General features: G+C 41.6%; 1 protein-coding gene across 1 annotated transcript; it reads left to right on the top strand.

Annotated features, from left to right (window-relative positions):
• Positions 1–20,632: 20,632 nt before the first annotated feature.
• On the top strand, positions 20,633–38,533 carry tiparp (TCDD-inducible poly(ADP-ribose) polymerase). The gene is made up of 7 exons (XM_072392720.1): positions 20,633–20,930; positions 21,948–22,967; positions 29,419–29,608; positions 30,053–30,240; positions 34,060–34,353; positions 35,684–35,941; positions 37,083–38,533. The coding sequence occupies exons 2-7, from the start codon at positions 21,970–21,972 to the stop codon at positions 37,270–37,272; spliced, it is 2,118 nt and encodes a 705-aa protein (XP_072248821.1). The 5' UTR covers positions 20,633–20,930; positions 21,948–21,969; the 3' UTR covers positions 37,273–38,533.
• The last annotated feature ends 22,415 nt before the right edge of the window (positions 38,534–60,948 follow it).

The following is a 60,948-nucleotide window of genomic DNA, read 5'->3' as shown; positions in this document are numbered from 1 at the left end:
AAAACCAAAAGAATGTATAAATCTGCTATTTTTGACATGATGTTGTTTTATTATAAGTTTAAAACCTTTTCAATAAAATATTATTGAATTCTTAAAAATGTGATCATTGTATTTAATACATAGCCTCAACACCAACTCATCTCCTCAAAGATTGTGGGCTTGAATTATGCGTACTTACATACTGATGATATATTTTTTATTAATGAGGAAACATCCTTTTTAAAAACACACTGGACAAAAAAAATGTCTCTGCTCTACGGCCTGAAATCTTCACCCTGGTGTTCTGCACTGTTGTTCTGCATCTGGCTGTGTGTCCATCCAGTCTTTTTTGTGTCCATCTATCCTAGATCAAAGGCATTCCCTCCAAATGAAACTCTGGTGTTATGACACACAGCTGGCATGCACTGCATTCATGAGGTCTGCGTGTTAATCATCACCATTGGCTCCTGTGTGTCAAGTGGTAGCCGTTATTGTAAGCGACTAATGGCTGGGTAATAAAAACACATTAGTATTCAATATGCACATGTGTATGTACGTGAGACTGTGATTAAAGAAGTACTTATTCGCTGGTGAGCCACTTTGATCATTTGTTCAAGATGCATTTCTTAATCTGTGTTCATTCTCTTTTCACTGATAGAGGATGACATATTGTGCTCATAAGCAACTTGCTGAGGCAGAGGCCAACATCTCTTCTATGTTTCTATTAGAGCACGTAGGAACAAGCGTGTCAGCGAATCGGATGCTAAATGAAGAGTGGACGAAAGCTGGTTCAAATCACCTTTGCCCAACTTTTTCTGTTGTGAATCCCATCTTCATTTTTTTTTTCTCCCTTTGTCTCTTAAACACATGCTCATACCCATGCCTCTTCCCTCTTTCACAGGAATAAGCAGTCATGCATGCACGGTGCGTGTTAACAGGGAAGCGTTGGCGTGTAAAGGGGTGGGTCACAGCTCCTCTTTGTCTTCTCTATCCTGCGAGGCAGGCGCTCCCTTGGCATGTTGATAGTACAGCTGGCAGTCCAGGAGCCCCCAGACACACACACACACACACACACACACACACGCACGCATACACGCAGACAGAGGCACGCTAGGCATGAGGTCAAGAAGCTGCTGGCGTGAGGGATAGACACCAGGGTCTCACATCAGTAAGGCAAATGCACTGGGAATGACTGCCAGGACAACAGTGTTGAGTATTCAGTATGAATGAGTGTGTGCCTGCAGATAGGTTTAGGCTATTTTTTTCAGCACTTTTCCGTCATATCTTATGGTACATCCACATGAATATATTTTCAATGTTAAGACCTTATTCATGAGAGTTTCTGATGTTTAATTTGAGAATTCCAGTGTTGAATTTTTGTTTTGTATTTTTGGATACAATGATCCAAACACCCGCATTCTCTCTGTGATTGGGTTTTATCAGTCACTGCATGTCCTTCCCTGATACAACAAAGCGTTATAAGGTGGCCCCTTTTCAGTGGAAAATAGAGACTTAAACCACCTTCCGTTAATTCAACATGGACACTGACTTGCAGGCATTGCTGACCTTGATGTCTTTGGTAGCAGATGTTGTGCAGTTGAATTCTGCTCTTTTTGTCATGATTTCATGAGCAGGGGGCAAGATTTTATGTAAACACATTGTGACAACTCCTGTGTCCAGCAGCATCACAATGAATGGTCAAGCAAGATTATATAGACATGGGATTATTTCTGAAAGGGTGCTAAAACACTGATCTCTATGGATAGTGTTTTAAAATAGAATGTATTAGTTTGCTGTTAGTCTTATTAACAGTGACTAGGCATGGCAGATCTTTGACCTTTGGAATATTTCACAGTTTGAAGCCACATATATGGGAGTGTATTGTGTCATAAGTCTGTCTGAAATCCCTTCTTCATATACATAACAGTGAGACAGTGTGTGAATACATCATGAATAATTCTCAGAGGAATTTACAGTCAGTGAGGGTGTGTGTTAATAAGAGCTGCCAGTTTAAAGTCTTTCTTCATGTTGCTTCCACTTGTTTGTCTGTGTTGTGGATATGTCCAAATGCATGTTGTATTGACAAAATACAAATCAGTCTTCATTATGAAAAGGTAAAGTGAAGTTTGAATTCCACAGTTTATGTTTGGAATCATGTCCTGCCTCCTGTGTCCTTTGCAAAGTGTAACTCCATACATTTTCAGGTTGCAAGGACTCGTTTTCAACAGAAAATCTTTGCTGAATATGCTGTGAAATACACAAGTGACAACAACTGCTGAAAAAAACAGCCTTATCTTTCACACATATCTCAGAAACGCAGCAGAATTCATGTGTGCAAAGGACATGTGGCATTAAACAAAAGAATGCATAAGAGGAACTGCAGATTATACTTAAACATGGATTACACACACTGTGTATCAATACCGCCCCGCCCGAAACACCTTATCTAACTCCTTTCGATGTGGAGGAGCAGCGGCTCTACTTCAAGTTCCTTCCAGATGGCCAAGCTCCTCATCCATCTCTAAGGCTGAGCCCAGCCACCCTCCAAAGGAAACCTATTTCCGCTGCCTGTATCCACAACCTCATTCTCATGACCGTAGGTGAGGGTTGGAACAAAGATGGACCAGTAAATTGAAAGCTTCGCCTTCTAGCTCAGCTCCCTCTTTACCACGACGGACCGGAGCAGCGCCCTCACTACTGCTGATGAAGTCCAGATCCGTCTGTCCATCTCTCGCCTCAACTTTCTATCATTCATGAACAAGTTACTTAAACAAACTACCACTGAACACTTGAGAATTACTGAGAACTGCAGTTGTGTCGGCCACTGTTATCAAAGCAAACAGAATATTTAATAGTCTTTAAAAAGCTTATTCAGGCACATTAATGGTAACTATGGTATTGTGGGGTTTAGTGGTGTTCAGTTTATCTAGCCAACTAGCGGTCATAAAGGAAGAAGTGAGCTTACAACAGTTTTAATCGGATGTAAAACTGATTGAATATGTCACAGGCAGAATTGTTTTTGTTTTAGTTTTTATGCGTTCCAATAAATCTTCTACCTTTATGTATAAAGTTAGAAATTATTTAGTGACTCTTTCATAGATGAAGATAAAAGACAAAGCGGGGTTATAAAGAGGAAAAAACACAATAAAAGTCTTTATAAGTTGAACAGAATGGGATTTATGCTTACTGATTGAACAGATTGAACACTGAATGTGAGCTTCTATTTTCACTCTTGAAGATCTGTTTTTAGTTGGTGGGTTGGAGATAAAGCCCTTTCGTTCTCAAGAAAGCTCCAAAGTTTCCACATAGTGGCTTTATCTCCCACATGTTGGCAGCAAAGGCACTGATGTGTTCACATGCACATCATCACAGACGTACACACACGTGCACACATCCTGTACACTTGCAGCTGGATTCCAGATGGGTAGCAGTTCTCCTGTGAATCATATAATCTCTATGACTTAACTATTGCACAAAGACAGTAGCAAGCAGCCCATTTTCCAACTGCTGCTCCATCTCCCAACTCTGTCTGTAGTTTCTATATTCCACAAACTCCCCTGTATCGGTTTGACTGTTAAATGCTTTCTTTGTCTGCCTCCATTTTTTTCTGCTTTCTCTTGTGGCTTTTAAAGTCTCCTTTGCGGGTTTATTCCATATAACCATGACAGTTGCTGTGTTTCTCTTTCCAGCAATGTGCTGTTCTTTTACTGCAGCAACCAAAAGTGTTGGGTAATGAAATATACTTAACCCCAGTCTCTTTTTAATCCATCCTTTCTTTGTATTTGTTGTGACAACAGGAAATTGCATCAGATGCAATTTCCCAACTGGAAATACTCCAGTTTAGGTGCTGCGTGCCACCTGGGTAGAGCGTGCTGTGTATGTTACTGTGTGATTCTTCATTTAAGTCTCTTCTTGTTCTTTAAATTGATATGATTTCAGCATTGATAGAATTAAATCATTACCCACATTACTTTTGCCAAGGAGCAGAGTAGAACATTCTACATTTCTGATCTCATTTACGGTTCATCCTGGTAATTTACAGAAAATGTGAAGGCAGCTATGCATGTGTAAAAATGTCTATAGTCTACCGTGAAAGGAGTCAATGATGAATTCATGGTTGGTGAATGAATGAATACTTCCAACCTGGAGAGAGGAACTCATGTCTTTTGTAAAGGCATACACCAAACCGACGTGAAGAACCAGCAGTGAAGAGATGCTCCTTGCTGGGTCTTCGCTCGTCGTCAGCATCTGAACAAACAAAACAGGAAATTAAATCTCACAACAAAATGCGAAACAGTCACTTAAATTGAATCTATTGATTCTCATCCCCAAATATGATTTTTGCTGTTTTTCCATGTTACTGGACACAAAAATGACTAAATAGAGGAAGAAAGTATCACAGTATTGGATCAAACATTCACATATTAACAAACATGCTGCATCATATTTGGTAGGCTAAAAGTCTACATTTGGAGGTTGGAGAGGTTAGAGGAGGCTTCTCATCCGATATACAAGAAGGAGACTTAAGATCAAATATCATTCTAACAACTAGTGTCTTCAAGTAACTTACATTAAAACTCTGTTTCTTTGCCCCTTCAGTTCCTTTTTTGTTGCCATTTTACACAATACAAACTACAGTACTTGGTTAAGTTTAGGTGTTAAAAAGAGATGATCAAAATATCCTCGAACAACTGTCTGACAAGTCCCACCTCCTCAGCTGAAATCATGCTGAACATATGACCTCGACATCTTACTGAAGTACAGAACTTTAAAAGTCACGTTGTACAAATAGAGTTACTGAACTACTTCATATTTTTCCTTGAGACTGTCCTGAAATTGCTCTTGAACATATTGCAAAAATCACCCCAAGTTGATGCAGATTTAGATCGTCTTTTTTTTTTTTACATTAAAGACAACTGTTTTGTCCAATTACTGTTTTTCACCTTCAGTCATCCAGTTAAAACCTGCAGTGTGAATATGCTCAGTCCAACAGCAATTCCAGCTGACTCTACTGGCATGCTGTGGCTGAAAGACAACTGCTGCTGAGTTCAAACATCCCGAATGGAACTGTTCAAGGATGAATGTAGAGTGACACAATTGTTTGAATCTCTTGGGAAATAAGTATATGGAACTACCATATAGTACATGTACCACTGAATCAAACTGTTGCTCGAAAAATAAGATGGTAATTATTGAGCTTCAATATGGATTTAATGCTGAATCGTTTGGATAGGGCCAGGTGTGTTTTTTTCTTGTTATTGTTCAGGTTTATGTGGTTAAATGATAAATGGTCAACGTTTATAAGTCACCTTTCTAATCTCGACTGGGTTCCAGAAGACATTTTACGACGTGTTTCTCAATCAACGTTTCACACAAACACTCAGAGCTTCTGTATATGTAGTATGTAGCACTTATTCTCAACAGCAACACACGCAGCATATCGGGAACAATGGAGAGCTGAGCGTTTTGCCCAAAGACAAATTGACACATAGAGCAGGAGGTCAAACCGCCAACCTCCCAGTTGGAGGACAACCACTCTACCCACCGAGCCACGGCTGCGCTACGCTGTCTTTGCACCAGCTTGCCAGGCAGTCGACGGCCTGTAATCAGGCTCACCACTGTGGTGTGATGTAGCTAACTTGATGATTGGGTGAGTGTCACGGTGAGCTTTGATGTAATAGGTGAACAGGAAGAAGTGAGAACAAAGCAGGCAGCCCTGCTGGATCCTTGGATCTGTCTGCGGTCTCTGGCAACCTTGACGTCTTTGTTGTTGCCGTCACACTTTTGCTGAGAAGCAGGTAGATGGGGAGCGGGGCACAATGGAAGGCGGTCAGATTTCCTGAAGTGGGTGTAGGTGACTCTTCTCTGAACCTCACCCACTTTTCTGTAAACATAGTCAGGTGTCTTATGTCCTCTTTTCATTTCAATAGAATTTGGCAAGCACAATGTTGCAAGAATTGAACTCCCATGCAACAGTTAAAAACAGAAAGGCTGTTTGTTGCTGTTAGTGGTGGTTTGGCATTAGCAAATGGTGACATCCAGACTGCAGTTATAACAGCATTGGGGCTATTAAAGGGGCTGTACCTTAATACCAGGAGTTTTAGTCACAGAGCAACAATTTGCTGGAGCAGTAAGATTCGTACACCAAAATTTTCTCTGTTTTTCTCTGTTTCTCTACTATTCCATTCCAGTCATTTCCTGTAGTGTCAAAGATGACACCTTTAAAGATTTTCATGCAACCTTTAGTGGTAACAGATACATTAAAAAGCCATTTTGGAAACATGATGTTCAGCCCTAACATTTTGTAGACATTGCCCTGAGGAGCTGTATGAGCAGATGCACCTTTAAATGTACCTTTCAGTGATTGAAACCCTGCCACAAAACCAAGGCAACTGCTGTGCACATGCACATGCATGTGGGTACTTAGACAGCCTCAGATGTTTAGACTCCAGAATGCATGAGTATTGTGGGAATGTTTTTTTGTTTTTTTTTCAAGGAGCTGAAACTTTCTGAGCAGGAACTGAGTCATTGAAAATCTTTTGTCTCTCTCTTTCTCACATGGATTGGGTATATGACAGTAACAGGCCAGAAGGTGGTGCTAAAGTCTTTGTATTTCTCTTTATAAGTCTAATTAGTTGGGTAATATTATTAGCGAAATTAATCACATACCGCCTGCCTCCCACTGGAAAACTGTGACTTGTTGTTTTCTCTATAGGCGAAGTTAGTGGTTGGAAGATTCAAAACACCTCAAGGGAGCAGATAGGGATTCAGCATGTTGCTCAAGGACACTTCAGCAGGGAGTGTGTTTATCCTCAGAAGGTCACGAACTGCAGATGGAGGACAGCTTGTTGTTCATCAGACCAGCCTACTGCCCACACTTCCTGGTCTTTGTGTCATCAAAACAGTAAAACAGTATTGACACCAGTGTTTTTTTCACTGCTGTGTTCCATTATCTCTCCTCTCCCCTTCTATTGTGCCACACTGTCCTCTTGCCAGGAAATGAGGTGATTGATTTGGTCTCAAACCCTGCCACAAAACCAAGGCAACTGCTGTGCACATGCTTCCTGTGCAGAATCTACGGGGGATAAAGTTCAGACTCTGTGTGAGTCAGTTGTCCTACAACCCCCACACTAACAGAGCAGAATATGTGCAAAGCCCCCCCATAATAATAATATTTACACACATGCACAAACACACACAATCTTTCACCTTCAGCTCACTTTTCTATTGTTTCACCTCACGTCACTTATTGCTGCTTTATTGCATAACTGCAGAGGTTGTCATGCACACATGAACACATACAGAACAATGTACAGAACAAGCATGTGTGTATTTTTTTGCGAAACACCAGTGAGACAGAGACGGAAGGAAAGCAATAAATGAATAATCCATCCTGGCAACAAGCTGTTTTCCTGTCAACATTGCTGTATCTGTGCATGTGTTTGTGTGTGTGTGTGTGTGTGTGTGTTATCGACCGTTTTGCCAAACTGTTTTTCCAGGCAGGAAAAAGTGAAGTGTCATTCTTTGTATCATCTTCCACCACTCCTTCAGTCAAAATAGGTCTGCTCTTCATTTATGTGATGTCTTTGTGTGCCTGTCGTCTGAAATGATGGATTGTCTATGTGAGAGGTGGACAAGCAAAGATGATATGACAGGGTTAGAAGAATGGTGTCACAGATCAGTATAGGAGAGGGAAAGACAGGAGAGGACACGATAACAGACAAGAGGTCGGAATGAGCAAAGAAAGACAGATGTAGAGAAATAGTGAAGGTAAAAAGTTCCTTGAAACATATTTGTATTCGGTTAGTGAAAGAAAGTGGGGATCAAAGATCAAAGCAGTAAGGATGTTCAGTTTGTAGCAGCGCAATATGCTGATGCCAGAGCTGTCACTTTAATGAGTTATGGATGGTGTAAATTTGTGGAAACGGCATCCTGCAATGCTCTTCTCAGTCAATACAAGGATAGCATCACACAGGACAAACAATACTGTATCTGGTAGAATTTATCTTTATGTTGAGAAAAGAGAGCGGGGCAATAATTCTTTGGGGGCCAACGTGCTGTGTGTCATGGAAGTGTAGATAGTAGTATTTATTTTTATTTTTTTTACATATCTTCCTCCAAAACGAGATGGAACAGATGGGAGGGGGGTTTGACAGATGCACAAAACAACTGATTGAACCCTTACAGGCTCACCAAGCCGATCGATAGCACGATTCCAAGGTAGACTGTCAACATGTTTCAAGAAAAAAAAACAGTCCAGTAAGTTTTTTCATCCTCCTCCTGGTCTGGTTCTAGCTGTATCATAACTTTTGTAATTACAAAGAATGGCACATACTTTGAGGTGCCTGCATTGTGCAACTGTGACTAGAATGGATAAATGATTTGTTCTGCTTCATTCCTGTTTAAACAAAGTGCTGCAAGTGAGACACTTTAGAAAAGGCTCAGCAACATCAGTATTGCTGACTTTTTGTTCTGAGCCTGTTATCTAGTTCCTAAGAGTCTTTATCCATTTTTATATCCAACATTTCTAGTCCCCAGTATATGTTGGATATTTAAGTGTCCTTTTCTGCTGTTTTTTTTTCTACATCTCACTCTGGCCTTGTGATAATGACAAAGAGAATTAGCATTTTTCTGAATTCCTCCTCCTGTATTTTGGAGCCAGAACCGCTGCAACAAAAAGAAATGTATAAAAATGTTTTTATTCCTGTAGAATGGTAGGAAAACAAGAATTGTTGTATTTTCATCATTTCATAATGAGCTTTTAATTTGTTTTTCAATGTAGCTTAGTTTAGTCACTACATGTCACTCGGTGGATCTTTAAGGGGTTCAATTGGTTTAAATATCTCCCACAGAAAACCACTGATGATCAGCTTGCAAATCTCCCCTCTGTTGGTGTGACAAGAACATACTGAGTAAAATGTAGCTGTACAGTTGAACTATATATATATGTTTAAAAAGATGCAAGCAGAGCAAAATTAGTGACTTCCTCATGAAAAATAGATTTGTCACTTCTTCTTCTCTGCTGGATTTCTGAAACTTCACGTTCCTGTGGTGAAATTCTGTGCCCTTTGTGCGGTCTAAGAACAAGGAAATCTGTGAGGACGGACTTCAGGCATAAAATAGACCACTGACTCAGAATCTGACACTATGACTGACTGGTTTTAATTTCCACAAATGTGTTTTTGATTAAATCAAAAGTAATCGTAGATGTCAAGCATAGCCAAGCAAGATGCAATTCACATCAAAATATAACACTGGTAATATGGCTCAATTAAAGAAGCAATGTTACATTAAATTATTCCTCTGATAATCAGTGATATTGTTACACTGGATAGTCTCCCTCCCACACACACTTTCCCAAACACTCATATGCACACAAACACTCAGGGGTCACATGTGCAGCTGCTCTGTACTGAGCGCTGCCACCAAAGTTACAGCAGGACAGTTAGTCATTTACTGATTAGAAAGAGAGAGAGAGGGACTCAGACTGAGAAAGGAAAACAGCAGAGTCACACCACTTTGAGAGTGTGACAGTCAGCCAGACACACTACACCCAGGTTAGAGTTAAGCTCTGGAGATCAGCTGAACAAGGAAAGGGAAAGACAACACGTGGGCTCTTGTAAACAGAAACTTATGGGAATCATTACTCATCTTTTATACAAGAAAATAAACATGCAGAGCCACATAAAAAGCACACAAAGACAAGTACCACCATAAAAGTAACAGTTCATATATAGCAGAGCAGTTGAAAATTTAAAGGTATGGAAAGTAAAAGATGCTCCCTGTAAATTATATCACTGTTAATGAGGGGGAGGGGTTCTTTTCTACAATGTAGGGCTGAGGACTTTAGTGGAGGAGGATGAGGGAGGTGTCTGCGGCATTCCACCCATCCAGACCTGCTGGGCTGGTTTCTGGGGTCATTAACATTCCTCCTCTCCTCTCCAAAGCCATAGTTTCTGCCCCAAGCGACATGTTGGCTCATGTCCACCTCCTCTCCTCTACCTTCTCTCGCACAGCGTCTGTTATCTCCCTGCTGCAGAGCTCACTGCTTTCTCTGTGAGTCAGGAAGACTAATTTCTCTAGAAGTTTCCATTGGTTTCTTTAGGGCTGCCTTTTGCTCCTGTCTAAATAGTTTTCTTCTCTTCTCTTTCATTTTGTACACCCAAATATGATCGCAATGAATTCTCCTTGATGGCACAGATCTAGAAAGTCATGCCTTGTTTTTGTCATATTTTGCTTCCTACAAACTGTCTATTTTTTTTTTCAGCTCACTTTCCTCTTCTCAGCATTCCCTCTCCCCTCACCACTGAAGCATGTAAGGTGGTATTATCTTGAGTGTTACTTCTGTTGAAATCGGAGTTGATGAAGCAAACAAAGCAAATGTCAAACTTGCCCAGACTCCTAACCTCTTGTTTAAGTGTCCCTTGCCAACAACAACCACAACAAAAACAGCCACGACCTTATAAAAATATGTACAGGCCATCTGAGCTTCCAAGCGCTTCCAAAAGTTGCCAACACAACAAGTATTCAAAAACAACTATGGCTCAGCTATGAAGGTTTTAAACTGGTAAAATGCATTCAGTATCTGATGCCAACTGGCCGAGTACCATCATCAATCTAATATAACGCAATATTGGATATAAATTTACATCACTTCAGTGGTTAAGCTCATACAAAGGGGGCTGCTTTGGTCATTTTGAATACTAAAGGCTTGCTACCTCCACTCATCAAACTTAGGACAAACAGAATGCATGTTTTATGTGACATGTTAAAAGCATTGGAGACATTTGATGCATCAACTTGTCAAAACAAACAGAAGACCTTCTGGTCATTTTCTGTTAACAATATATCTGGTTGTCTGCTCTTAATTCTAAAGCTTGAAACATGCTTTAAGTGTGACACTTTGTCTCCCTTGTCATCGGTGAAAAAACCCCACTGACATCTGGCTTTCGTCTTCAGGGGGAAACAGCGCAATCAGAATTCAATCCCGGTCAAGTGACCCTGAAGTAGTCACGGATGTTTAGCAAGTCCTAGCGCCAATCAGCAGTGGCGGAAACATGACACTGAGCTGGAAATGCTAATTTCTCCGGTGGTACCTGTGTCATTTGTTTGTAACTTCTGTGGCCCCTTGTCACCTCAATCTCAAATTCTCAATTCCATCCATGAAGAATAAAACGTGCCATAACAATATCATGTTGCCATATTAGCGTTAATTGTTTGACAGATTCCCATGAAGCTGAGAACAAACATGACACACCAGAAAAAGGAAGGGAAAATATAACAGATCCAAACTTGCCAACTGGTGTGAAGTAGGGAATCAGTCACTTTTGTTTATGGCTTTCCATGTGAAAATGTTATTTCTATGTGTAAAGAATGGGGAGGATGAATCATAATTTTATGCTTTTGTAAAGATGGTTGTGTAATAATCCTTCCTAATACATTTATCAGTCTGTTCCTGGCTGCAAGATATTGTCCCTTTAGAACCTAAAACTCTAGGCTGAAAAGAAAAGATGACTGAGCTGTCATGGAAACCATGTCTGACTAAAAAAAACCTGCCACACCTATCAACGCAGTTTCTCAATGAAAGAGCTATGAAAAGTGAATGAAAACTTTTCCAAACAACTTCAGAAAATTCATCATGATTAGCTTCAATCAGATTATGCCATTAGGGTTATGGACTTAGAAAGAGGCTGTGCTCTGCAAATAACAGAAACCCAAAAGTTTACTTAGCAGTGAGTAGTTGATTAAGTTTTGGAGCAAGAATCAGTATCCTTTTGTATTATCATTTACAGCCGATGGGTTGGCACAACAGTCAGTGATATTTGACAGTATCACAAGCTCTCTTGGGCTATAAGAAGGTTTTAAACATGTGACCAGAATTCTGTGAAAGAAACTGGGTCGATGAACCTGCGAAACACTGATATCCAAAAAGCAGAAAGGGACCAAACAAAATGTATTGCAAATTGTATCTTGGAAAACATAGGACTTACAGTTTACCATTTATTTAAAATCCTCCTGGGTTATGGACAGCATATATGTGGGGGTGTCTTGTTGAGTGCTGTGGGTCCTTTGTGTTTAAGGTGGTTTAGACTTGTCCTGCAAGGAGAAGCTGCTGCCCTCAGTGAATGCTGTGGTATAGTTAACGTGGAACAATAGTCAGATTTCCATCAAACAGCTTAATGTGAACCAGTTCTGAGAGTTATTCATCTGACTGGTCACAAGAACAATCAGCTGTTTCTGGCCCTGGAGGATAAATATGGCTAATACTCGCAGACATGAAAGAATAAACACAACATACTCAAATCAAAAGGATTCCTGATTATTCCATTTTTCTTTCTTATAAGTCTCAGTTGACTAGCCTTGAATTCGATTCATTATTCAATTGAGCTGAATCAAATTAAAACAAAATGACCAATATTGCTGACTTTCCCTGTAATGTAAGGTTGTTTTTTTAATGTCTTTGACTCTGGTGTTTGACTAACATTCCACCTTACAGAATGACAGGGGTATGATCCTCAGCCCATCCATGTTTTAAAGTGTTTCTGGTCAAGACACCAAACCTTACATTGTCCCTCATTGATCATGTGTATGTGTGTGATACAAATTAAGCACTGAATTTCAGAGAAAGAAATGCCAGGCGTGTAGTGCGATCCCTGAAAATAGTGACCGACTGTGCGAGCGTGCACGCTAGATAAAATACGATGGGACTTTCAGGGACTATTGTGCCAATTATTTTTTGACATATACTACTAAAGCTTTTAGCAACTGAAAGAGAGGTGTGTAATCAAAGATCTGGCCCAATATCCTTGACATTGATGAATGGCAGGCTTTGGGGAATTAACCCAAGACCTGCTGACCCACAGCACACACAAACACACTCATAACTCCCTTCTGTTCTAATCTCCTATGCTGCTCCCCCACCCCAAAAGCAGGAGCTTGCCTTTGATCAACACACATTGTCAAGGCACACTGGGTGACCTGTGTGTGTGTGTGAGAGAGAGAGAGCCTGAAGATTGTTAGGGGTGGGAGGTCCTAACCTGAAGTGCCGGATATTGTTCTACTACTTCCTGCCCTCTAAGCCCTGACCCAGGGAACTACAGCCAAAGAGCCTTTTGTTTAGCTGACCCTCAACCTCTCCTCTGCCCCTCCCAGTCTCCCTTTCCTCCTCTTTCTTTCTTCTTCGCCTCCCCCCCCCACTCTCCTTGAACCTCAAACATACACTAATGCCAAAGTCTTGGAATTGATCATCAAAGAGACCACCAGAGCACATGCTCACACAAAAACACTCTCACACGCACATGCATTCCTGCTATGTTGCCATGGCAGCACAGATCCTTGATATCATACTTTGAACCTGCAAGTAGGTCATTCTCACCTTTAGGGGTCCACATGGACAGATTGTATGTGACTCTACAAGGGTTCCTTCAAAAGGTTAATGTATAGTTAGGGGCATCAACACCTGTGGAGAACTGCATGGATGAGTTTTCAGTCTCAACAGTGCCCTTGCTTGCAAGTCCAGTCAGTAATCCGGTCAGTGTGAGAGTCCCAGGCTTTGGTCAGATTGGAATATCTTCACAACTGAATGGATTACTTACATTCATGGTGGCAGGAGGAACTGGCACACTCATATTTTCCACAAAAAGACTTTGGAGATCACTCAAAAGTCATTCATTTAGTGCTATCAGTCGGTCAGACTTTAAAGTTGTTCCCTGCTTCTGGTATATGAAATACCTGATAAAGGGAGGCAAAATGAATGCCTAAAGAAAATTAAAGTTGTGGTGATTTCACCCTCCACTGCTTCCCAAGGACTAAAACCACATTCCATCAGCAAAGGAAGCACTAATACACATGCTACCACATGTGACTGAGCTCTAAAAATGTACAAGGGCACATAGCTCACTGTGCAAGAAAGTTCATGTCTTCAGTCTGATGCAATGGTAGGTGTGCAGGCAGGACAAGGAGGAACGTTTATGCAAAATCAACAACGCACTCGTAAATGCATGCATTAAAACTATCACTGGTATTTTAAGATTCCCCCTCGTCCTCTTAAACGAGCATTCTTGTCGTCGCTCCGCAAGTTATTTTTGGTAACAGTGCTGTCAGAGACAAAGAGAGGAATTAATTTACAGGTAGCTTGACTGGTTCTATCACAAGACGAATGATTTCTATCTCAAAGTGAGTGAAAAAGGATGAGTGTAACACAAATGTTGTGCAGAGTGATCCTGAGCCATGATGAAGGAAGGCTCAATAGATCAGAGAAATTCCTGATGCCACTATACTCAAGGAGGGAAGAAAACACTGCAGTGGGTCACAGCACCTGTGTTCCCTCAGGGCCATTAACATCTCACTGAAGTGTTTTAGTCGGCTCGTTACATCCTCTCTGTTTTCCAGTTTCTCTCTGGAAAGTAGATCTTGCTCATGTGGATAATGTGATAACGCTGATCAGCTGGTTGCAATGCAATGCTCTACAAAAAGAAAAAAAGGTCCTGGCTTTCAAGTCCCCATCACCACCTACTGTTACAGTTCTACTTTTCTAGGTGCCACAGATACATCAACGAGAATAGCTATGCTAAATGTTGCAATTAAACAATAAAGCCTCAAAAATGTAAGCATTGCTACCTTTTCCTACACTAATTTCTCTGTATCTACAGGGAGATGCAGCTAATGCAATGACACTTAGGATCCACCCATGTTGCTGCTACATTATGACGTACAACTGCCACATGTCTCTTCATGATGATGCCATCACCTGCCATGTCTTGCTAAATCACAGTTGGTTTGCTTTCTCATAAGGACAACATAAACGGGTGGAGGATGGTGTTAGACCAATGCCTCTCTTAAAGAAGACACGCTTCTTCAAGAGACCATTGGATTAAGACCCATCTGACATAATGCTTTCAAAAGTCCGCTCACTTTTCTGCTAAAATCCCATTTGCGAATTGTTAGGCTTAGGGGTTTAAAGTACATGGGTATAAATATATGTAGTAAGGTTCTGTAGATTGGAATAAATAGATGTGTAAAAGATATACACAATAATAGCCTACACACACATCGATGTTTCAAAACACCTTTGAGAGGCTGCTTTGAGCAGAAATCGTAATATTTTCAAAACTAAACTGTAAAACACAATTTTTTGCCACATCCCAATCAACGGTAGGTCTCACATGAGACTGGAAAGTTCATGGCACAATAAGGAGAAACTGAAAGTCTTCTGACATATTCCGCCGCTACCTCTCCAGTATCCAAATATGGGCTTATTTGCTGGTTGACAAGGCATGTGGTTGCTGGGGCTTATGCCAAGAAAGAATGAGATTATAGGTATCCAAGCAGGACAATGTGCTCCAGCATGCCAAAAAAATAAAAGAGAAGGAAAAATGCTCTGGAAAGACTTGAGCACAATGACAAAGAGCACCAGTCACTGACCCGGCTCCCAAATCCTCCCAATCTCAATCCAACACCCCCCACCCACCCCCCCTCCTCCTCCTCGACAGCAGTGCTTCCTGTTTTGATTGTGTTTGTGCATACGTAATATGGTTTGCAGAGAGAAGAAGCTGCTCTGGATTTTTTCTTCAGTGCCGTCCACCATCACTTAAGAAAAATGATAGCTATATCTGAAAATATTTGTAAAAGGCAGTTATAGAGATTTGTTTTTTCTTCTTTTGCATCACAACAGTGTGGTGCATGCAGGTTGCAGATAGCGCTGCAGTGATACGACCCTTCTCTCTTACAGGCTACTTTAACTTAGAAGCCATCTATTCAGGCTGTTTGACAGCAGATGGAGATATGATTCACACTGCATGCAACACAAAGCAGGTGTTTGGATTTTTCCAATAACTGAACCAGTGACCTGAAACTGTGTGCTTCAGACTACACTCAACCAGAGAAAATATGTATAAATGAGGGTACGTTTTGTTTTTTTTTCTTGAAAGGTTATGTTTAGCCCAACCTTAATACTATTATGAGTTGGCTCTACTGTTCCAAGTAGTAAAAAGAAATGTAAATACTGTTGTTTGGTTTGATTAGAACGTGTTCTTTCAACACATTCTCGTTTCCAATTGGGGATTGCTCGTTATAGATTTTCCCGTATTCATTAAGTCACTGTGCACGGTCCAGGAGCACCTTTGCTTTTGTCTTTTCATCTGTCACATAAGGAAAGGTCATGGCTGAGCTCAAAGGTTGTATAAAAACACACATAAAACAGTTTCGATCTGACAGAATGACACAAGCTTAGTCATAAATTAAGATACCTTCTACGGGCGTTGGAGGGTAAACATCCAGATCATTAGTCAGAAAAAGTCAAAAGTCACAGGTCACTCAGATAGCTTTCTGTCTTATCAATGCAGCCTAATGGTGATTGTAAAGTTGCTCCTGTCTTTACTTACTTAGCAATAGTTGCATTTGGACCATGTAGTTTCACTTTCTCACTCAGGGTTGTAAAGACCAGGGAACTCCCTGAAAAGCAACAGACCTTTAACGGCTTTTTCTCTGTTTGTATTGTTAGCAGCTAGAAAGATTACTTTGCTGTCACTTTGCTCCTCTGTGTTTTCATGAGGTTCTTAGGAGTTAATGTTAGGAACTGTGGTGTATATGAGCGACTTCTTACCAAAGTTAACAAGTTTTTTTGCAATGGCAGTGAACCGTACACTTACTTTGTTTGGAGCAAACACTGTACATTTACCTCACAGAGATTTTTCTTCATCACCACAATTGGCCACAGTTCTTGTAGTGTAGACGCAAAAAGAAGGGGAGCAGGATCCAGTAGTAACGAGAACTATGAAAAGGTTTACTTGCTCCGAAAGTCCGTAATGAAAAAAATATTCTCGTGACAAGTGATTCAGTAAAAGTAAGAATTAGCAGGACTCAGGATATAATGTTTGACATCCATCTATTTGTGGCCAAAAGGATTCACAATAACAATATTTTTTGACATATCTATAGAGTGCTTGATAGAATTATATTGTTACCAGATTAATTCACCTTTATTTTATTTTCTAGCAATTGAATTACATTCAAAATAGGAGTTAAGGAAATGTAAAGTCAATATAAAAAAATAAAAAATTCCAAGGGGGTATTTCACTCTTTTGATATCATGAATATTGTCAGTATCAGTGAATTTGCTGTCAACTGTGTCAACTGTGCTGTATTACTTTTACTCTCTGTCATCAAAGACTTTTATCACAATACTGCATTTTCTCTATCACACAGCATTGAGTTCATGCCATTTCTTTTTAACACACTAATGCACTGAAGGACGGATATGGAATTTCAATACGATAGAGCTAAAAGCAAGTGCAACTCATGATCCCACCAAGCTAACAAATAAGAGGGAATAAGAGGTGCTGCAGCAATGTACAATATGGAAAAATAATATTGTTCAGCATTAAAAGCTTTAAAGCTGTACTAGTAGACTCCAAAAGAAAATTATGAATGAAAATACAACTAGTCTGGTACCACAAACATACGTGAAATTACCACAACCCTTTTAACACAGCTATTCATGGCTGAGGCAGTTGATTTGTAAAGTTATTTGTTGGGTGCCACAGAAAGAGACAAGCTTCCCCTCCATTGGCGTAGTTACAAGCATGTTGAGTCGTGCACTAGGTGGAGATGACAAAAACTAAGGGTTATAGTTAGTTAGTGACTGACAAAGAAGGTAAATCTGTTTGCCTGAACCTAACCAAACAGCGGAGCGAAAAGAAAAAATAATGCCTGAAAAAAACAGTGAATAATGATCCCATGCTCTCCACCATCCCTGTATGGATTTCTGTTTTTTTTTATGCAACTTCAGTTGAACAACTAATTTTGTGCCAACAAAAACAAATGTGCTACTTCTCATTTAATTAATACAGTTTCTAGGGTATCATGGTGACATGATGCTAGAAATGTGGAATGTGTGTTTAAAGAGGACGTGGTCATTTTATGGATGGTATGTAACACACTCAATAAAGTGGCTTAATATCCATGAAAGAGACCAAATGATTGTTCATAATAACAATAACTGAGGCTCTCCTCATTGTTAATAGAGCTCACAGGTTCAATACCAGTTGAGGCAAAAAAAAAAAGTATTTTCTATGTTTCCAAGTCAAGGAACTGTGTAACCAGCCTTCACAGGTGTGTGAAGGCTGCAGGCTTGTCATTGATTTGCCTACAACAACAGTGCTGTGTGCAGGCATCCAATCAGATAAGATTGAAACGCGGTACCTTGAACCTGTCGGTTCATTGTCTGCTTTATTTGGCATCAACGGTGTTAAAACCAGAGCAAGGTTTTTGTTACCGATTCTGATAATATTCAGCTCACAGCTCTGACCTTTCACCTCCTTTTCAGGAAAGCAAGCGTACAGAGATTTGCCCACATGGAGCAGTTTAGCTCCACTGCAAGTGTCCAAGCCTGAGAATGTGAGTGTGCGTTACTGAGCTTTGGCAAACTGTATTTTCTAAAACCCCTCAGAATTCTATTGTACATTGCGTTCTTTTTTGATCTCTAATGCTATAATAGTCTTGTCATGTTTCGTTAGGTTAGAACCTTTTACGTGTTTAATTAGAGCACTCCTTCCCACATGTATTAAAGGATCATCTCGGTACTTGTTGTTTCGTGTGCTGAGATCACTCTCTGACTTTTGTGAGACAACAACCGAGCTGGAGTTGGCAAGTAGGTACCTTTTTTAGAGGGCGTCCTCTGAGACGAGTCAAAACTTGAACAATAGGACATCGTTATGCATGTCAGCCAGATAGGAATTTTTGCATTTCATTGGTATGCAACCAGGCAATTATTTTCATATACGTCAGTAGGCTCGTGTTTTTAGCAGCAAGGCTGTAATTTCCCAGTTACTAAACCTCAATGCAGCTGCCTGACGCCATCAGTGTTTGTCATAAAGATGTTGTACATGCATTTCTCTTTATCTCCACTACCTGTGGCCTGTGACGGTAATCGCTTGGAAAAATAAATCATTCAGACTCTGCTGACAGATTTTCCCCTTGGCACAAAAGTTCAGGAAGTTCAAAAGTGGAGATGCAGAAATATATGCATGCCTAAATAGTGTTGAGAAGGTTATTAATATGAAATCCCACTAATAAGGAACCACTTCAGTTTCCTTCACAATGACTAAAACAGCGATCCTGTGGCAGAAACAAGAGCTACCTTAATTTCCTGTTATTTTTCTGTTTAGAACAATAGGAAACAGTACAAGGCCAACTTTTTCGTCTGACATTTCCTATGAGATAAATTCTTGATTGTGTGCTAAGTTGCAGTGTAATTAACAACTCTCCACACCTGGATCACTAAACAAGAACAACTGAATTGACGTATTCAGTTGCCTAAATAGATAAAGTTCAGCCCTTTTGAGATATCCACCCTTGAGAACCAAGAAACTGTTTCGCTGAGCAGGTTCAATCGACGAAACTGATGCCGGAAGGCAGTGCAGCACAGCAGGTTCCTAAAAAACTACTTCTGGTAAAACAAGCAGGAGAGGGAAGCTGACTCAACACGCAGTCAGTAAGCATTATGCTCTCTCATGGCAATGTGACACATCAGCTGCACAAGACGTGTCAAGCCACCAAAATACTTAGAAAAAAAATCAATAAATAGCAGATAAGAACAAGAAAAATCACTAATACGGGCAGAATTAGTATTATCATGTGTCAACAGGTTTCATGTTTACTGTCATGTGAAATGACCAAGTGTAACACCATATTCAAATGTGGTTTCACCTCTTCACAAGAATTGCAAGAGGCATGAAAATCACCCTCAAACAAGACTTAACTAAATGTTTGAGTCAAAAAATTTCTTGCACTGACGAAGGGGTCTCCTGTTTAGAACAGATTAGCTATTCATGAATTTAAATTGTGGAAATTAAGTGTTAATTTACTCATGTCAAGCACCCACAGTTCAAGTATTTTATTTTAGTATTCTCTTCTTATGCAACTTTCTTTCTTCTTGTTTATGGAAATATAGTTATTTTTACTCAACCACACAGAGTAAGCCAGTCAACGGGCACAATTTTAGAAGTTCCAGGTTCCCACTCAGACAAAGTTGTCTGCGCCTCCTCAGGGCCCTGGAAACCCCATGCTCAGTGTGCATTGATTATTTGGTAGTTTTATGAATTTGCAAGATATCACAATGTGTCACACTGAAAGGACATATGGATTTTTAAGAGCATCATTTCCAGCAATTGGGTGATAACATTATGTTCCACCCAAATAATGCTGAGATCATCTAAATTGATTTAATCCATCTCAAAGCTTGAGCCAACAAATTGTAACTGCAAAATGGGAGTGGTATCTCTACGTCTTTGTGCTCAATGTTAGTCATGGTAACGTGTTCCATACCTTTAGAGAGCTCAAACATCTAATCCAGCAGAGTGCCTGCACTGTAAATTGATAAGGGAAACAGAGGTCTTTGCCATTTTTCCATTACTCGTTGTCAACATACTTGAAGGTTTTGATGCCATGTTGTAACGCCATCGAGTTTCTTTTTATTGGACTACTTCCGGTGCTGGCATAAACGCCCCTGAGGGTCTCCACACCCCCATGCAGCTTCTCTCCATCACCACCAGACGACTCTCTCTCTCTCTCCCAGTTTGAAGCGAAGCCCCGCCCCTGGAAGGTTGCGGGGGCGGAGCCTGGCAGTGCAGAGCCGGGAGGCAGGCAGAGCTTTTCACAGCACAGCTGCGTAGTGCGTACTGTTCTTTGTCGTTTTGGTCTCTAGAACGCTTGTCCGTCCTCTACAAGGATACAAAGAGTGGCACGTACAGTATGAAATAACGAAAGAGCATGAGAACGGTGGGGGAAGCAGAGGGACACGAGCAACCTAACCGGAACACTGTCTAAGTCCAGTCACGGCTATCAAGCCGTTATCTCCATACTGGATACGGAGCTTTGCCGATGTACACACTGGATTTTACCCACCATAGAGTGTCGAGACCGGGAGGAGAAGGGTGGACTTTATCTCGCAGGTAAGGTTTTTTTGTCGTTTCGGGCTCCTACAAGTGTAAAAAAAAAAAAAGGGGGCATTCGTCATTTTGTAAATCGACTGTGGGAAACCTGCGCTGTAGCAAATCGCCCTGCATACCCACTGCAGCGCGTCACTGTTAGTTTGAAAATAAAAGCATTTTTCAGCTACAGCCCATAAAAGCTCCAGCTCTGTGTTCGTCTTTAAAAAAAAAAAAAAAAAAAAGCTGTAGTAGCGGGTGGTAAAGTAAAGCCCCGGGAAGCCCTGTTTGTCCTTTATCGCCACTCCGCTGCAGTGCTGCCCCGTGTGTGTGTGTGTGTGTGTGTGTGTGCTTGCTTGTGTGTGTCAGCTGTAGCCTACGTGCAAACTTGCTCGGGCAGCGATGTAAGCGGCACGTAGACGGCAGGGGCCGCGTATCGGACTCCCGTGATCAAAATATAGTCCCCAGAGAGAGTGGGGGTTTTGTTACACTCCTGATTTTATCGCTCTAGTGCGGATACGCAGCTGTAATTGCAGGCATGACGTTAGACCAGAGACACAAGAGTGAAGATAAACACAAGGTGCAGTGACATGTTCTCGTTTAATGTGATTAATCTGAGGCTGAAGTTCCCTGAAGCAGGACTGGGTCATATTTGTCCGCTTCGACTGCCTTTCCCTGCTTCCCAAACGAGACTCGGTGTAACAGGCTGTTCCTGTAATGTTCCTACAAGGACTAACGTGACTGTGGTGGCCACTGCGGTGTTGTCCGTGTTACGTGTGCAGGGTCATCTTGGGATCAGACCAGTTTATGGGTTGGGTTGGTGGCGGGTTTCGTTTCAGCAAATAGACGGCGCAGGTTTTCCCTTCCAGGAAAGGAAAGGAGTATTTTCACGCTTACTGTATGGTGTAACAGTTAGCCCAAGCAGCATTATTAATCACTGTTGTATGCGCCAGGATGACTTCACCTTGGAAACCAAGATTACAGGATTATGACTCTTATCTTTGATGACTACCTCTTTCTCTGTCTTTCTCTTTCTTTAAGGACTGTCGGGGTTTAGGTGATCATGGATAAAACTTTGCACATTCTCCAGAAATCCACAGACGGTGTGCCGACTGGGATCTCCCTGGATATGAGTTTGAATATGGACGAAGGGGAATATGTCACGGAACAGCAGATCGTGGGGCTGCCGGACAAAATACCTCTGGTGAAACCTTATTTCAAAAAGAAACAGAGAAAATTGGACGCCAAATGCCTCCATCGCGCCCTGGAGGATCCCATACTGACCACTTTACTGAGCAGGGATACTCTGGTCTCTGGGGATGGGGTATTCGTACCCCGGAACCAGCCGGGCCGGACTCCGGGCAATCTGTGTGCAGCGGCCGTGGTGAAACAGAACTGCGTGGGCCAGGTGTGCCTCAAAGACCCAGGAGCTGCGGGGGAAGCCACAGCTGCGGTCGGAGTACCGGGGCTGATTAGCCGGGACGTTGGTGTGGAAATAACCGATACTACTGAGGAGCTGGAAGAGACAGAGCGGCCCAAAATCGCCGATTCTACCCCCGACTGCTTTCAGCTGAAACCTGGCCTCAGGGCATCGGGTAGCACAGAGACAGTTTCTCCCATACCTCCCATTGTTGCACCCCAGGTTCCTCACCAGGAGGGGGCCATCAAAAGCAAAGACCTATTAACCTCTGGGGGTAGCAATCTTCCTGTCAAAGACTGCACTGGATTCCAGGACCCCCATTCCCTCCTCCTGCAGCCTGACAAAGGAGTGCTATTTCAGGATAAAAGTGAAGAGGCCTCCCTGGACCTGGTTTTCGAGCTGCTCACTCAACTCCAGTATCACACACACCAGTCGGACTCCGTGGACATTTGCGTGGATTTCCTCCAGGGGCAGTGTGTTTATGGCAGTGACTGTGCCCACCACCACACTGTCCTGCCATACCACTGGCAGATCCGTAAGAGCGGCAGCCAGACATGGCAGAGCATAGCAGACGACTCCCAGGAACAGCTGGAGAGACTGTACTGCAACCCTGACAATGATGGAGTCAAGCTCAAATTTCAGTAAGTATCTTCTCTATAGCGTTTACTGCAACACATAGACTATTATTCTTTGTGTATAAAGGCATGCCCTGTGGTTGGAGACATGATCCATCTGTGGGGTGGGAGGGGGATGGGGGGGGGGGGGGGGGGGGGGCACATGATGAGAGTGTTTCTGATTTTGATCTGCACCATCTGTGTCAGTGGGTAAGGAGGCAAATCGTTTTCACTTCAGCTAGTTGAGAACACGAACTGAAACCACAAATAATGCACTTGTTTACAAGCAGCAGTCTTAAAAAAATTCTGTTGAATGCTGACAAAATAAATGTTATTATTCCAAAAGAAGACCATAAGTGAGAAAAAAAAAGCGGACAATGTATTTTTTGATCCTAGGAGGTTGCTCAGTAAAGGGGAGTATATTGTTTTGTTGTAAGTACTGCAGAACAAGACTACTGTCTGGTAAATTGATAGGTATTTGTGACATGGCAACAACAGTTTCAGTAAGCCGATAGGCTGCTTGTGAACGATCAGCCACTTCGGGTTTGGAGTGTTGGAAACCGTAGACCTTAGTCTGAGTTCCCTCTTTGGTTTCACCACCGGTGACAAACTGAAAGCATCAGCTCTACAGCTGTTCTCCACACAGCGATAGCCAAGTAGATGCGCTTGTATTATAAGTGCTCCTTTCACAGCTAGTGATCTATCCATGTGTGAAAAATGGGTCTATTTGGCCTTCATGTGTTTTTAACTGTAGTTAATGTGCACCCTGTGCATATCTTTTTTTTTTTTTTTTATTTGAGCAGCTATGTGCCCGGACACTCCATCGCTCAGCCCTGATACCTGCTATCTGTTTCCTGTATTTCCCTGCTTGCAAACCCAGCCGTGTTATTGGCTGTGGCTCCATTCGAAGCATAATTTGCAGCCCTCGTGACAGAAAGCTGTGAACTTCCCTGACCCTCGGTTCAGTCGTGTGGTCAGTGACACAGGCAGACCTAGCAACTCCCCCCCCGGCCATAAACATGCACATCATAGTGCGCATCTGCACACGCACGCAGTTTGGCGTGCAGACGCTTGCACGAACAGGGTGCATGGGGAAGCTAAGTGCCTTGCAGTGCTCTCACGCACGCCTTTTAGGAGACAGATAAACCTCCCTTTCACTCTCTCACACCCAGTAGATACACAGACACACTCATGCAAGCACTTGGCAAGCCCCAGTGGGGTGACATAAAGGAGTGTGTGGTGCTTCCTGCAAAACTGTGCCGTATGCCAGCACATTTACACATGAGCACTTGAGCACAATGGGTACACTCTCCCTAACTTTTATGACCTTATTTTGAACACAGGTCGCTTTATTCTCTGTATGTGTCCTTTTGCAGTATTATTTTTTTTATTCCAGCCATTTATTTTAGTCGCGTTATTGTTTGAACCAGGTTAGCGCTGCAGTTTGTGTTGACATAGACACTGACGCAGCACTGTGCCATTACGCTCTCGCTCCACCAGCTAGATTTAACCCCCCCCCCCCCCGCACCAGCCCCCTCCAATCGCATCTGATGCCTTAAAGCAGCCGTGTCTGTTTGACATAGTTTATGTCCAAACTGACACGCAGGTTTGCATGTGTGCTCAAAGATTTGTATGTGTTTGTGTGTCTGACTTGCTATTCAGCTGAAACTCTATGCAAAGTGCATATTGCCTCACAAACAGGATATGCACCTGGCAGGGTCAACCCAGATTTTTCACAAGCCTTTTGAGTGTGTTACACTCTCACACAGTCAGATAGGACCATTTGGCTCACTCAGCTGAAACTCCGACTGAAACCAGAAATGCCAGGAAAATTTTGCCAACATATTTACCACCTTTGTTGTCATTGAAAATGCAGTAATGATTATTTACCTTTACACCTACTTGCTGTCATACAGTAATGAGCATTTTGCACTTTTTTTTGCACACATTCTTTGGTTTTTTTTTTACAGTGATGCAATTGTGTGATACACTTTTAGGTGTTACCACAAGTTAAACAGCTACTGACGTGGGGCTGGCCTCTCCCTGCTGGATTCCTGTATTGTTAAACTGTTAGTTTCTGTGATACGTTGACGATGAGTTATTAGATTTAGTAGTCATTTCCGGCTCTTGGAGCTTAACAGCCTGCCAACTGGTGACACACAAACCAAAACTGCACACTGTTCTGGTTTTTCAATGCTCAGTTCTGCCTCAGAAAGCTTTGTGTTGTGCTGTGTGTGTGTGTGTGTGTGTGTGTGTGCGAGAGACAGAGAGGGCTCTTTTGATGCATCTCTTTAGAAACACAAACCAGCTTGTCTTTTCATGCACACAAGACCACAAACACTGCGCCAAAGGATCACCGTGGTTACTACAGCCAAATGATAACATTGTTAGCGATATAAGGAGGAGCAGATGACTTAAAAACCTCTTTATTGTCGATATGGCAACAGCGGCCTGTTTTGCCTTTTGCTGCTTGTGTGCAGCAGGAGAGGAGTGGACGGAAAAGAAAACAAACAATCGCTTTTGTGTATCTGCATCCGATTAGTTGCCGTACTATTGCAGCATGCGTTTATGAGTGTGCGTGTGTGCCGTTCCCATGTGTGTATGAGCCATTGAGTACAGGTTAATCCCATCCATATGATAAGCAGGAATGGACGTTTGACTAATCCGTGTTAGTCATGAACACAGCAAGAAGGAGGAATGTTACAGTCATCACTTCTAAAAGTTATACATTAATAACGCCCCCTACACAACCTGTTAGGTTGTGTTGTGCTGTGGCAGGGAAATCTAAAGTAACATCCACTTTATTTCCACTTGGCCTATTTTAGCATTTCGTGACCCATTTTATTTCATACAGCAAAACACAAATTGACCTCCACATCTCTCATAATTAAGCCAATTTCCTGTAAGAAGTGCATAAGAACTTGAAAAACATGTGGTTGATTTCATGGCCACAAAGAACACATTTCTCACGCCCGTGTGTGAGCGTTGGAGACAGATTCTTTTGTCAGCCATGTGATAAAAGCCTTGCTTGTCATTAACTGACATAAAGAGTCACCGAACACTGAAGGGCAGAGCGACCTGACACCGAGGTGTGTGCATCTTTGTGTTTATATCGTAGGCAGGGGATCCCGCGTTACCTCATTACCTCAAGTGAAATAAGACGGAAAACAAAACTCGAGGGTGGTTGTGTCCAAGTGTGCTTGTTTGCTTGTGTGAGATAAACGTCTTGGATGTGCACACTTTGTATGTATGTGTGTGTGTGTGTGTGTTTGTGGGGCAATAACGTGTCAGACGGATCATGCCATGAATCAGAGGGGCGAGGTCTGGGTCGCTCTGCCTCCTATTAGTCAGAGTCTGCCTCCATCTCTTTTTCCTGTTCCTCTTGTTCCTTGCTCAATATTTAGCACTTTACGTTTCCTTGTCGCTCTAGTCTTTAATCTCTTTTATCAGTGTTAATGTCTTTTGTTCCTCAGTTGTTTCTCGAGAGGCTTAAGATGGGGAAAAAGATGTGGAAATGTTTATTCCTCGCCAGCGCTCTCAGATCTTCTACTCTGAGGTGATACTCGTAATGCCAAACTCAAACCCCGTTTTATGTCCTCACATAATTCATGCCCTGGGTGGCTGTAACATTTTCAAAGGATGGGGTTAAAGAGTCACGAGAGGACACCCTGAACTGTGAGCATAATGATGTGGACAGGGACAATGCAGGAGATGGCAGGTCCTGCTCTCTGTGTGTTTCTTTTTGACTTTGTGTCACAACCTCAGAGCAAAAAAAACAAGCAATGAAATATTAAAATCAGATGCAGAATGTTTTAATGGCTAAGCTGAGAGCGAGGAAACAACACCAACCCATGACATCAATGCGGTGGTGTGTGTGAAAGAAGCCTTCGTCAGCAGATCTGGTTGACTGACTGACTGACTTATCTAGGCGTTGCTGGATGAAGATTGCGTGTGTGTACATGAATTTGTCGAAAGAATGTGTTGTATGTAGGTGTCCGTGCGTACAAGCGTAAATACTCCTAATATATATATATATATTTTCCTAGTTTGTGACGCTCACAATCAGTGGCATAACTGATGATGGAATGCGGCTCCGTGTATGTGCTGTCGTGAGAAAGTCTGTCTGTGTGTGTCCCTTTCAGGGGGAGGGAAAGCCTTTTGGACAGGGCAGCATTCTTTGTTTTCTCTGTCATAATCTGTATTTAGGTGTTTAGTTGTTGCTTAACAGCCTTTTTTTAAAATTATTATTCAATAACCATATCAACAGTTGCCATTTTAAGCCGACAACGTTGGCGTGCCTGCGTGTTTTTCCAACTTTTGATTGGCTCAACTTTTGAAAGCGCCGAATCTCAGTGCACTTAATTTAACTGGTGGAATTTTATTTTTAGAACGGTGCAAAACTAGTCTGGGAGCGAGGTGGAGAACGGGATTCCGTGCAAGGCTCCGGAGACCAGTCTTTGTCTAATTGCGTGTCAGTGAAAGCGGTAATGACACAGGCGTAATCAGCGAGGTGGAGAGACTGCCTGTAAATGTGACAAAGTTCGCTTAACTTCCTCATAATAAAACCTGAATGTTTGTGTATGCACCATGAGTTAGAGATGAGTTCTCTCACACACACACACACACACACACACATCTCCTGTCCTCGTAACATTCCGCTGCTGGTAGAAACTGTTCTGCACAGAGAGGGGATTGTGCAGGTGCACGACTGGCACGTTCTACCTCACATGTTTAAAAACAGAGAACAGAGAGATGTGTGTGGAAACCAAAAGAAGCAGCGAAACAGGGAACAGAGCGGAGACATGACAGAAACAAAGGGACAAATAATTCTGAGAACAAAGTGAGCAGAAGAGAACGGGTTGACCGGAGGTGAAGCAGAAGATGTGCTGTTTCCCCACTCAATTTGCTTGTGCCGTGTTTTCAATTCTTCGCCTGCCTCTCCTCTCGCTGTCATTGCTTTCTCTTGTCGTGTTCAATTGAAAACAGAAGCTCCGCTTGGTTACTTGAAAAAAAGTTCAGAGACAGAACAGAAAATCATGTGAACCTTTGCGTTATCTACCTGCCCCGTCGTTGTGGTAATCTGGTGATCTGCTAATCAGTGACTCACTCCCCAGTCACTGTTTTGTTTCTGCACGTGCTCAGTAAATGACCTTCTGTTTTGCTTCCTCTTGCAGAGATGCAGTCACCCTATGACTTAGCAGAAACCGGTGCTCTAAATGTAGTGCGTGTAACTGCTATTTATACCAGTGTATTTGCAGGGTTTTGGAAAATGACTCAGGGCGTCTTATTATCACCTTCCTGACAGAAACCGATGCTCGTTGCAGCCTTAGTGACCAGTAATTACACTTGATTGGAAGGAAACTCTTGTTGTTCTTGTTTACTGCGTACTTATTATAATGTGCAGTTTCACTGATTCAGGTGGTAGAATTAGTAAGGAGTGTCAGTGGATGGAAAACATGTGAACACTGGAATGTGCTTTATTTACTACAAACCTGAGGCACTTGAACCCCACACGGACACTTTTGTGATGTCTGACCTTTGACTTAACTTACATGTGTTGCCAGATCAAATAAGTAAAAAAAAATAATAAATAGATCAATGAACACCATCAGGCTGTTGGATGGTTTCTGTTGTGTGCCCTCTTGGAGTGAGCGTCTTACACAGATTATAAGGCCCTCATTTTCATCTATGGCTCTGAGTGTTTGTCTGCCTGCCTTCCACGCCATAGCGTGCGAGTGTACGATGCCTACATTTATGTAAGTGTTCTGTCTGACCCAGAAAGGATTTCCCGGAGGCCGTATGAGAATTAATCTGGTGAGACTGATGCACATGCACTCACACACACACACATATTCTGCAGGGTTTTGACCCACACATGTCGAGACAGAGAGGGGTTAGGGGAGCTTCTATGCACATGATAAGATTATGTGTTTCCTCTCTTTATTTACTTACCAGATGGGGACTCTTTCGTGTGCTAAGTGATCAGTAACACTAGTTGACGGCACAGCATTGTACAACAGAGTCCGTGATCGCTGCAAGCTCACGGCCAGAAAGTGAATAGACATATTTCGGCAAATTTTCAACACCTATAATGTTGCCACATCGTGGAACTGGATGAACGGAACATGAACGGGTCCTATATTTCCTCTTATTCACTGCTCATATGTTGCATGCAAGTGTGGTGTTTTTGATGCCCTCATCCTGTGTGACTTATTCCGTTTGAGCAACTGGAGGTCCTGCTCCAGGCCACATGGGTTGAATTAAGGTTCCATCAGCAGCCACATGTTTGGTCACACGGCTGCTGATGATTGAAATACAAATTGCGACCATTTAACAACAAGGTCACCGTGCCACTGCTGCGTGTTAGCTGACTGTGAGTGTGATTGCTTTTTTTTTTCCCTTCTTTCTTTCCCTCCTTCACGCTGATTGCCGCGCTCAGTCACTCAGCTGGTTTAATAGGTTCAACTTTGTCTTTCAGGGGCCGGGTGTTTGCCCTAGAATTTGGGACGATGCGAGCGTGTGACCTCGAGTTCGACTGCGTCCGGCGGCTGACCACTCCCCCCAGCGCTCTGCCCGTGCCTGCGGCAAACCCGAACCCCACCCCCAGCTGTCACACAGTGTGGAAATACTACTGCAGAGACAACTTTGGCTGGAGGGAGTACTCCGAGGTGAGCCGCTCACTGCCTGTGTTTGTTTTCATACACGCTCTGTGAACATAAGGCCAGACACATTAACTTTGCCCACACCAATCAATTGCGTAGCCACAGTGATTGGATCGATTCTCACACACACACACACACATAAACTGATGAACACAATCTGATCACCCTTTGTGACAAAGCTGTCCCCAGCTTTTGCAATTCTTTCCACCAAACCAGTAATCATGTCGTTTTTTATATCCATGTGTGAGAGTTTGTCTCATGATAGCGCTTCAGCTTCATGTTTTTTGAAAACTGACCACGCTTCAATGACATTTCCCTCTCCACACTTCCCGTTCCTCCTCCTTCTTTTGAAAAAACGAAAACTCAGAAGTCAGCTGCAGAAAATGAAACCAATCGGTCGCGACTTCTTCTTAATGTCCTCGCCACCTCTACTTTTCTCTTCCCCTCCAGCCGGTGGTGAAGCTCATAGAGGAGGCGAGTTCGAGGGGTCTCAAGGAAGTGCGATTCATTACGCTGCAGAACCAGTATATCCTGAACATCAGGGAGGGCTTCCAGCAGAATGCCGTCTTCGGGTTCAGGCGTCAGATCAAGAAGCGGCCCATGTTCATGTCATCTGTGATGCTGACGCCACACTTACAGTAAGTAAACACAACTCACATCTCATCCACTCATGTCTGATTGTTTGTTATTATAAGGCAGCAAATATATATGATACTGATCCTGCTGTAGATTTGGTCAGTTTGCTCGTTGGAGTGATGATTGATTCGGACCTTTGGTGCAAACTTCAATCTCCAAAACGGCTCGATGGAACAGCCAAAATCGTAATAAGGACCTTCTGACCAAATGCAGGACTGAGAGGTTCAGGAGGTCCTTTGTCCTCACAGCCATAAGGCTTTTTAACAGTGACTGCTGACATGGTTTTCTCAAATGTATTTATTCATTTATTATTATAATAATAATTATTATTGTTCTCATATACAATCATTGTAAATATTTTTTTAAAAATGAGCTACTTGACTAATTTGAGTTTCGCCCGCTGGGGGATGAATAAAGTATTTTTTCTATTCCATGTCACTAACGGTGGGAAGCATCATGGAAAGTTTTATTTAGCTGTTTAGCACCGGTGAATGGAAATGATTCTAAAGTTTATACAAAACGATCACTTTCAACTCCAGCTATTGCAATCAGGTTATTTATAACAGTTGCCATGGGCTTAAGCCTTAGTTCTATTCATTTTTAGTGCCATTTCCATTGTTAACATGCGAACATTTAGCTCAAATATGGACTCGGAGTATTTAGCATGGCCACTCAAGTATAGGATGACCTGAACAGCGAGCTTTTTTTTCAAACATGATAGTATAGAAGCTATTTTGATGCTAACAAGTATTTCTTCTGAACAGTCAGTTAACCTTGATGCAGGATAACAAATCCCTTTAACAAGTATTGGGATTTAGAATTGATGCTAATTAACACTAAGGGGAAGTGGTCTGGCCACAGTTTAGAGGTCAATCACTAAATTGATCGTCTCTCCCGGTTTCTGCCTTCCTTTGTGTTCCCTGTCAAAGCTTTGAGATCATTTCACTCTCAGACCTCAGTGCTGTCTGGGAATATTTTGTATTTTGGGTATGAGGCAGCTCTAGAAAAAAAGTTATATTTTACATAACATGTCTAGTAACACTGCAGTGTAACTCACACACAAAGCTGGCTTTCTGATATATGTGTCTCCTCATGGCTCTCTGTGTTCTCTGAGTGTCCTGATTTAGTATTTAGAGATGTGCAGGCACACAGAGGTCGGTACACTGTGCCAATGTCACAGTCAGGTTTGAATACTCAAAAGCCCCTGAACACCACTTCCATCTTTAATCCATTCCAGGGCTGCTGCACATTGGTTGCCTGAGCTGAACTTGAAACTCATATTAACACTCATCCGATCTCAGATGTTTGGCAAGTCAAACAGAGTCACCGGGACACAGGAGTTGTCCTGCGCAGGATAAAGCACGCCTGAACCAGACAGATGGAAAATAAGACAATGAGGCAAATGAAAGCGGATGATACAGCAGACAAGAAGATGAGAAAGCCAGCAGGGTGAAGTGAACAGTGAGTGGACAAACAGACAAGCGAAAATAGGCAGCCTCCTCAGCTCAGAAATACCAATGGAGGCGATTTGTTTTGTTTTCATATCCTCCTCTTCCTGTCTATATAGCAGGGATCTGCCGGGCAGCACTCGCCTTGGTCTTATTTTTTTAAACAAGTGATACCAGATTGGAAGGAAGAGGAGTCATTTTACCCCATTTGCAGAATTTTTTAATCTTTTTTTTTTTTCACTTCCCGTGCCGAGCTGGCTGCTGTAGCTGTGCCCTGCCAGTTTCTTCACACAGAACGAGTGCTAGAACGAGCTGTTCCTGCCCAGCCACGATCGCCAAGAGAAGACAAAATAGAGAGCAGGAGATGGAGGAAAGCAAGGGGAAAATTAGATGAGGGAAGCAAGGGACAGAGACAGAAAGTGGAAGAAAGACAGCGAGTCAGAGAGGGTGATCGAGAGCCCCAGCCGGAGAGGCCTAAATGGCTTCCAGACTAGGAGCACAGCAGAGATGAGCCGGTGATTGAGAGAGTGTGAAACATTAGGAGCTGGAATTTGGATCAGGGGCTTGCTCGAGGGACTTCATGGGTCATCTGTTAATTGCATGTGTGCTTCGATGAATCACTTTATCACATAATGGGGGACAAAAAGCCTCGACAAGTCCCGACATGGGAAAGCATTGAAATAGATTTTTTTGTTACATTTGGGTTTTTTTTTTCTTGTGGAATGAATGTAAATCAGCGCAGCTTGCTCTCAAGTGACCGAAGCAGTGTGTGTATCAGGAACGATCTGTGCTAGGCTTAGAGGTTGAGGTCATTAGCTTGATTGGCACTCTCCCTCGCTCCCTTCCCCCCCCTTTCCCTCACTCATCTCTCTCTCTCTCTCTCCTGATGATGTTATTTTTGGCCACCTCCTCCCTCCCTCCCCTGCTATCTCAACAAATCCTTCTCCTTTTCACTCTTTTTCTACCCAACTCCATCATGCTCTTGTTATCTGTCCCTTTTCATTTCACACTTGTTTTCTGCCGCAGTCAGTCTGTGATCTCCTCAAAGCACACGGGGGATAGAGACATCGATTGCATGGGGAGGGGGAGCGAGACCGGACCGGCAAGATAAGAGAGAGGGAGGGAAAAGATGAGAATAACTGTCAGACTAACTCGGAGCCTCTTGATAACACAGACACGTACACTTTCTTATGGTTGATGGAGCTAACGGCATTTATGCTTTCAGGGTGATAAGTTGACAGGCAAACCACTGTTACAGACTCAAATGCCAGACATGATAGGTTTTTTTTTGTGTCACTTGTATGACAGCTCCACAATTGGTATTTTATTCTCCCCTTCTCTTGTGCCCCCCCGCCCGCCACCAACCCACGTTGTCTTGTTTGGTGTCTGGGTTTCATTGCGTGCACTCCTGTTGTTTCGTTTGGTGGCTGACGGCTGCTGCGGAGCAGCGCCGCCCCACAGTGCCCGGCTGTCATGGTTGACAGTTTGAGGAATATGGTTTTTGAACGTGCAGACGTGGTGTGGGATCGGTGCAGCAAACAGTGGTTTTCGTTTCACGTTTGGACACAGTTGTGATTTGAAACAAATGGGGAATATAGCTGTAGAAAGGTGGAGGGAAACGGTTTCAGATGGAAGTTTACATACAGTCGTTGCGGGCATGAGTGTGACGGTAATTTGGGGCTTTCAGTCATTTCTTTGAACTGGTCTTTTTTTTTTTCTTGGACAGAAAATCCACAAAAGTTTCTCTTGTAAAGATGTTTTACAATCTTTCTGTCCCAGAAAAAGAACAGGGGGGGGGGGGGGTCATCAGAAGCCAAATTTAGCCATGTTCATGACACGACTGTTTGTTAGTTTACAGCGAAGCCTGTAAACGATACGTTGTGATGTATGGTTTGCATTTGGTGCTCGAAATAAACGGGGCTGCTTTCCCTGATCCCACGCGGGGACGGACAATTTCTAATGAAAAATCACACTCTGTAAAGATGAGATCAGGGACACAGAGTCACAGTGGAAGCTTTTTAATAAGCAGCAACACGTCTCCATCAAAGCAATCACCCCTCCTGATCTGGTGTGAGTTGTTTTGTTAAGAAGCTAATCGAGTTTAAAGATCAGTGTTTTCTATAGTTGCATGACTGTTTCTGATTAAATGTCTCTGTGTCCTTGTAATTATCACCACATTACATAAAACTTTCCACGAACATGCCTGTTAATTGACAGTTTCAAACAGTGATTCCTTTATACAAAGATGAAGCAGCTGGGAATCCTGAATGCAAAAGCAAATGCTTTGAAATTTTTTTTCCCCTTTCCATAGCACTTGTAAGCCCACATTTCCAGTAAAACATCTCACGCTTTCTGCTTTATTTATTTTCCTAGGACTTTGGGCGGCATCACTTTAGCTCCTCTCCCCTCCTCTTCTGCCTCTGCATCCATGGATGCCTCCGCGTCACATCCCCTCTCGCCAACAACCACCAACCCGCCCAGCCTTTTCCCAGAAACGTGGTTGCCGATGACGATGAGCCAGGACTTCCTGCGAGTGCCCGTCTCCCGTGAAGACCGCAGCTACAGGACGGTGTACAGCCTGTTCCACAAGACAGTATCAGAGACCAAATTCAGGATCATCAAGATCCAGCGCGTGCAGAACCCCTTCCTCTGGGAGAAATACAAGAGGTGAGAGCAGAAGCAGAAAATCCCAGATCATTTTATCTGTACGGGGCTAACGTTACCGAGCAAAGCTAAGCTGGATGCCGGCACTTTTGTGTGTGCTCGTTTCTTTTTACTTGCACTTTTTCACTTGCATGCTATGTGGTGAAGCTGTGGCATAAGACTGTGACACATTTTTGGTTGCGATATTGAACATAACTCTGCTGTAAGGATCACTTGTTACTGTGTCGTGACTGAGAGAGACATGATTTCCGTCCAAGTTTCACACTCATGAGATTCTTCTTACTTAAAAGCATAAGATACAGTAGTTTTACAAGGTAACAAGCGCTACTTTGTGTTTTATATGATATTATGAATCCAGAGTGGCTGAGAAGTTGCACCAGATGCTTGTGGTTAAACTGAAGAATGTTTGCAACAAGCTCTGTGTATCTCTTTAGAAAAAAATAAACTGTACAAGAGTGAATGATTAACAACGCAAGAGGGAGAAAATAAAAAAGAAAATAGGCCAAATGCTACCAGCTGTGTGAGACTTCGTGAGAACAAGCTGACAGTGGTGTGTGAACACAGCAGATGGAGAGATGTTTGGTGATGAAGATGTTCCTGTTGTGAGCGCAGCAGGCTAACCGCTGTGGTTGGAGCAGGGCAGGTCCTATCAGCTGTGACAGTTAAAATCTCCCACCCACACCGGCCGGTACCACACGGTTTCGCAATGACTGACAGTCTGTGTGCATGTTATCGTCTCCGAAAGCGGTGCCCCTTTCAGTTGATTTCCTTTTCCCACACTACGGCTATGGCAGCAAAGCCATAACTGCTAGTCTTTCTGCTTCAACTGGGTGTGTGCGTTGACATTGTAAGTGGGTAGTTGTAAATAGGAGGGAAGCTGAGCAGCTTGAACCTACATTTAGTTAGTAGGAAATTAAAAGCGTGTGTGTGAGTAAGTGTGTGGCATCACCTCGCAGGCTGTGGTATCATGGGAGGTCATGTGTGGGTCACAGCCTCTGTGACTCAAATGCTTTTTCCTCCGCCTGTCTGATTAATCTGTTCACACCAAGCGAGTGTCATATACGTGCTGGATGTGTTGCTTATGAAACTGATGAGGCGCAGTGTTTTTTTTTTTCTGTCGTTTTAGAGGAAATAAGATTTTGCAAAGTTGTACACGGATTAATGGTGCAAGAGATGACCTTTCGTAGCCTGTTGGCCATAAAGAACAGAGAGCACGGAGGTTTCTGTTGTTTAGCTTTGCACCGAGCTTTGTTAGTTCCTTCCATATAAGATGAAATAATCACATTTGCCATCTATCTTTTTATTTATTCATTTTTTATTTTTTCTTCATCAGGAAGAAGGAGTACATGTCTCGCCGGATGTCAGAGATGGACCGGCTGCTGAGCGAGCGCCACCTCTTCCACGGCACCTCAGCCGACGTGGTGGAGGGCATCTGTAAGCACAACTTCGACCCACGGGTCTGCGGCAAACACGCCACCATGTTTGGCCAGGGCTCCTACTTCGCCCGCAAGGCCGTCTACTCCCACAACTTCTCCAAGCGCTCGCCCAAAGGAGTTCATTGCATGTTCCTGGCCAAAGTCCTCACTGGCAGGTGAGTGTGGGGGCTGTAGTTTACGTGTTTATGACGTGTTACGTGTTACGTGTCTTCCTGCTGACTGAATCACTGGAAAATAGGCGCATTGCTCTGTGTTACAACTCCGATATTTTATTTGTCTGATCCAACGAAGAAAGATCAATTCATTTTCAAAAAGCACAACTTTGCGATTACTCGCAGCGTCCATTGTTTGATTCTTTTCTGTGCCAGTTGTATGCTTCAGCTAGTCAACCACATTTTGCTTTGAAATGAGCTGGAGGGATCGTAGCTGATTGAATGCTAAATCGAGGCCTTGTGTATCCCAGTTTCATTGGACTTTGCTTGGTTTAAAGTCCCAAATGAAGAGTGCGGTTTGTTTGACAAGTACATTCCCTTCAGTGCACACCTCTCCATAAACAACTTTTTCTTTTTGACCCTTTCTCTCCCATGCGCTTGGTGCTTTCAGATTAGATTTACAGAGCACATCAACATCAATTTAGATCATGAAAATCATGAGGTTCTTTTCCATAAACCATCTTTCAGCCATGCTTTGCGTCATGCAACTCCCATCCCTTCAAATGCAAGTCAAATCTGCAGCCGCACATGTAAAACAGCTGATTTGGCTGGACCATCATACATCACCACCTTTGTTATGCTGCTGCAGACTGTCTGCGGTCCATCCAGAGGATTCTGTTGGGCTTTGGAAACCCCCCACCTCCATCCACGCACATTCTCCCTCTAAACCTGGGTTCAATCTGACACACAACTCAGGCAGAGACATTACTTCCAGGCTGTGCCTTTGTCTGTAGCTGACAAAGGTCTTATTTCAATATGCTTTATTTATGATCCTCGTGACAATGGTGCCGAGATGGATATATGAGGGTCTCTATGGTTTGACATTAATATTTAAGAGAGTAGAGACTAACTGCTTACGATGCATTGGTTCATTTCATACATTTACTTACGATACACTAAGTTAATGCTTCTAGAATTCAAGGTTCTCTAAAATCCCCAGAGAAATAGACGTAATCGTTGGATTTCTAAATCCTCTTTTAGGTGGTTAAAAATGGTGACAAACTTGATGACAACTACTTAAAGGTCGTCCCAAAGGCATAACTGAGATTTTCCTTGTTTTGTCCTCTTTGTTATCACCAAACAGGTTCACTGTTGGAAATCCCTCCATGCGACGACCTCCACCCATCAACCCCCGCGATCCCTCCAGCGACCTTTATGACTCCTGTGTGGACAACTGGGTGGACCCCCAAATTTATGTCATTTTCAATGACGACCAGAGCTACCCTTACTTTATCATTCACTACGAGGAGGTACCCGACATTGTCGGCGTTTAAGCCCTACGTCCCAACTTGTATTGCTCAAATCGTACTCTGGATTGCGTCTGTCGAGGTGGCGGATGGGTAGAGTTTATAACTTCAGATGAAAAGGAAAAATCAAGGTGAATGAAGTTGGCACTGACGTTATAAAGAGTTGGTGTGACCACCTCTATTAGAACGAATTGATTAAACTTCACACATCTGGTACTCAGATAAAACAGATCACACCAGACTGACAAATGTTTGCGAATACTCAGCGATCCAGGTCTACAGAAGGCTGGATCCAGACAGTATGGACTGTATTAAGGAACAAGATTCCCAGATTCAACTGGACAAAACTGGATGGCAAAGGACGACACCTGTTTCATCCAGAGTTCGGACGCGGATGACACCTGAAACAGCTGCAACAGACTTGAGTGGACTCTCATACCATATTTTAATAACTAACGTGAACCAGGAGCCCAGTGACGATCATCACTGGGAAAACACGGATTTTACTTATTTTACTGATATGGAGCAAATGCAGGAAAAAAAGAAGCAAACCATGTCCCCTTATCACGACTTAATTTGTTCGACTGGACATGAACTTGTTTCGGCATCAGGACAAACACTTTAGAGGACGGTTTGTGTCCTGCCAGTACTGTGAATGACCAACTGGCCATATTATTGTTTTAAGGAATCAGCAAACAACCAATCAGAGGCCTCCATAGAGAGAGACCATGGTAACTTTGACCCTCATGTCATTCTCTTTCACTAATCTTAGTGAGTGCATACCCAGTCTCCGGCCCAGTTTTTATTTTCTAGTCTCTGTGCTGCGTGTTTGATTCCTTTTAATTTAGTGGACATTAATCTTGTTGCCTATTCAACCAGACAATAGACCCAATTCTCAGAGTGACATCCACATACTGTAAACCTCCTGGCAGAGGATTCACATGAAGCTGCTCCTAGTTGCCGTTTATGCTTTTGCGCCCACTACTCTGGTTCCTCTCGGGGGGGGGGATCAGAGGGTGTGCAGATTGATGCTGAGACTTATGCTGCCGCTGCGTTACATCAACAGCCGAAGCTCATCTCTCTCTCGGACCGCTCTCTCGCTCAGAGACAGTAGACCTTTTTTTTTTTGTTTGTTTTTTTGTTTTTTTTAGACAAACTGTACAGGTGTTTTTCTTTGTTTATATTTCAACTGTGTGCCTTTTGTTCATAAAAATGTTTATTTATGTTAGTTTAATGTAACATTGATTAAATAAAAAAATTTAAAAGCGCAAATTACTTGAATGGTCAATTTGTGCTTTATTTAAATCTTGTAGAGTCAGAGAATGAGAGATGGGGAGAAAGTGCGAGAAAAAAAACATCCATTTAAGGAGTTCTGGGTGGTGGACAAGAATTAATGAAGGGGTACATCTGTAAATGTCTTAGTGAAGAGTTTTGTTGTCACTAAAGGCTGCCAATGTGGAATCTGAAGAGGGTGCTGGCCTTACATGTTACAAGTAACAGAGACATTGTTGAGTCAGTGCACTGCTGCCTGAAGATATGCACATAACCTCACAATGAGCTAACGTGTCTCCATGCAGAAAGGGCCATTGCTTTACTACGGCCGGCGGTGTGATGATGTTTATGTTGGTAACAAACAAAGACTCGCGATTTCAGCCTCCTACTTCGATAAAATCTGAAATGATTTGAGAGGAGGACTCCGAACTACTGGTCAAAATCAGAAATGTGCTTTTAATGATTAGACGGCATTGTTTGTGTTTTTTTTTTTTTTTCCATACACCCTGCATTTATTCATAATTGGAGCTACTGAAAATGGTTGGATGACACTCAGCTCCAGCCAGAAACATCGTCACCAGCCACCATTGGGGACATGCACATCCCATAAATGCATCATGAGCTCTGTCGTGAACTCATTTTATCTTGGAAAACAACCTGCAGCGTAAAAATGAAACTGCTGAAAATTCGCCCTATTGCATTGATTTTTTTAATGTATTTTTTTGCCTTTAATCAAATTATGTGTTTATGTTCCTAATTACTGAGCTGTACCTTGTGGGTGGATGTTTTTAACCTCGAGCAGAACCAGAAGACTGTTTTCTCCCATTCAAGCAGGCTGCGAGTATGGTTGGTATAGATCTTAACTTGCCCACATTAAAGCAGAGGCAGATATTTACCAAAATGGCAATAGAGGTACTTTCCGATAACTTCGCACTGAGAAAAGTAGTTCAACATGGTGCAACTGCGATATCTAAAACTATGAACATTTCAGAAGAGTTTAGTTAATTAGATTTTTTTGGTCCAGTGGTATTAAAATTAGAGAAAGATTTCTTCTAATCGCAGCTTCCATGCCTGCCACATCCCCAGGCTCTGCTCTCCTCTCCTCTCCCCTCACCTCATCCCCAGCAGTCTATCATCTGAGCGCCGTGTCTAATGGGGTCCAGAAGGCTGGCAGAGGCTGCCCACTTGGGGCAAAGAGTCAAAGAACTCGACACAGCACTATTCATCAAACACCTGTCTTATCTCTCGCCTCATCTGCTGACCAAATCCTCTTATCTAACCCTCTCAGAACTTTTTGTTCTCGCTCAAACAAACTTGTACCTGTTTCCATATTTCATTTGGAGACATCTGTGGGTTAACGGAATAGTTTGCATTGGGTTGCTACAGTTAGCCACAAAAAATGAATCAACGCTAGGAAAGACTTTCACAACCTGAATATGTAACAAATCATATAAAATGTTGTTTAAAAGTTGATCTTGATTGTTCACTAATACACTGGTTTTTATACCGAAGTACTAGAGCTAAACTTCGTCTTTGTCTCGCTGTCATTTGCGAATGGTTAGGGTTAAAATGAATATGCATGGTTGGGCTTAGACATTACGAAATGGATGGTTTGGGTTAGAAAATGTTGCATGGTCAGGTTACACATCATGCTAGTCATGCTCTGGTGGACTCATCATGTCACCAGAAGCTGCTGGAGACCAAACAACTCACCAGGGATAAGTTGCCATCTCACAATTTCAAACCATGTGACTCTGACACATTTTAGTATGTTCACAAATGTTCCTATTACTCATTTTCTGGTGAGACAGAGCGGCGGGATCCGTTGCACAGCTCACACGTAGTCACAGAGCAGGTTTTTACGACAAGAAATGTCTTGTCCACCCCAAATTAACAAGGAGAGGAGAGAGGTTTGTTAGCATCTGAGATGAGTGGATCCGCTCATCAGAGGATGAACACTAAATTAAACCAGTTTTTAAAATCTACAAGCACCTCTCGAAGTTTAATTGACTAAATCCTTTTTAGAGACAGTCTTCCAGTGCAAATTGTCCGTATTGGTCGTATATTCATTCAGGCAGATCTGACGTGTGATCACCTTTTAATAATATGCGCCTTCAAGTGGTGGTGCACTGGCATCTGCATGCAAAGTTTAAAATTGGGGTCCATGAAGGTTAAGGTCACATTGTAAAAAAAAAAGAAAGGATTTTAACATGAACCATGATAATTTTACCCAAACCAAGCAATGGTGTTGTCTAAAGCCAACCAGGAAGTAAAAAAGTTTGGCTGGAACGTGTTGTGTTTACATGGAACCAGGACAATCAGCAATCTGTTTTAACCTAAACCTTAACCCAACCAGGATGTGAAAAAATTTTGATTTAGCAAAACGTTGCCGTGTTATTGGCTCAAGGTAACCCAGGACTTGCCATGATTCGGTCTCAATCTGGCCTCAAACGAAGGCGTGTGGTTCAAAACGCAGTGCGAGGCCACGCCTTCCAGCCCTCCTCATGAGGACTTTGAGGCTTCTTAAAGGAATGACAGTTGCGGAACTTGTTGGATCTCCTGAAATCTACACTGAAGATAAGACTGAACTGAACATAAATAAAGAGTTAAGAATACAGAGTTGTCCTTCTAACCACCCGGACATCCTTCATGGGTTTAAAAAAGTTTTTTGGCAACAAACTCACAGCTTGAGAACCACTGGTTTAAAAAAAAAAATGTTTTGGTCTGCACTGATTGGCAGCTTTCTCAGCAGATTTTTTGTTCAAACCACCATTTATTTTTATTTCCTTTGTGTCTCTGCAAGTGTGCTGCTCAGTCTCAGCGTCCCTCAGCCCTGCTCTCTGCTTGGCCTGTCAGTTGAGACTCTCGTGCTGAGTTTTCGCCTTTTGGCAGAAGAGAGGAAAATTTAAGAGAGTGAGGGAGGGGAGGGCTTGAGAAAAGATACTGAGGTATATGGGGAGTTATTTTGATATCTGCATGCCTCCTTGCTGAGCTGCGGGCCTTTCTGCTCGTCTTGTGTACATGTAAAGTCACACAGGTTGCCCTCTGTTTGCCTGCTTCTCCCTATATGTCCCTGTCTCTCTTGCTGAGCTTCTCCACCTCTTAAGCTCTCCCTCTACTCTTTCCATTTTTTTAAATTTTATTCAGACGTCTTTTTCAATTTACCCCTTCTCATCATTTCGTAACTGCCTGAAACACTTTTGCTTTCTCATCTTTATGATTACAGCCCTTTCCTTGCTCTCATGGTCTTTGTATCTTGATGAGTCATGCAGCAGGCACTGGCTGGGTCTGTTTGCCTGACTGCCCTCCAGGAATTACCGCTGGCACTCAGACAGCACTACTTGACCTGGTCGCTGAGGTTAGCAGAGAAGAGACAGAAGAGGATGGCATTAGAAGATGCAGATGGGGGAGGGGAGGGGGAAGAGGAGAGGAGATGATGGAAGCTCAGAGGCAGATAAAAGATGAAGAGGAAAGATGAGGTTGCAGAAAAACACACACAGAACTGTGCCTGTGAGAGAAAGATAAAGTGCGGCCATCATCAGAGCAGCAAAATAACTTGACTGTTTCAGAGGACTGCGTTGTTTGATCTGTGTGTGTGTCCACATTATGCTTGCTCATTTGAAGTAAAGGCTGAGAAGCTTCTAAAGCAAGATGCAAATCAATTTGGATGGATTTATAATTAATTCGGGCTTCGTTGTACATTAGATTCAAATGTGGAGCTGCACTAACAAACACAGATACGTTGAAAAGAACCCAGCTTATCAGATTTTCCATTTTGAATTGCACCTTGTTTAAAAAGAGGGTTCCTCTGTCGCCAAACAAGACAATTCAACACTCCCACGCTGATTTGTTACAAGTATTTTTTAATAATGATGTGTGTGCAAAGTTGCCTCGGCTGATTTTACAGTCAGAGTTTGTCACTGACTCGCAGGGTTATTTTCATTTCTTTTGGATGACACTGTTACCAAGAAAAACACCACCGTTAATGTGCTGCACACTGTGGAACTAACCGGATTTTTATCACCTATCATACTTCTTTTTTAACACCTCGTCAATCTGTATTTGTAGGAGTGTTTCCCCTTTGACGTGAACAAGCTATATATATTTTATGTGCATGTGAAAGGTCTGGAAAGTTCCGAGCGAAAATTCTCACACAGGATTTAAATTCTTTTTTTTGTTTAATGTTGTTTAATGTCATCACCACAGACGACATTTGCATAACGCCTGCCTAGAAGCTGTTTTTGGTGCACTTTAAACAAAAAAAACAACCAGCCAAGCAGTCAGATCAGACTTTATCTTTTAGGAAGGGAGTGATTGAACAGAAAGGAAACAGAGGATTGGTAGCAGTCTGAGAAAATAAATCTGTCTGTTAAATGGGCCTGTACAGTAATATTAGTTATTGCAGTATCAACATGCACATAATATATCGCCATTTTGACTTATTTGACGTATAGGGCTGCATTCCACTGTGCCTTTGTGTGTGTTCCACAACAAATCAGCATTCACAGATGCGGAAGTGGAATGCAGCCCTTGTTCATACGCCTGAGATTAACCAAATTAAGTCATTTTTATGTCACAAGTCATGTCCTCATTACAATATTCCACAATTATATTGCACAAGTGCCTAAAATTGTGCGGCCCCACTGCTAAACATTAATGCTTGTAAACCTGTTGGAGGAGAACACAGATAAATGTGTCTGAACTTTTAGTTTAGTAAAACATTTGCTCCTAAGAATTATTTCCTGAGATAAATCAAGCAGCTATATTTTAACAACACATGTTCTGGGTTTGTTTGCTTAATCTGTTTTGCGTCTACTTATGAATCTCAAAGCAGAGTCTACCAAAAAACAAACCTCGACGGACCGTCAGCTACTCTGGGCCGTGGTCTCTCAAAGACTCACAGACTAATAAGAACAAACCTCCAAAAAACGCCCCCACCTGAAACGGATCTGACAAATCGGACGCCACAGATCGCAGGCAACGTCCACCTGTTTAATTTTCTAATCACATAATAACATTTGGAAAAAACAGAATAGCATGGTCTCTTTCTGGTAGCAGCTATAATCATATGTATTTCTTTGCGTTTCACACTTTCCTGTGTAGATATAAGACATGTTACACACAAACTTGATTTATATATGAAAACAAACCAATGAGGAAAAGAGAGGTATTAGTGTTTTTGTTTCTTTAACTGTAAAATTTACAATTACGCAGGCCAACGGGAAGTTTCGTGTACTTACGTTTTTCAAATGGAAAGGTCGTATTTTTCATTGGTGTTGTAGATATCACCATTCAGTGTGTGGTTGTGATTCATTTGCTTGGAAGACTGACTCCCACTTACCTCGTTCGCCTTTTCTCTCCCTGTCAGGTCGCCTCAGCTGAAACTCCTCACATAAGTTTCACTCTGGAGCCTCAAAGTACCGACTTAAACCTTTTTATATTGCTCTAATATCTCTATCATTCATGCACATGCCGGCATGCACGCAGGAGTTTGCGCATGCTTATTTATTTATTCTTCTTTTTTTTTTTTTTTACAAAATAGTCACACAGACACGTGTATCTGGAAATGTCTGAGCTTTGGTGTGCATTAAACCAATATCTCATAACTCCTCTCTCACACGCATGCATAACACTAACTGACATGCAGGCACATATGTATGCACGCAAACCTACGTATGCAAAAATCCACACACAAACCCACTTCCTGCATTAAGCCCCTGTCCATATTGCTCCAACGATGCCCAGCTGCATCCAATGAACATTCCAGTTGCTGTTTCTCTTCCTCCCTCCCTCTCTATCATTTCAAATTTCAGTTCTAAGCCTTAAAGAGTGCAGGCAGCCAAATATGGTCTGGCTCATGTCATGAACTTTGTGCGACCTTCTAAAGCTGCAAAGAGATGATGACCTTTGAGACCCCGCTCAAGGCTGAGCTTTGGGCACAGTTTTGCATGAGGACAGAAAGCAAACCCATGTGCATGCACACTTTGCACGCTGCTGCAGCTCCAAAAGAAAGTTCATGACTTCATGTTGAATATTTGAATATTAAGTGGCTCTTTTTTACTATTTCTGCATCCCTGATTTATGGCCTTCAAATCATCTCCACCATATATTTGTGTATGTGCTCTTTCTCTCCCTGTGCCTTTTCATAACTTCATTTTGGTGCGGCTAAGGATTTAGGATTTTCAGAACTGCACTGTGTAGTTTCAACCTGTCGCCTCTCGTGAGTCTTGGTGGTGAAAGTTCACCACATCGAGAGCTCATTGTTGTGAAGACAAAGGATGGACTTTTGAAATTTCCCAAAGGACAACAATGAGGCGATACCTTGTTTTTGCCACGTGAAACGGAAAAAACATTGCTAACTCTGGTGCTTGTGCTAGGATGTGGCCATTGATTTTGGAATCATACTGATATCAACTTTCTAGCATAGGATGCTTGGAAGTAGGCTACAAAACAGATGCACGTCTAAAAAAGAGCCACCACTTTACCACCGTCCCTGTGCTTGATGCGAGTACAGAGAAAATCGAAGTCCTTTCTCTGTTTGAGTGTCTCTCTCTCTCTTTTTTCATTATCCATCTTGCTCGCTTTGCTCGACCAGTCCTGCTGTCAGCTCCTGTTTACCTAATTGGGGTTCAGAGGACTTGAGTCCGGCGGGGAGAGGAACAGAGGAGAGCGATGAGCACGAGGTGACAGAGCGAGACAAAGGGGCTTCGGTAACAGGCCTGGTAGGAGCTCAAACAGGAGGGAATCCATCCTGAAACATTCTGCAACATTAAAAAGAGCCCACATCGTGCTTGTTTACAGGTTCATAGTTTTATTTTGGGAGTCTGCTAGAAGAGAGTTGCAAGCTTTGGTGTAAAACAATAAATAGAAAATAATTTTGTCACGCTGAACATTGCTGCAGCACCTCTTGTCACCTCCAGTCGGAAATAATCTCTTTTAGCTGTAATTTCTTTAATAATGATAATGAAAATAATGAAAAAAAAAAAGCCTCTTTAAATCTGCTTAAGAATCAGTGGTGCACAGGCATACAATATACACACATTTCAAGGACCAGGCATAGAATTAAACTTATCAATGTATTATTATCAAATAATTTTGGGATTGTCATCAGGTAATTATGATTGACAAAATAAGATGATTTAATGACAGATTGAAAAAAGATTGTGTTTAACTCACCATGCTATGCGGATCCTATAAGGTTAAATTGACTTTGAGAACATAAATACCTGAACAGATTATAACAGTATTATACAACAGGGTAAGCCATATTCAGTAATTCAGTAATCTGCAACCACTTGGGCAATCCTTTCTTTGAAATCAAATTCAGTTTAGTTATTATGTATTTTATTGGTTTTCTTTCCTGTGAATTTCTGGATGTAAAACCATGTGTGCCTCATGCTGAATATTTCTTATAATACTGTATTAGACCTGTGTATGAGCAGAAATATCTGCAAACTGCCCAGATTCATAGATACTGACAAATGATGTGATATGTTTCAAATCCTCGCGTATTGAAACAAAATATTGACGTGTTTTCCAGTTAATGTTTTGCACTATAAGTTGTGCATATGCCTGTGTACGGTTCTACCAATAACTTCTAATCTAATCTTTACATCTGAGCTTGTTTTTCTCATCAATCAATAAAAAGATGTTTACAAGTCATCCTGCACTCAGGGACATATACTCATTATGCATCCACTAAAGCACTTTATTGAATTTAGCATTTTAGCAGAGCAGATAAACAACCCAGCCTTTTGAAAATAAGCTGTTCCAGGTGACTACTTATGACAGCAACTATTGCCCTTTGACTCACGTTGATTCGCAATCAACAACAAACTTTGCATATATCTATAAAGAATATGTGATAGAAAATAATAAAAATCAAAATACAAAAATGAATAATTGGCTGACAAACCCTATAATCTTTTTAGGCAGTGTGAAGGCCCATTTAAACCAAGTAAGTAGCAAAGTAAGGATGAACTGACTGACATAACAGCAAGGAAATCACCAGAGGTACGAGCACAAGGACACTGGCAACAAACAGCATACATGACAAAACAATTATCTGGCCCTGAGCAAAGGAAAACCTGGAGGATATATACTGAGGGAGGTGATAACAAAGAAGGATCAGGTGTGGCAATTAGTAACAGAAAACCAGGTGTGACACAGAAGCCGTCAGACTAACGAGAGTGAACAAAAGAACAGGAGCTACCAAAATTAAACAGGAAATAACGAGACACGAATGAAAAGGAAAATCAGAACATCCAAAACACAAAAACCCATGAATCATAACATCATTGAAATGCTATTTTGTACATTCGGCTGATCACTATTTCAAACTCAGCAGGTTTTCTGTGGCTTACGTACCAAAATCAAGCAGCGAAATAAAGGATGTTTTACGTTGCTGGTATCATTTTTAGGGCGTGGAGTGTCCCACTTGACTCTACTCCATTCCTCTCTTCCTCAGTGTCTGCCTCTTTTGAGAGCTTTAGTACTTAATCACCCATCGACCACATTATTACAGTATGTGAATTCAGAGCTCTTACCACATATGCTTACATTTCCCTCATCTGCAGTTGAGGCATGGACAGCTGAAAGGCTACCAAGCCTTTAGGCACCGTCTTGCAGCAAGTCACGTGTTGAAGTGACCCATGAAGTTAGAGCACTCATCACAGAACATAGTGGCAGCTGTTAATAACGCCCATTGAGAACAGACATCATCATTTCTCCTTCACCGATTGGCTCCTTAAACTCTCCTTCGCTTTTAGTGGCTCACATAAAGAACTGTTGCGTATATGCTCTATAGTTTACTCATTTTGTTTTTAAATCCCTGTTCCCTCACTGTACAAATGGTGCCTGTTAAGATGAACAGGAAATCTGAATTTTTAAATTCTGATATCCAGAGATTCTGATATAATACATTAAACAAAGTACTGGTAAAGCAGTATTAGCTCTAAATAATTCCTGAAACTAATAGTTCAATAAAATCAACAGTGAGATTTGATGTTGATAGCAAAGCAAAATAATTTCAACTTCCCATTTCCAAAGTACAGCGAATAAAGCCTCGTCTGAAGTTGAAGTTAGGCAGAGATGCAGTGGGACAAGACTGGATAACCTTGTGTAAGGACACAAGTTTACCTTAAATGATTGATTTTCTGGAAACTAGGGCACAAAACAAAATGCTGGGGTTGTGTTTTTTTTTGTGATTTTAAGTCAGACACCCAAATTGAATTCCTTTGCTGGGCTTGCAGCTCTAAAATTAATCTGGGTCTAAACTGAGAGTATACCCATTTTTCAAGTCAGCACACAGAAATCCGCCACTATATCTCTGCTCAGTATGCTGAGAGGGACTGATTGTTTTTACATGGGAAGGCAGCTTCTTTGAATGCAGAGATAGAGTTGACAAGTTTGGCGAGTTAGTTTTATGGGCCCGAAACGTAAAGGAAAACCAAAAAAACATGAAATATTATGATCTATCTATAATATATATCAAGCTTATGGATCTTAATGTTTTGTCATACCATTGGGTTTGTCATACAAACCTCTGTATGTGTGACTTGGACTAAATTGGAATTTAATGAATTGTATTGTGATTGTATTGCAATGAATTGAACTGTATCTTTGAAGTGCCCTGAGATGACATTTGTTGTGAATTTGATGCTATCTAAATGAAACTGAACTGAATTGAATTAAACTATGACCCAAATTAGGGAAAACCATTTGGTCACTTTGACCATCTCCAAAGGGTCTGAATCCTTCAAAGACATCCTATTTGGTGCGCCACCCTACTCTAAAGAGGCAATTCAAAGCTAAGGAAACAGATTTTTGCCACTCCCAAGAACACAGCAGACCTTAGCTTCTCAAGTAATACATAAAGCAGCATTATTCAAAGGCATTAAAATCAGGTAGCTTCTCCCTTCACCATTCAATTCATGTATAATGGAAAACAGGAAGACTTCAAGGAAGACAGATAGGAAAAGTGACTGCTAATATAAAATGTGGTCAAACACAGCTTTATTAAAGTGTTAGGGCGTTTGATTATATGCTTGTATCTTTGTATGTTCAGGTGCTGTTTATGTTCAAAGTTTAAAAGGTTAATTGTGTTATATGAGGTGTATGTGTGCATGCGTGTAGATGCTTTTATGCCATCGTGTATTCAAACCAAGCTTGTCTGTGAGTTCAAAAGTTTATTTGTGCCACAGTGAGCAGATCCAGCCTCAAAGCCTCAAAGAGGCTTAACAAACACATGTGAAAACATCATGAGCCCCCAGCGCAGTCAGACATGGATCACACATGTGAGCAGCTAAATGTTTGTCTAAACTCAATTATTTGCCCGGTTTATGTGCCTTATGTGAACCCAGTGGCTTGTCCCGATTACCTAGGGCCACATTTTTTTGTGATTATTACTTTGAATCTTGGAAGTCTTATCTTATTAGTTCTTAATCTGCAATTATGTTCAGGAGTTTTCCAACACGACATACATTGAGAAAGAGCCATCTGACTGGTCTTTACTTCATCTGAAAGCACGACAACACCCTAAACACACAGCCTGAGTCATAAAGAGCCATGGAAACAAAGAACAAGCACGGAAGTGTATCTGTCAAAGGTACTGTTTTAAAGGGATATGGTAGCTGCACCCAAGTCTCATTTTATTTAGTTTTTTTTATGTCATACTTTGAGTGAATTCATTTCTGAAAGCACACTCATTTAGCATGACAACACTGTACCTAAAAAAGGTTGTGATACACAAGAACACACCTGCCCACTCATTTATGAGTCACCATGCACACACCACCAGTCTAATCACATCTCCCTTGAGAGACTGGGTGTGATATCTCTTTCAAACACATAGAAAAACCAAGACGATGATAGAGCTGTCGTAGCATGAGTAGCATGAGTAGCATTAGCTTTTATCTGCATGTATTCCCATCTTGATTAATGTCACACTCACTCTTGTGCAGTCTGATTTACAGTGAGTCATAAACCTGCAGGACAGGTCTGAGATTCAAAGGGATTAAAAATGAGTGATGCCAGTAATGACCGTTCAAATCTCTACGTTGTTCTCTCTTTCAGGAAATGACCATGTTAAGCATGATCTTCTGTGCATGCAGCATCATTTTTGTATGGTGGATCATATCCAATGAACAAAACAGTGTAGACTATCTATAGTGTTCTAAGTTCTGACAAAGTTATAAAAACTAGTTTGCTAATTTGATTATGTTGCTAATAGCAGTTCTGAAGATATGACTCTTTTTATTACTTTTTTTTTTTTACCAAACTAAGGTCTGGTTTTGATTTTGATTATTATTAAAAAGCATTCGTGGGTGTGTGCGTGCGTGCGTGTGCATGCAGTGCAAACTGACAAACACAATCCAAATGTTCACAGCTGGCAACACTTCAACTCTGTGAGCCCCATGCGTGGTGCCAGTGCTCATTCCCATGGCAACATTATCAATAGTTCAGCAGAGATGTGGCAGCTGTCCCATGTGTTCCAGCAAAATCTCCATTCAAATGTTGATTTGAATAAAGATGCTCATCCCCTCTATTCAAAAACAGACGTGTGGAACTGTGGCTGAGAACATGATGTGCAGTGAGGAACGGCATGCAACAGATGAGAGTGGCCTGGTCTTTCTGGGTGTTCATGAAGCCTCCATCTGGGGATTTAAAACCTGGGAGGAGTGGAATGAGGGAGGAGGCAGGAAGGGTGAGAGCCAGCGTGGGCTCATAACCAGTGTATACAGGTGGAATTAATGGGAAGCAACAGGAAAAGACTGTGTGTGTGTGTGTGTGTGTGTGTGCACCTTCCTGTGGCCTCAAGGATTGTGGCTTACGGACACACGCACAATTTTTTTTATGGAGAGTCAGACTTGCTTGCTCTTCATTCATTATCTACCGGGTGCTCATGCGTGGGCATTGTCATTCAATAGACTTTTTTTCCATTTCTCACACCTAAAACATTTTATCATCTCCACCCCTCATTTACGCAGACTTGCGGAAACCTTTATTGATTAAACAAGGCAGTGACTAAATACTAGCAGCTGTCACATGATGACACTGAACCAGCACACCCATTATATTTTCATGCTTTGCACTGCCATGTTTCTTCATATGATGGGCTGGAACTATTGAAGCAGAAAGAGTGAACTTGGCTTTCACATATTGCTTTAACATCTTGGGTAACGTTCACTACATAAATGACTCAACCAAATTTTTATTCACCAAATAGTAAAACTTATTGAAAGGATTTTTTAAATTACCCTTATGTATGAATGTTAGAATTTAAAGATGGATTCTTTGTCAAAGTCCAATTTGTGCTGTCTAAAATCCCTTTTTGGTGAAGTTAATAGAAGGAATTGAAAACTATAAATGATCCAATTAAAACAAGAAACTGACAATGGAAATATTTATTTGTCGTCCACTGGCCAGTTTTAATGTTTATGGCTATTTTCCTTTCATAGCATGTCTTCATTCAGACTAGAGGAAAGAAAATGTCTAAATTCCACATTTGTGCACATAAGAACATGTTTAAATTGAAAATACATCAAATCAAAACATAGAATCCTTCATCTTTGAATCTAAAATGTTTATCTTTATTTTAAAGTGGGGAGGTTTTAACTGTACTCAACATTTGTGATATGACACCTCTGAAGGCCACTTTGTCAAAACGAGATTTACTGTAAGACATAAATTTCAGACGCACGCACTCACATCAAGCCTTTCAATATTTTCATATTTGTATTGGTTTTTAAAAAAGATTTGTTCATAGTTTAATTTGTAAAACATTTAATCCCATTTCTGGTGAAAATAAATTTCTTTTAAAAGTGTTTTTTTTCCTGGAATGTCTTCTGTTTTATTCTAATAGGTCAACAAAATGTGAAAATAATGTTCAACTTGTTAAATTCTCCTGGAAATTTCTCTGAATGTTTGTCCAAAATATCTTTTGTGTACACATTTAAACATACAGTTTGGAAACATACAGATGGAAAAACCATTTCTGTTGACCATGTTCTCCTGTGCCATGCAGGTAGATTTGGTAGATCACTTTGTTTTAATTGATTTCTGTCTTCGAAAGTAGACACAGAAGTGTGTGAAGTGGCCGTTTCTATTTCATTTCCATAGCATTCCATTCGTCTAACTTTGTCTGATTATCACTTTCCACATGTCGCTCCGCTGTGAGACCGTACAGTCAAATGAAGCAATGATAAGCTGCAGACAGGGTAGAAAAGTATGGATGGAGAAAAAAGGGAGAGAGGAAGATTCAATTTACTTTGTACTCTCACTTTATCAAAACCATTTTGTTCCCTCAACAGTATTGTATACAGTATTGTACGTACGCATTGTATACTGGTATAATGGGAAACAGCTGACAAGAAAGAAAAAGAAAGAAAGAAAGTGGTTACTATTTCCTGTGCTGGGAAGTATGTTCAAGGAAGAGTTGGCATCATTTGCAGGAGGGGCGATGAGGCATGTGTACGTGCAGTGTGGTGTGTGAGCCCCGGTGGAGGTGGGGACAAAAAGAACAGGATGCACAGCCCTTGAGGAATGTGTGCAGCTTGGTGGCACGTCTGTGAAACTCATCCCTCCCTCCACTGCTTTCTTTTCCCACTCTTGCCTTCATACAGTCCCCTCTCTGCTGTCCTCTCTGTACGGGACATCAGTCACACAGGCACCAAGAGAGAGATGTGTGCACTGAGATAGGGTAGAAAATTAAAGGAGAGAAGATGGGGACAGAGAGGGCTAAAGGGATGAAGGATATTAGAAAACCTCACAGAGTGTGCCTACCAAAGGAATGATAGCTAGGGAGAGATAAAGACTTGCCAACAAGTCCTCCACCTAAAACAGTCCTATTTGTTCATACTCTTCAATACAGCTCAGATCATTGTCCTGTGATGTACCAAGACTACAGCGCCAAAAAGGGAAATGCAACTCATTTCAGTGTTTCCACATCAGAGCACACTTCTGACTCAAGTCCTTCATTCAAGATACTACAAAGTCCTCATTAAGAGGAAGGGTTGAGGATGGAGCAGCCAAGCACAGGGCTTTCAATCTTTGGTCTTTGTGTAAAGATTGAGACCAACACATGTTCCATCAATATTACAACACTTTACTTGTCCCTTCCAGGTTGGGTTTAGGCATTAACATCAGAAGATTAAGGTTAGGAAAGAATTGTTGTTAGGGTTGAAATGCATTCTTTTTGCATAATTTTGCTTGTTGCCTTAGTTATAAATTGCAACACGCTATGACAAAGTGTCACTTTCTGGTTGGCTTTTCTGAATATATCATCACTTGGTTAGAAATCAAAACCCCTTGGTGGTTTACAACACAAACATACTGTCATGGACACCAGTTGCTCTCACAACCACCAGGGTTTTTTAATGGAATTATTGGCAGGATGTGCACCACTTGGGCATGCTTTTGGTAGCAAGACAGGCTCAAATAGATGCACTGAACAGGACAGAATGTGAACTCATCATCACCCTGCATCCTAAAAGCTCCCGCAGCAACCAAGAGCTGGCAAATCTACAGATAATTGCAGTGCTTAACACCTTAATGGTCTTGCATGAGTCACATTTACACATTTGATGACCCTTTGTGTTGTTATTTATCATCTCACTTCTCTCTCCCTTTTAAAAATATATTTTCTTTATATTTTCAAAGCAGAAACTAAAGTCAGTTTGTAATTGTATCACTGATGTTACACCTCACCCACAAGAAGTTAGTTCCTATGCATTAAACCGTATCTTTTATTCTTTTCTTCATGTTGCCTGGGGCATGTTCTCCATTTCATCCGCATTCTTATAAAACCGCTGCCTCCTCTATTTTGCCCTCACACACCCCTTCCTCTTCCCTCTGTGTCTCTTCACCCCCACCTCCACACCCTTCCCAAAAAAGCAGCTGCTCTCCATTTGGCCTGATTATTCTGGAAACCAGAACAGAACACACCATGTAACAGAACAGCACATACTGCACTTTATTCACTGCATGCTGCTTACTGTTGCTCTGAATAGCAAACTAGCCACAGCAGGCCTGCATTCCATCCTTCGTCAGCCTGCTTTCTGCCATACAGCAATTTGAAAAACCGATTCACCTTCTACGTAATCCATCCACTGATGAAGTGGACTGGGCGGCTAATTTTTAGCCAACCTGCTGACAGACAGAACAACAGATTTACTCTGACTGTTAATACACAGTTGCTGGAGACTGTAAATGAGGTGTCTCATATGAATGGCCAGGTCATCAGAGTCTCCAAACTGAGAGCTCTCTTACTGTTATCTATTTAAACACCGCTCCCTAAAAATGAAAAAAAAAAAACCTCCCTTTAAAAGCAAATAAGACAACAGAACTGCATCTGACCAGATAGCAGTTGCATTTTTGATCCATTATCATTCATGTCAGACCTTTGATCTAGCTAGTTAATAGTTCATTGTCAATTCTCACTGTATTGCAATAAGGAAAAAATTTGATCAAACAGTTGTTTTTGATCTGAAAGATTGTTAAAAAACAAAGTTTGGGAGCTTGAAAATATGGATTAACAGTTGACTTCAACAATAGGATAACTAATAATAATAGGATAATAGGATAAAATAAACTCACCCTTTAACTTATGCAATGTTATGTTTTTAGCCTCAAAAGTAATAACAGTCAACAGTACACGCCCAGGTCCAGACTGATATCAGAGTGTATTGCATCCAGGATATGATAAAGTTCATCAAAGAACACATAAACACAGTCTGTATGATCCGTTCCACCAGCAGCTCGGCTGTAATTTTCCCATCCTGAAAGGGAACCAGATAATGAACATTCACTTCACATCCGTAATTTGAGTTAAGTACATTATCACAAAGTTGCCACCCATCTAGCTTTTGCTTACGCAATAATTTGTCTGTGTGTATCTGTGTGTGTGTGCTGTGGTTTTTGTTCCTTACACCTGGGCAATTGGTCAATTAAAAGTTGATTGCACAAAAAAAATGTCACGATGGAATTTAAATGCAGCTTCCGTCATTTTTGGAGCCCTACATTTGCGAATTTTGTTAAGTGACACAATTGAGCAGCTCAAACAAAGGTTGCCACAACATCAGCAAGTAATGTAGGTCCAATTATATATTACAGTCTGTTCTCTGATGAATTTGTCATATGTTCCGAAACAAATCCAAATCCTAATTATCTCTTAGCATAGAGGAAATAGATCCATCAACTATGAATGTTAAGGTTCCACTCTGGCAGAGAAACAAAATGATTGGAGCTGTTGTAAAATAGGGACTTCAGAAACGCCTTTAAAGGGAAACTGGGAATTACAAGTTGGCTAGCTAACATGAGACCATTGAAATAATGTTCATACCTAACATTACATTGAGGTTGAGATTGCCTAATCCAGACAGGTCAAACTTATCAGGCTAACTGACAGCAATTAAGCTTGGCACATCATCATGTAAGCTTAATCTTCATGTCTGTAAGTGAATATGCTGAATCGACAGGCCAGGTACAAAATTTTTGATACCACAGATTTCTGGATTCCACTTGTACTCTTGTCATAGAAATTTTGACAATCAAATTGACTGATGACCATAATTTGTGTATTTATACTGCACAACTGAATTCCGTTTTGGTATTAACAAGGGTTCAATTCCATTTGGGTAGTAAAAAATGTAAATAAATTGATAAAGCCATAGACAGTCATCTGATTTCAGTTTACTGTAAAACTGTTCTATTGTTACTGTATTCAAACAATGTCCTGCAGTAAGAACAGGAAGTCTCGCTTCGCATATCTGCTAACCATTATCTGAATATTTCTTAGTTACACTGAAACCACAGAAATATTGGCCTTTGGCCCCACAGGCATAGTGATTGGACAACAGATGATGGTTTCCCAGATTGAATGGTAAAAACACTTCTGAGAGAAATGATCACCTTAAGAGGACAGTTTCTCAACTGAAAGACCTGTATTCAGAATTTGTTCACCAATGTCAGATATAGGTGCAGCAATTAGTTGATCAATTAATCAGATAATTGATGAGCAACTATTTTTATAGTATCCTAATTGTGTAGAGTCAATCAAGAAATATGCCAAAATCCTCTGGGTTTAGCTTTTCAAAGAGTGTGACGAGCAAAGAAATAAGACCGGTAATGCACAGGCTGGATCTGTCATTTGTCTATGGTGTGTTTAGTGAATGTTTGTTGTCTTTCCTCTGCTAACCTTGGAAACGAGCCTTTGGGGCATCACGGTCCCCAATCATCTGATATTGTTTTGGCAGTCACGATGTCTTGATTGAACTGCCTCATTGAACTGCACTTATGTGTGCCGACACATACGACAGTTTGACAACTGGCTTTAGGCAACAGGGTACCAGAGGATGTTGGTGGACTCAGAGCTAGTGTCTGGTACTCTGGTAAATATCCCACACACACCGTAAACAAGGGAGATGGAGGAGAGAAATGCCAGACCTCGAGGAACAGATACTTGTATTTACCCGGGAAGAGGGGGGGGGGGGTTACCTGTTCTGTGTGGTTTCCATTCCAAACACTGAGTACATTTATATTATGCAGGAACGTGGGTGTTTTGGATCATTTCCACCGACTTTTTCTGAGGCTGTTTGTACTTTCCAGTCAACTAATGTTTACTGCCAAACACAGCTGCTTGGTGAGATAGTTTATGGGTTACAGGGGAAAGCTGCATGAGTGACAGAGATTTTCATCCTTGCAGAGCCTGTTTCTGCACCCTCATATATCTGTCCTCATTTTGCTTGTGTTACATGACGATGAGACCTAATTGAAATGCTGACGTTGTAGCAGTTACTTAATCTGAGGTGCATTTGTCATGTTCATGTGTCAAATGCATCGGTTGTTAAGTCATCACAGCTAGCACATGTTCAGTTGATGTTGAGGCAATGTCAGGTGTTGAGGACTATGCTATAATACACTTAATGTTTAGCACTTTCACTTGCGATACTTTTGTTAATTTGTTTCCAATTACCAGCTAAACTATACAATCTATGGTCACACTGCTGTACCTGACACTGATGTCTTGTCTACTAAAGCTCGTTTAACATTGGTTTTCAGCATTCAACAGTTTGCTTTCTCACTGAGAGTCAGAAGAGAAGAGCGATATCTCTCTCAAGTTTGTACAGTAACGATTGCTCAAAAAGGACATTTTATTCTTTTGCTGTGTTTCTCTTTCTTTGAGTGTATCCCATAGCTTCTTGTGTCTTCAAGGAGTGAAAAGTCAAAGATATAAGCAGCTGGATCACACATTAAACTGACCACTGGGCATTTTTGTTAGAGGGGCCTTAAAGAGATAGAAGCAAAAATAAAGTCTTTGATACAGATGGCGACATGAGATATTGTAGAAATGTATAGTAAGAGGATAATCGTGTACAACTCTGAAATAATATTCAGAGTTTTGTAAATGATGCAAATGATGAGTTCTTTGATAGCTTGAAGGCAGGTGACTTTTAGCCTGGTTCTGTCCGAGGGAGTCTAGTCAACACCTGGTGCTAACCAGCAAACTCGCAAGCAGATAAGAAAGATACTGCTGACCAAAAAATGTTCTAGCTCATGAAATCCAAGAGAACTGCAATTTTCTTATCTTTGTGCTGCTCTTGGATTCAATATGTATAAGATTTAAAAGACACAACAGTGAAATCTTTCATTCAGATCTTATCTAGATCTTTGCGAGAGAGCAAACAGGCATATTTTCAATCATCTCCAACTATTTCTTCATGCCATATCATGCCATTACTTTTAAAGTTGGATGGAAAAGCTGCCCTCAGATTTGTGCTTCTTTCCTCCCTCCTTGCGGACACATCGGCATAATCAGCCTACATTTGCTGCTCCACGGGTGAAAGCAGGTGGGAGGACCGTGGGTGTCGTTCACTCCACAGGTGAAGGGAAAACTGCCCTCCCTCTGTTCTGATTTCTGCTCCTATGTTGGTGTGAGCCCACTGTTGGCTCCGGGGGCAAACAAAAAAGGAAACTGCAGCAGGTTGTCGAGCCAACATATCCCCTCAACAGACATACACACAGCTCCAGTGTGTCGTTTGTTGTTGTTTAAATAGCTACATGCTCAGACGTGTGGCGAATACGTCATCGTGCTTCTGCCTGCAGCGTGAGTGAGTGGTTGTAGGCTGGAGCTGAGGAACCTTTCATGACTTCAACGGATGAGTGGGCAACTAAAGTTGGCCCTGTCACGAGTTTTATTTATTAATGCAGGCCTGTATCTACAGTCTATACTGCTGGTGTCCTATTTTAACACAGACAGTTGAAATGATGTATTGGTCTCAGTATGACCTACATTACATTCACAAGTAGGATTTAAGTTCAAATCATGTGGATACATTTCTACAGAGTGTAATTTCCAAGAAGTAGACAATCCAAACCATGTTCAACAATGTGCGGTTCTATCAGCTTTTCAACTGAAATGTGCTTTCTATAAAGGTAAGACATTTATCATTCGGTCGCTACTCCTCTTAACCACTAGCACACTTTGACAATCTGTTCGCTCTTTTTCTCACTGTGTCTCCGTCTCATGTGTCATTCATGTGTTCTACTCCTAAAGAGCTCTGAGATAGTTTTAATCGCTGGGCGTGGCTGTGCTTCACATGCAAATGTGGGAAAAACAACTACAAGGCAAATTCTCACACAGACACACACGCACACACACAAAAAAAAAATCAGAACAAATGCCTAATTAGTAGCAAGGGATTCAAATGAAGCCAACAGCACCACAGAGGGGGAGTCGAGCTGCGAGTTGCAGGGAGTGACATAAATGTCAGGTTTTAAAGATGTGTTAATGTGCACTTTGTGGTACAGAGAAGGCATTCATGACTGGTTTTGAAGGCTTTGTATGTGAGAGCCAGAACTCACATCTGCTTAAGTGTATATGCAGTATCAGTGCTTTTTTATACATGTCTTGCTGTAAGTGTTAATTAAGCACAAAATGAAGAGAGCATTATCCATGGGGAGATGGATCTGCGAATGCTCAAACACCTTGCTTAGCCATGCAAAAGATCAGACTGACACTGTCTAGTTAAGCTCTCGCTGGCTGAATTAATGATCAAAGGATCATTATAAGATTTCAGATCGGAGCCCAAAGTGAATTAAAGATTAATTTGGCTGATGTTAGATATGAAAAAGGAATTAGTCAGGTAGAGGAAGCATACATACAGAAACAACCCAACTCTTAATCTCTTGATAGCAATTTGTATCCCTTCTTTTTATAACCCTCATTTCTGTATTGAGCAATTGACTCCTTCTACAGCCACATCAAAGTCATTAGCAGACAAAACAGGATGAGTAGCAAAATTAAAATGGATACTTTTTACATGCAAGGGGCATATCCCTTTACATCCTCCAAGATCCCACTTCTAATTAATTCTCCCCTGGTCCCTGCCAAGTCTAATTTGCTCGCTCAGCTTGTGTGCCTGTACAGACTAGTCTTGATTAAGACACACACCCTTTCAAAGTGCCACGCCAAGTCCTTATCTGACAACAAGGCAGTGAGGAAGGAACCATCAACGCTTACATCAAGGGTGGGCCACATGCAACATGAGTCAGCCATGTTTTAGTTTGGGTAATTTTCTATAAGCTATAGTCTAGTGTAAAGACACAAAGTTACAGCCGAGGACACAATTGCCCTAGCTCAGCTAAAAAAAATCAGAGGTGGGGTGGGAAAGCGAGCCAACTCTGTCCAGAGGAAAGCCCATAAAGTAAATTTATTCATACAAGACTTCCTGTGATTTTCAAAAAATGTGCAACGCTCAGTGTTCCAAATTGAACCCCTTTGGAATTAAAGAAAATAGTAAGTTTTAAGTTTTTACTATTTTCTTTAATTCCATTAAATTAAAACTTTAATTAAGTTTTAAGTTTTTAATTTAAAATTTAGCAAACAGATTAACAAAATACTAGCTTTACAGTCAAAGTGATCACAACCTTTTAAAGTGGAAAATGATGGAAGACCGTGTAACTTACAGAGGGCGTAAATTATGGTTCATACTCGTCACAAAACTGAAAACACACCAGACTGACCAACCAACTGTCATCACCTGCTGTGTTATTGGTGTTGTCATGATAATTTGATATGTATCTTCAATAAAACTGGACAGGAATACTAAGAAGGGAAAAAAATTAGCAGTAATTTTCCTAGTACTACTGCTTCAGCGAAGTTTTTGTCCTTTCAAAAAGAAATGCATTTCTTTACACTGAACTCAAGATGCCATTGGTTGGTATAAAGGACACATTTATGTAGAAACAAGACGTTGAGCTCAATTAGCCCAACACATAATACACTTTACAGCCACAAGTTAGTGTTGTTATTTTTTTTGGACAGTTCAGCAAAGTTGATGTGTTATAGTTCCTGCATGCAGTACTTTTTCTATGATGAAACAAAACAACATCTTGCTGTAGCTTCATATCTCACACATATAAGAAGAGTATGAATCTTCCCCGAGGCTTTTGGCAAGTGTGTATAAATCACTGATAAATGAGAAGAACTATGCAGGTGTTACAGGAAAACGAAGGAAAAAGATGAGATACAGGAGAACGTCCTGTTCCCACGCAAAATGTGGATTGGATTAGTGTTGCTCCTGTGTTGCACTCCTCTTCCCTTCAGCAGGGGTGGTCCTCCGGCTAGATAACCCCAGTCAGACAGCCGTGGATGATAGAGATCAGATTGAGTTGACATGCTGGAGTGCTGCCCAGACAGACACACACACACACACACACACACACACGGACACACACGGACACAAACATGTCAAAAACAGATAATTGTCAAGTGAACCAGAAATGCGAGAGTTTGTGAACTGTTTCACTCCTAAAGGCACAATAGGCCTGAAAGTGCAGCATGCTGAATCTTGAGAAAAATCAAGATCTTTACCAATTTGACATCACAAGTAGAGCATCCGGAGAATGTGCTGCAAATTCAGAGGACACAATCATATACAGATAAGCTGAAAAAACACAAACACCCCCTGAAATATTTCCAAAGAAGCTCCAAAATATAAAGTACATGTTTGGTACAGTGCATCGATTAGCTATCAATGGTGTTGAAGAATTAGCTAATCTGTACATTTTCCTTTTTTTAACCATTCTAACAGCCTATCTTATTATTGCAGGAAGCTGTCATTAACCTTGTGTTAGCGTTTGAGTTATGAATCTTAGCTTACCAGGGGCACTCAGGGGTAAGGCACATCAGCTATCTGACATTAACGTTTTGGTTCATTTTGCAATCCGCAACAGGCAGCAGGGAGAGCAGAAGTTTTTCTTCGATAAAAAAAACTGTATCTGCTGTATCTGTTTCTGGTCATGTTTTCTGTTTTACATGTTGATTAATTTCCTAACAGCCACTGATGAATCACAGAGTTCTATGACCAACATATCCCAGCCTTTCCCGTCATCTTTTAGTGCTCCTTGGAAAACCCTCTGTCGTAGATGGTG

This window comes from Leuresthes tenuis, unplaced genomic scaffold, assembly GCF_036924035.1.
Source record: "Leuresthes tenuis unplaced genomic scaffold, fLeuTen1.0.hap1 SCAF_9, whole genome shotgun sequence".
Classification (NCBI taxonomy): domain Eukaryota; kingdom Metazoa; phylum Chordata; class Actinopteri; order Atheriniformes; family Atherinopsidae; genus Leuresthes; species Leuresthes tenuis.
This window is presented reverse-complemented; position numbering and strand designations above follow the sequence as displayed.

Excerpts from the sequence above, each read along its gene's own strand:
- tiparp (XM_072392720.1), top strand. The coding sequence starts at position 21,970 with ATGGATAAAACTTTGCACATTCTCCAGAAATCCACAGACGGTGTGCCG. Across the intron at positions 29,609-30,052 it reads GCTGGAGGGAGTACTCCGAG|CCGGTGGTGAAGCTCATAGA; the intron begins GTGAGCCGCTCA and ends CTTCCCCTCCAG. Across the intron at positions 34,354-35,683 it reads CTCTGGGAGAAATACAAGAG|GAAGAAGGAGTACATGTCTC; the intron begins GTGAGAGCAGAA and ends TTTCTTCATCAG.